The 72,089-nt window shown below is 32.2% G+C and overlaps 2 protein-coding genes across 2 annotated transcripts; one reads left to right on the top strand and one right to left on the bottom strand.

Annotated features, from left to right (window-relative positions):
- The first annotated feature begins 34,997 nt into the window (after positions 1–34,997).
- LOC139867767 (uncharacterized) lies at positions 34,998–36,224 on the top strand. The gene is made up of 2 exons (XM_071856122.1): positions 34,998–35,012; positions 35,607–36,224. The coding sequence occupies exons 1-2, from the start codon at positions 34,998–35,000 to the stop codon at positions 36,222–36,224; spliced, it is 633 nt and encodes a 210-aa protein (XP_071712223.1).
- Positions 36,225–45,550: 9,326 nt separating this feature from the next.
- On the bottom strand, positions 45,551–49,283 carry LOC139867766 (protein FAR-RED ELONGATED HYPOCOTYL 3-like). Its single transcript, XM_071856120.1, has 6 exons — positions 49,200–49,283; positions 48,835–48,983; positions 47,803–48,565; positions 47,283–47,351; positions 46,399–46,471; positions 45,551–45,738 (listed from the first exon to the last, which is right to left on the bottom strand). The coding sequence occupies exons 1-6, from the start codon at positions 49,281–49,283 to the stop codon at positions 45,551–45,553; spliced, it is 1,326 nt and encodes a 441-aa protein (XP_071712221.1).
- Positions 49,284–72,089: the final 22,806 nt, after the last annotated feature.

The raw sequence follows: 72,089 nt of genomic DNA, 5'->3' as shown, positions 1-72,089 counted from the left end.
TCGGGAAATTCTTTTGCGATGGGAACATCATTGATGCTCTTTTCTTCAGTTTGTACTTTCTCGACGTGTGCTAGAACAGCATAGCAACCTTTTCTTATTAGTTTTTGTGCCTTCAAATTACTAATAAGATGTAGCTTCATGTTGCCCTTTTCTCCGTACACCATTAAGGGTTCTCCTTCTTCTCGTACAATGCGAATTGCATTTTTATAACATACGATCTCTGCTTTCACCTTCTTCAGCCAGTCCATGCCAACTATTACATCAAAACTCCCTAACTCTACTGGTATCAAATCAATCTTAAATATTTCGCTACCCAGTTTAATTTCTCGATTCCGGCATATATTATCTGCTGAAATTAATTTACCGTTTGCTAATTCGAGTAAAAATTTACTATCCAACGGCGTCAATGGACAACTTAATTTAGCACAAAAATCTCTACTCATATAGCTTCTATCCGTACCCGAATCAAATAAAACGTAAGCAGATTTATTGTCAATAAGAAACGTACCCGTAACAAGCTCCGGGTCTTCCTGTGCCTCTGCCGCATTAATATTGAAAACTCTTCCGCGGCCTTGTCCATTCATGTTCTCCTGGTTCGGGCAATTTCTAATAATGTGGCCCGGTTTTTCACATTTATAACAAACTACATTGGCATAACTTGCTCCGACACTACTTGCTCCGCCATTACTCGTTCCGACACCATTTGTTCCTTTCGTTCTGTTAACCCCTGGTCCGTAGACCTCACACTTCACCGCGCTATGATCATTTCTTTTACACTTGTTGCAAAATTTGGTGCAGAACCCCGAGTGATACTTTTCACACCTTTGGCATAGCTGCTTCTGATTGTTGTTGTTGTTGCGATTGTTATTGTTGTTGGAATGATTGTTGTAGTTGCTGTTGTTGTTGTTGTTGTTGGGCCGTTTGTTGTAGTTGCGATTGAGGTTGCGATTGTTGGGATAATTGTTGCGATTATTGTTGTAATTGCTGTTGTTGTTGTATTAGTGATTCTTATCACCATTTTCCTCCCACTTTCTTTTGACTTGCTTCACATTGGCCTCTTCAGCCGTCTGTTCTTTAATTCTTTCCTCAATCTGGTTCACTAGTTTGTGAGCCATTGTACATGCCTGTTGTATGGAGGCGGGCTCGTGTGAACTTATATCTTCTTGGATTCTTTCCGGTAATCCTTTCACAAACGCGTCGATCTTCTCTTCCTCATCTTCGAATGCTCCCGGACACAATAGGCACAATTCTGTGAATCGTCTTTCATACGTGGTAATATCAAATCCTTGGGTTCGTAACCCTCTAAGTTCTGTCTTGAGCTTATTGACCTCGATTCTGGGACGATACTTCTCGTTCGTCAAGTGCTTGAATACTGACCACGGTAGTGCGTACGCATCATCTTGTCCCACTTGCTCTAGATAGGTATTCCACCATGTTAATGCAGAACCTGTGAAGGTATGCGTAGCGTACTTCACTTTATCATCTTCAGTACACTTACTTATGGCAAACACCGATTTGACCTTCTCGGTCCACTGTTTCAATCCGATCGGTCCTTCGGTTCCATCAAATTCCAAAGGTTTGCAGGCAGTGAATTCTTTGTAGGTGCATCCTACACGATTTCATGTACTGCTAGTCCAAGGTTATTGTTGGTATGTAGCGCAGCCTGTACTGCGGCTATGTTTGAAGCTAGAAAAGTACGGAATTTCTCTTCATTCATATTCACGGTGTGTCGAGTAGTCGGTGCCATTTCCTTCAAAATAGTCAAATGGAACAAGTTAATCATACAGAATATTAAGAGTTGTTAATAGTATTTCGTAGCATAATATGAACTCATTTATAAAAGCTTTTTCTTTATATTAGCGTTTTATAAGTTTAAATTCGGGTAGTACCTACCCGTTAAGTTCATACTTAGTAGCTAATATACAATTCAACTACTACAATTCTATATGAAAAACTGATTATAATAATACTTCGCGTTCAAACTTTTATACAATATTTTACAAACTTACAATACCGCTTATTTTACATAAAGCATGAAATATAGCACACAATAACTTTGATACAAGATAGTTGTGAAGATAATTCTAGCTAGTACACAAGTCGTTCAGCAAAGGTAATAAAGACACGTAATTCATTCGTCCAGAAACAAGTCATGCATTCTAGTTTTACTAGGACTACTTCCCATCCTTGGTCTTGTGGAACATAACCGTTATGGCCGTTGATAAGACAGCGTGTTGTAACGTCGTCAAAGGGACGAGGGTTACGTAATGACCAACAGTCTCGTAATAACCTAAAAACCTCATTTCTTACCCCAATTACCGACTCCATCACTTGTGGGAACGTTTTGTTTAATAGTTGTAGCCCGGTGTTCTTTTTCTCACTTTGATGAGAAGCGAACATTACTAACCCGTAAGCATAGCATGCTTCTTTATGTTGCATGTTAGCCACTTTTTCTAAACCATGAAGTCCTATATTTGAATACATTGAGTCAAAATAATTTCTTAACCCGTTGCGTAAAATAGCATTTGGGTTCCCCGCAATATATGCGTCAAAGTAAACACATCGTAACTTATGGGTTTCCCAATGTGATATCCCCCATCTTTCAAACGAAAGTCTCTTATAAACCAAGACATTCTTGGAACGTTCTTCGAATATCTTACAAACTGATTTCGCCGTAAATAGTTTTGCCGAAGAATTCTGACCGACTCTAGACAAGATTTCATCAATCATGTCTCCGGGTAGGTCTCTTAAAATATTGGGTTGTCTATCCATTTTGTGTTTTTATACTGTAAAATAGACAAGAGTTAGATTCATAAAAAAATACTTATTAATACAAGCAATTTTTACATATATCATAAAGCATAAGCACACTATATTACATATATTACACCACACGAATACAACTATCTTATTCCGAGTCACTCATTTCTTCTTCTTCGGTTTTGGTTCGTTTTGCCAAGTTTTTAGGGATATATGATGTTCCCCTAATACGAGCTGTCGTTTTCCACAACGGTTTAGAAAAACCTGGTGGTTTAGAGGTTCCCGGGTCATTGTTACAACTTAAGTACTTCGGGGGTTAACGATACATATAAAGTTCATCGGGGTTGGAATTAGATTTCTCTATTTTTATGCCCTTTCCCTTATTATTTTCTTTTGCCTTTTTAAATTTAGTTGGGGTAATTTCTATAACATCATCGGAATTCTCGTCGGAATCCGATTCATCGGAGAATTGGTAATCCTCCCAATATTTTTCTTCCTTGGCGGAAAAACCATTGACCATAATTAACCTTGGTCGATTGGTTGAGGATTTTCTTTTACTTAACCGTTTTATTATTTCCCCCACCGGTTCTATTTCCTCCTCCGGTTCCTCCTCTTCCGGTTCTGATTCTTCTTTCGGTTCTGATTCTTCTTTCGATTCTTCTTCGGGAACTTGTGAATCAGTCCAATATATATTCGACTCTTCGTTATTATTAGGTGAGTCAATGGGATTTGTGCTAGAGGTAGACATCTATCACATAATATCAAACATGTTAAGAGATTAATATATCACATAATATATACATGTTAATAATATATGGTTTCCAACAAAAATGTTAAGCAATCATTTTTAAAGAAAACACGGTCGAAGTCCAGACTCACTAATGCATCCTAACAAACTCGATAAGACACACTAATGCAAATTTTCTGGTTCTCTAAGACCAACGCTCTGATACCAACTGAAATGTCCCGTTCTTATTGATTAAAAACGTTCCATATTAATTGATTTCGTTGCGAGGTTTTGACCTCTATATGAGACGTTTTTCAAAGACTGCATTCATTTTTAAAACAAACCATAACCTTTATTTCATAAATAAAGGTTTAAAAAGCTTTACGTAGATTATCAAATAATGATAATCTAAAATATCCTGTTTACACACGACCATTACATAATGGTTTACAATACAAATATGTTACATCGAAATCAGTTTCTTGAATGGAGTTTTTACACAAAATCATACAAACATGGACTCCAAATCTTGTCCTTATTTTAGTATGCAACAGCGGAAGCTCTTAGTATTCACCTGAGAATAAACATGCTTTAAACGTCAACAAAAATGTTGGTGAGTTATAGGTTTAACCTATATATATCAAATCGTAACAATAGACCACAAGATTTCATATTTCAATACACATCCCATACATAGAGATAAAAATCATTCATATGGTGAACACCTGGTAACCGACATTAACAAGATGCATATATAAGAATATCCCTATCATTCTGGGACACCCTTCGGATATGATATAAATTTCGAAGTACTAAAGCATCCGGTACTTTGGATGGGGTTTGTTAGGCCCAATAGATCTATCTTTAGGATTCGCGTCAATTAGGGTGTCTGTTCCCTAATTCTTAGATTACCAGACTTAATAAAAAGGGGCATATTCGATTTCGATAATTCAACCATAGAATGTAATTTCACGTACTTGTGTCTATTTTGTAAATCATTTATAAAACATGCATGTATTCTCATCCCAAAAATATTAGATTTTAAAAGTGGGACTATAACTCACTTTCACAGATTTTTACTTCGTCGGGAAGTAAGACTTGGCCACTGGTTGATTCACGAACCTATAACAATATATACATATATATCAAAGTATGTTCAAAATATATTTACAACACTTTTAATACATTTTGATGTTTTAAGTTCATTAAGTCAGCTGTCCTCGTTAGTAACCTACAACTAGTTGTCCACAGTTAGATGTACAGAAATAAATCGATATATATTATCTTGAATCAATCCACGACCCAGTGTATACCTATCTCAGTATTGATCACAACTCAAACTATATATATTTTGGAATCAACCGCAACCCTGTATAGCTAACTCCAACATTCACATATAGAGTGTCTATGGTTGTTCCGAAATATATATAGATGTGTCGACATGATAGGTCGAAACATTGTATACGTGTCTATGGTATCTCAAGATTACATAATATACAATACAAGTTGATTAACTTATGGTTGGAATAGATTTGTTACCAATTTTCACGTAGCTAAAATGAGAAAAATTATCCAATCTTGTTTTACCCATAACTTCTTCATTTTAAATCCGTTTTGAGTGAATCAAATTACTATAGTTTCATATTGAACTCTATTTTATGAATCTAAACAGAAAAATTATAGGTTTATAGTCGGAAAAATAAGTTACAAGTCATTTTTGTAAAGGTAGTCATTTCAGTCGAAAGAACGACGTCTAGATGATCATTTTAGAAAACATACTTCCACTTTGAGTTTAACCATGACTTTTGGATATAGTTTCATGTTCATAATAAAAATAATTTTCCCAGAATAATAACTTATAAATCAAAGTTTATCATAGTTTTTAATTAACTAACCCAAAACAGCCCGCGGTGTTACTACGACGGCGTAAATCCGGTTTTACGGTGTTTTTCGTGTTTCCAGGTTTTTAAATCATTAAGTTAGCATATCATATAGATATAGAACATGTGTTTAGTTGATTTTAAAAGTCAAGTTAGAAGGATTAACTTTTATTTGTGAACAAGTTTAGAATTAACTAAACTATGTTCTAGTGATTACAAGTTTAAACCTTCGAATAAGATAGCTTTATATGTATGAAACGAATGATGTTATGAACATCATTACTACCTCAAGTTACTTGGATAAACCTACTGGAAATGAGAAAAATGGATCTAGCTTCAAAGGATCCTTGGATGGCTTGAAAGTTCTTGAAGCAGAATCATGACACGAAAACAATTTCAAGTAAGATTTCCACTCGAAATAAGATTTTTATAGTTATAGAAATTGAATTAAAGTTTGAATATGATTATTACCTTGTATTAGAAAGATAACCTACTGTAAGTAACAAAGGTTTCTTGATCTTAGATGATTACTTGGAATGGATTTAGAAAACTTGGAAGTAAACTTGCAATCTTGGAAGTATTCTTGATTTTATGAAACTAGAACTTTTGGAATTTATGAAGAACACTTAGAACTTGAAGATAGAACTTGAGAGAGATCAATTAAATGAAGAAAATTGAAGAATGAAAGTGTTTGTAGGTGTTTTTGTTCGTTGGTGTATGGATTAGATATAAAGGATATGTAATTTTGTTTTCATGTAAATAAGTCATGAATGATTACTCATATTTTTGTAATTTTATGAGATATTTCATGCTAGTTGCCAAATGATGGTTCCCACATGTGTTAGGTGACTCACATGGGCTGCTAAGAGCTGATCATTGGAGTGTATATACCAATAGTACATACATCTAAAAGCTGTGTATTGTACGAGTACGAATACGGGTGCATACGAGTAGAATTGTTGATGAAACTGAACGAGGATGTAATTGTAAGCATTTTTGTTAAGTAGAAGTATTTTGATAAGTGTCTTGAAGTCTTTCAAAAGTGTATGAATACATATTAAAACACTACATGTATATACATTTTAACTGAGTCGTTAAGTCATCGTTAGTCGTTACATGTAAATGTTGTTTTGAAACCTTTAGGTTAACGATCTTGTTAAATGTTGTTAATCCATTGTTTATTATAACAAATGAGATGTTAAATTGTTATATTATCATGATATTATGATATATAATATATCTTAGTATGATATATATACAGTTAAATGTCGTTACAACGATAATCGTTACATATATGTCTCGTTTCGAAATCATTAAGTTAGTAGTCTTATTTTTACATATGTATTTCATTGTTAATACACTTAATAATATATTTACTTATCATTTAACATAATTAACCAAGTGTATCAATATCTTAATATGATTCATATGTACCTAGTAAGACGTTGTTATAACGATAATCGTTATATATATCGTTTTCGAGTTTCTTAATTTAATAGTCTCATTTTTATGTATATAACTCATTGTTAAAATACCTAATGAGATACATACTTATAATAAAATCATGTTAACTATATATATAACCATATATATGTCATCGTATAGTTTTTACAAGTTTTAACGTTCGTGAATCACCGGTCAACTTGGGTGGTCAATTGTCTATATGAAACCTATTTCAATTAATCAAGTCTTAACAAGTTTGATTGCTTAACATGTTGAAAACACTTAATCATGTAAATAACAATTTCATTTAATATATATATAAACATGGAAAAGTTCGGGTCACTACAAAACTGACCTTACATGATTTATTTTACCTAAAGTGTATTCGAGACCCGAGAAGCTTTGTTAATATCCCTTACTATGTTGGTTTTTATTTATCTAAAATGGTAGAAGGAATGCAGGACGGGAGTATAATAGGAGGAGGTATTTTTGTTACTCTCATTGGAGAGTATTTAGGTGTTGATAGAAACCGAGGGGTCCATTACAGCTTTGTAGAGAACAGGATGAGACCATAGGATTGCGGGTTTATGTAGGTGCTAAGGTATTGAAGAGTAGACGCAACCAGGCACTTCCCTATGAAGGTAATCATCCACAGGTAGAAAGGGGTTCAGACGAAGAAATGGAGGAAGCGGAAGACATCAGGGATGTCATTCGAGATGCTATTCTTGACGTCCACGTTCGTATAGATGAGGAATCAATGACGAGCGCGGCCAGACATAGTATGTACGAGCAGTGGAACTCCGAGCGAGTATATGAGGATTATAGGCGACGCCAACACGATAGCTGGTTAGTTCATCAGTACCTAATCATGAGCCAGCTATCATATCAGGTACCAAATAATTACGTGCCTACTCGACCTGCTTATTTTCTGCCACACAGCCCCGAGATCCGACCACCCTTTAACCGGTATGACTATAACCAAGCCTATCAGGACACCTATAACCAACAATGGAACCCACCTGATGAGATGAACTGGAACCCCTATCCAGACTGATTTGGTTCCATTTGGTTATTTTTATGATTTTTATGTTTTTATCTTTTTAATTATTCATGTTTAAACTTATGTTATTGGATATATTTATGTAATTTTTATCATTTTTATTATTATTGTGTACTAATATTTCACATTTAGGATTTGAAAGTGGGATATTAAGTCCCATTTCAAATTGTCATGCATGTTTATATTTGTATGTATGTATATTGTCGACTGTACAAAACAGGGTAAAACAGCGCATTTTCAAAGACTGGCATTAAGTTCAGCAAAAGCTACTAGTTTTGACGACAAGATGAAAAATAAATGTGATGTAACAACAAGACGGAATGAACAAATGATGTGCACCATTTATCATTCAGTAAACAAACGCCAATATGTTTGGAAACTTTGATAAAATTTAATCATTTTTCTACGCTAATCACCCTCAATAATTTAAATTGTTACTGATTTCTTGCAAATGAGGGCATTGCAAGATCTTAAGTGTGGGAAGGGGTTAAATTCTTTCGGAATTTTAAAAAAAAAAATTGATTTATACACTTGGTTACCATTAGAAATACTAGTAAAGCAGTAGTTGTATTAGAATCTAGTGCTCTCTGATAATAAAGAACAGCCCTAATCTTATATACTGACTACCCAATTCTAGTAAAAAATTTTAAAATTTTCAATTAAATGAACTCAAAATCATGTTTATACATATTTATGAACGATAAAACTAGGTGTTAACACCGAAATTATTGTTACCTCGGAAAGGACATAAATTGAGAAACAAACCAAAATGTTAAAATTCATTTAAAATGGAATAGAGGACAATAAAAAGGAAAATAAAAGCCAAGTGTGGGAAAATTTACCAAGTTATTTTAAACATATGTCACATATTTCTGTAACAAATAACTGAAAATACTTTTGCTTTGGACTAATCTAATCAGTTTTACCCGATTTACTGTAAGAAAGATGGATCTACACGATGAATCAATTCCATCATTAAAAGGAAGTAAAGTCTTCCGAAAAAGAAACGCGCTTCTTGATTTAGGTCATGAATTTGTCGTCTAGACCAGCTGTAGGTTGACGAAAAATCTAGAAAAGTCATCTCTAAAATCAGCAGGAAATCTACGGACCTCAGCATCAAACAGGGTCGCCAAGTGGTCAGACTTATCCTAACCATGAGAGGATCTGTCTTGTAAAATGGGGAGGACGCCATGCAAATTAGCTAGATAAGACTAATGAATCAGATCCCCAGAAAAGGATAATCTCCTTAAAAGATCAAAAATCAGCTTTTAAGACTGATATTACTCAATCCTAGAGATTGACCTTAAAAGATTGAGAATTACAAACTCATGGAATTCGATGATATCTAAACTCGAGCTTGAACGAGAAAATATTTTGATCAAATTAAAACCGATTTGTTTTCTGAAAACCCATTTTTAATGCGTTCATTACCATTGAACGTAAAATCCTAGGAATTCACCTAGAATTCATTAGGTCACCTGAACCAAATCGGGTGTCAACCGTAAGAACGGTGGTTGCATAGCATGGTCAAAGACAGGACCTTGTACCAGACCGAAAAACCATAAGGGTGAGCTTTACTATTGCTCCTACAAAGGATAGTAATTGCGTCTGACACGTTATAGACCATAATTAAAAGCATGTCAGGGGACATTGCCTTAACAGTTGCTTGTTCAAACGATTCCTTTACAATCGGACGGTAGTTTATCGAAAGGTAATATACGGAGCAAGTATACTGGACGTGTTGCTTTCCCAATACAAGGTTAGCAAGTGGGTGACACAAAACCACAAGTTTTGAGCTAAAAATTTCAAATATGAAACCCACCAAACCCACAAAAAGAATTTGCAAACACCGGTGAAGGGTTATTCCGGAAAACTTATCTAGGGTAAAAGCTAGATTTAATTTTCAAAAGATCAAATGTTTTCATAAAGATCCAATTTCCTTAAAGTATCTAAATTTTATAGTCATGTGGGACTGTAAACCACATCGTTACTACCATTGTTTATACCGCCGTATAGAAATCACTGATGTACAAAGTGTGAAGAATAAAGAGGTGATTCTAGTATTTCAAGACTATATTGCTTGAGGACAAGCAACGCTCAAGTGTGGGAATATTTGATAATGCTAAAAACGAACATATATTTCATAGCATTATCCCTCAAGAAAGACAAGCTTTTAGTTTCAACTATTCTATTTACAAGTGATATTCGTTTAAATAATAAAAGGTGAAGACAAAAGACAGATTCGACGAATTGAAGACGCAAACGACCAAAAAGCTCAAAAGTACAAAATACAATCAAAGTGGTTCCAATTATTGATAAGAAACGTCTCAAAATTACAAGAGTACAAGACGCAAAATGCAAAGTACAAGATATTAAATTGTACGCAAGGACGTTCAAAAATCCGGAACCGGGACTAAAGTCAACTCTCAACGCTCGACGCAACGGACTAAAAATTACAAGTCAACTATGCACATAAATATAATTTAATATTTAAATAATTCTTATAATTATTTATAGATTATATATAATATATTATAAAACCGTCGGCAGAAAAAATAAAGGCATGAGACTCTCCCCATCTGGCCATGCGATCGCATGAGCTGGAAGAGCAAAACTCATGCGATCGCATGAGGCTCTTTTCCAGCTCACAAGGCCTATAAAACTCGAGCTCTGGTGAACATCATATATGATATATCAATCTCTCTATCTAAACGTGTATATATATATATATATTTATATTTTAATTTTAATTTTAATTTCCAATAATAAGGGTATGTTAGTGAATGTTGTAAGGGTGTAAGTCGAAAATCTGTCCGTGTAACGCTACGCTATTTTAATCATTGTAAGTTATGTTCAACCTTTTTAATTTAATGTCTCGTAGCTAAGTTATTATTATGCTTATTTAATCCGAAGTAATCATGATGTTGGGCTAAAAATATTAAAATTGGGTAATTGGGCTTTGTACCATAATTGGGGTTTGGACAAAAGAACGACACTTGTGGAATTAGACAATGGGCTATTAATGGGCTTTATATTTGTTTAACTAAATGATAGTTTGTTAATTTTAATATAAAGATTTACAATTGGACGTCCCTATAAATAACCATATACACTCGATCGGACACCATGGGTGGGGTATTTATATGTACGAATCATCGTTCATTTAACCGGACAGGGGAATGGATTAATAGTCTATGAAATTATTAAAACAGGGGTAAAATTATGTACAAGGACACTTGGCATAATTGATAACAAAATATTAAAACCTTGGATTACACACAGTCGATATCCTGGTGTAATTATTAAACAAAGTATTAAGACCTTGTTACAGTTTAAGTCCCCAATTAGTTGGAATATTTGACTTCGGGTATAAGGATAATTTGACGAGGATACTCGCACTTTATATTTATGACTGATGGATTGTTATGGACAAAAACTAGACGGACATATTGAATAATCCAGGACAAAGGACAATTAACCCATGGACATAAAACTAAAATCAACACGTCAAACATCATGATTACGGAAGTTTAAATAAGCATAATTATTTTATTTCATATTTAATTTTCTTTATTTTATATTTAATTGCACTTTTAATTATCGCACTTTTATTTATTGTTATTGTATTTAATTGCACTTTTAATTATCGTACTTTTTAATTATCTCAATTTTATTTTATCGCACTTTTATTTATCGCAATTTCATTATCGTTATTTACTTTACGCTTTAAATTAAGTCTTTTATTTATTTATTATTTTACATTAGGTTTTAACTACGACTAAAGTTTTAAAAATCGACAAACCAGTCATTAAACGGTAAAAACTCCCCTTTATAATAATAATATTACTTATATATATTTGTATTTTTATAAATTAAACTAATATAGCGTTAAGTTTTGTGTAAAGATTTTTCCCTGTGGAACGAATCGGACTTACTAAAAACTACACTACTGTACGATTAGGTACACTGCCTATAAGTGTTGTAGCAAGGTTTAAGTATATCCATTCTATAAATAAATAAATATCTTGTGTAAAATTGTACCATATTTAATAGTTTTTCTTAGTAAAAATAAACCTATTTTATATACACCTCGCATAACATCAGTATCATATACTCAACACTTTGTTACGTTTTCAAGTTATGGTATATATATGTATCTATTTACATAAAATTGTTCGCGAATCGTTGAGAACAATCGAAAGGTAATTGAATAGTTCAAAAATTTTGAGATTCAACTTTACAGACTTTGCTTATCGTGTCGGAAACGTTAAAGATTAAGTTTAAATTTGGTCAGATATTTCCGGGTCATCACAGTACCTACCCGTTAAAGAAATTTCGTCCCGAAATTTGAGTGAGGTCGTCATGGCTGACAATAAAAATGTTTTCATGACGAATATGAGTTGGTAAATAGAATTTTATCACCATTGAATAATACGAATAAAACAATCCGATTACTCGAAGCGTATGAGAGAAATTATCGTAATAGAGTGAAATGGAGAATAGAGATTCGTCTTATCTCTTGATGTAGTAACGATTGATTTCCGGAATTTAAGGAATAGAAAATCTTCATAATTTAAATAAGATTTGATTCTTTGGAATTTAAGGAAATTAGGATTTCCTTTGATTAAATGCGTAATCTGCCTCGATTGCTATGTCTGATATTTTGCTATAAATTAACCTCTTCCGTTTCATTTATTTTTACCACTCCTATAATCTTCTTTCTTATTTCATACTTACAAAAGATTTGTGAAAATGCTTCATCCAGTTCTGATTCTTGATATTTTCTTGGTTATCATATCATTCATTCTTCTTTTTCATCTACCACCAGAGGAGGTTATTTTCTTCTACTATTACCTTGGGGTTATATTGTTTTTCATTCTCCCGTGTCTTTATATTGCTATACGCATTGATATACACAGTTTGTAATTTCGGGGTTGTTTTCGGGCTTTATATTTTCCATTATATTTCGGAGCTTCATGCTTTCGTTTTCTCTTCCCGACTTTAAGTCAAGCGAATAATGGTCCAAAATTCGTAGGTATGGATTTTGAAATGAACATAATTAATGTTCTAAGAAAGAAACGGTAATAGCACAATCTGACTTGTCAAATTACCAGAATACCTCGAAAAAGACCTAATCATCAAGAAAAATATTTGCTTGATATGTTTAGAGGTTAAATAGAATGAAAGAGGTATGTAACATGGTTCATGATGAGGGTATGATCTGTGAACCTTTATCATATTCCATTAGAAACTCAGCATGACTTACTGTAATATAATCACGTTGATCAAGTGTCATTATATTATACTAACTCATGCTTCAATTCCCAACACTACTTCAAAAACATCCATTTTTCAAAATTTTCAGAAATTAGAAACTAAAATAGTTTCTTTTATGATGTAACACAGATAGCGTGAAGAGATAAATGATTTTAGATAAGAATAGTTATGAAAATTTCTACAGAAATATGGAGGATATTTATAATGGAAGATACGATGATATCTTAGAATTTCTAATATCAGAGGATGATGCGGAAAATCTATCTGTGAAGGTTTACAATAAGAAGTAAGGTTCTTACTAATGGTTTCAGCAGACACTGAATCATTTGGATTCTTTGAAGGTAGATTTCGTCCTTGTGATTTGTCTACAGCTTCCTTCATACTTTTCTCAACCCGTTTTCCAGTTCCAAACCTTCTCTTTTTCTGTGCTTTTCCAACACACTACTCTTTATCATCAAACTTTTGACTGTTAAAGTCGTTTACAGTTTTTGCTGCTTCATCAGCATTTTTCCAAAATTTGGAGAACTAGTTTCGTAGTTTGGGGTGTTTTTCAGAAACTTCACATTCGAAGTATGTAAGTCTAGAAGATAGATGTTATATATATATATAACTGTTGTCGTAGAAAATGCTGCGAGATTCAAAATACTGATTGCTAATTCCCGGTGGTTGGTATGGAAATTATTGTTACAATATGTGGATGAGTACATGATAGGGTTTCAATAAGTATAAGGATTTTTCGAAAGGTCAAGGATTAATAAAGCTGTTTGGTAAATTTACTGCTAATGTGGTGGAACATGAAAGGTTCCCCAGTAACAAAACGTATATATCAAGGTTACAATAAGGCTTAATCTGAAAAGTTGAAGTTGTCTGGTTGGAAGTGTGATAAAACTGGATACTTTGAAAAGAAATTGTAAGATTATTTTCGTTAATAACAATGCTAAAGGATCTTTCATATTTTTGAAGTCAAAGTATAGCTTTGAAAGATGTAGAGATCTAAGAGTGATGTTTTCTGTTAAATCTTGGCTTGGATTCTGATTTTTCAAAATCAGAATATGTAATTGAATTTGTATGGAAACGATTGTATATCGCTGTGAGCATAGTTAATAATATTTTAATCAAAGTTGAAGAATGTTCATTATAACATATTAATTGTGAACTTATATATTTCCCGGGAATTACCTACCCATTAAAGATTTCACAATTAATACTTTGTACAAAAGAATTTTTATTACCGTCTTTATGAAAATATATGTATGTATATTTTCTTCAGATGTAATACAGATTTGATGAGTTAATATCATATTAAGCTCATTTGATTTTTGACTTGAATGAATAATCTCTAAAACATTAAGGATTACATAATCTTCGCGGAGTATTTCACTAATGAAATCAATACTTCATTATTTATTCTTATTCCTCGGTGAAGGATGTTGATGCTCGTGGAATTTTTGTAAACCTTACAAGGCACAGATGATGTTTTCTGGAAAGTTTCGAGTACATCGAAAATGAAAATGAAAATGTAAAATCATTTATGTAATTGAATAATACACTTGGTTTATTAGGAAATGGAATTCATTGAGTTGAAACAGAGATTGTAGTTAACGATTGTTAAGTCATTAACGAAGGATGTATAGCATATTAGTAACATGAACTAACCGAGTAGTACCTACAAGTTATGATTCACATGTAATATCTTAGTACGAAAAGATTTATTTTATTTTCAAATTTCACATATATATATATATATATATATATATATATATATATATATATATATATATATATATATATATAAAATATACATATAATTTCTTCAGGGAAAATGAGTTAATACTTCATAACTCGTTGATACAATATACGCGTTGTTGATTTGTGATGATGTTGGTGATTATGAAATTGGCGGAACTTGTAGTGCTACAGGTTTTGCCGGTGTTGGTGATACTGACGATACTGTTGATGCTGCTGGTAAAACAAGTCTAGCTTGTAAATCGTGCACCATTCTGGTCAGGGTTTCTACTCTTCCTTCTATCATTTCGGTCCCCTCATCTGATTTACAGTTACGGCTAGAATAGATTATCTCTAAGACTTTAGAGATTACATAATCGCCGCAGAATATTTCTCCAATGAAATTATGAATCAATACTTCATCGGTTATTGTTGTTGGTATTCCTTGGTATCTATGGTGCGTATGACATTGATGTTCGAGGTACATGTTGTGATGTTGAGGCTTGCAGTGCAGATGTTGTTGGTGGTGGTAATGGTACTGTTGGTGTTGTTGTCGGTGGTACTGTTGATGCCGGTGATGTTGCTGGTGCTTGTAACCTTTGCACCATATTCTCCAAAGCCACTACCCGAGCGCGAAGCTCGTTGACTTCTTCTACTATACTGGGATGATTGGCGGTTCGAACAAGCAGATGAATAAGATTTAGAATATTGGATATTACATAGTCATTGCGAGCTGTTCTGGAAATGAGGGTGAAAATGGTGTTACGAACAGGTTCGCCGGTAAGTGCTTCAGGTTCTTCGCCAAGAGGGAAATGTGGTGGATGGAAGGGATCGCCTTCTTCTTGTCTCCAATAATTAAGTAAGCTACGAACCCATCCCCAATTCATCCAGAATAGATGATGGCTAATTGGTTGATCCATTCCAGTTACACTGTCTTTGGAATTCAGGTGAATATCAATATCGGAATAGCTGTCAGAGTTTAAGGAATTTGAACTAGATACGGGATCCATCTTGTATAATAAGGGAGATGATTTTTGATATGAATTAGATTATAGAATTTAGTTTGGTATTCTTCAATACATAATTTACATATGTATATATAATACCAAATTCCATAAATTACGGAGAAATTTTCGGAAGATGTCAGGAAAAGTTTACAGTAACAGATACGCTAAGATATGAATTTTGTCTATACACTATTCATGCAATCAATGCAGTAAAACGTGTTTAGACTAGGAATGATAAGTAGGTAATTTCCGACAAAAAAAATGATAAGCAAAACTTTTGACATGCAGACACAGTCGAAGTCCAGACTTACGAATGTATTCTAACAACTATCAGTTAGACACACTAATGCAAGACCTGGTTCACTAAGACCAACGCTCTGATACCAACTGTGACAATCGCTCCAAATCCATATGGACGAACACGTCATTCATCGATTTCATTGCGAGGTATTTGACCTCTATATGATACGTTTTGTAAACATTGCATTCTTTTGAAAAGTCACACCATCAATGAATATTTAAATCAAAGGTTCTCGACATCTGATGATTTCTATATATAGACAATCACCGTAAATAATAGTTTACAATAGTAATTCCGTTGACAATGCAGTCAAAATAAGATACATGGTGATGATTTTGTGAATGCAACGTTTTCTTGAATAAAGCATGCAAGACTCCATGCACATAGCTTGTATAACATGTAAGCAAACATCGGAAGACTTCTAGGGAACCTGAGAATAAACATGCTAACAAGTGTCAACACAAAGGTTGGTGAGTTCATAGTTTTAGTGTTTCGCATAATCTGTATATAAAAGTGGATCACAAGATTTCAGTTGTTTCATCCAGAAACGTTTATCAAAATATTCTACGAAATTGAGCACCCTGGTAACTAAACTTAACGTATATATAATTTATACCCTTTGTATAATCATCTTAATAATACACGCAAACCAACGTGTACGCTTCTCAAATAGCATACGTCCATTAAATGGCTAGTGCTCTAGCTCGGACGGGGATATCAAGCCCTATGGATCCATATATAACTACTCGCACCCACCAGTTCTTATAACCGGCAGTTACTAGTTACCAAAGCTAAGGGATTTTCGGTTCAAACTCGGTGTAGAATTTAGTATGTACTTGTATCCATTTTTTTAAAATAAAGTGCATGTATTCTCAGCCCAAAAATATATATTACAAAAGCATTTAAAAATGGAGCAAATGAAACTCACCTTAGCAGCATATAAAGTCGTTCACCAAAATGTGACCGAAACTCGGATTACCAAATAACCGTAGATCTCAACCTAGAGAACATATGTTGGTCAATAAATGTCTATCAAGCTAAGTCTGGTCATAGTGTATCACAATCCTAATGCTCGATATCGACATATAAAAGTTATCCAAAGTCGTTTCAAAAAGTCAATTTTGACAGTTGTTTAACAAAACGAGACGTACCTTATATAAGGATTCATTTACTCGGTTGGTAATTTTCAAATATTCAATTTATCAATCTCGTAAACAAGTTGTTTAAATCTTAATTGTAAATTCAAAATCAATTTCAATTAACGTTAATCATAATTCAGTTGATCATATCTTTTAATCCGTTCATCGAAATTATTCGATATCTAAATGAAAAGTTATTGATTTTTCGCCAGCTTTCCAAAAACATGTATATCATATACCTTTTAATAGTAATATATGTAATTAATTTGTGATTCATTATAAACTGTTTAATGACGAAATTTAGCATACACGTATGTATAAATATATATACTCGAGCACTAGACATGGATATGCAATTAATATATAAAAGATAAAATATGAGTGCTTACGTATCAATATTGAGATTCAATATTGTAGGAAAGTACGTAGACGTAATGGAGATGATAAACACTAGGTTTGATTCATAAATATACCCCCGAACATTACCCATAATTTTCTTAGCTCTATCCCGCTTGAAAACCATTTTGAAAGTGACACACTCAAGACCTCGCCGTAGTATTTTATGTATAATACTAATTAATAATATTAATAATAATAAGATTAATAATAATATTAATCTTAATAATAATAATAATAATAATAATAATATAAATAATAAATACTTACGGAGTAATATTAATAGTGTGAGAAAACAGAACTGAAATCGTGCAATTTATAGAACCTTTTCTGAAAAAGTACCCCATGCGATCGCATGGGATTCGTGCTTCAAGTCCATGCGATCGCATGGCCCTCTGATCCGGCTCACAAACTTTTAACTTTTTGTTTGTCGACATAATTTTATATAATATATATAATATATTTAATTTATATAATTAATTATATATTATATTAAATTCACATGCATAGTTGACTTGTAATTTTTGTTTCGATAAGTTGTACATTATCACTCGACTTATGTCCCGGTTCCAGTTTTTCAAATGTCCTTTCGTACGCTGAGAAAACTTGTATTTTATATTTCGTGTCACGTACCTTTGTCAAAATATAGCCTTAAATTATCCCTAAACTATACCACTCAAAGTATATCTTAAACTTTCGAGTATTTTGATCATTTACTTCTATAAATCATCATCTCGCAATTTGTTAATATATATATAATAACAATTCGTTTTTATGACCAAGTTAATATTATATTTTATCGTATTGTTAAATATATATTTTCAATGTTAATAAACACATTTTAAAATACATATCGCAAGTTATTCATATATCTAATTCCAACTGTTGATATTCCTTATTATTGTATGTGTCCAAATTACGTTATTTAAACAAACACTTTACCATTTATTCCGAATACCGTTAATAATGAATGATTTCCCAAATCAACTTGGACCTTACAACAGAGACCCGTAATAATATCATAATCCTTAAGGGACTCAATAATTATCTTTTAATTTAATCGTTTGGCATAATCTTTTAACTCTGTATCTAAATATATCAATCAGATAATCAAACCAATAAGTTTAATGCACAGTATCATATACTCAACACTTTGTTATGTTTTCAAGTTATGGTATATATATGTATATATTTACATAAAATTGTTTGCGAATCGTTGAGAACAATTGAAAGGTAATTGAATAGTTCAAAAATTTTGAGATTCAACTTTACAGACTTTGCTTATCGTGTCGGAAACGTTAAAGATTAAGTTTAAATTTGGTCAGAAATTTCCGGGTCATCACACACATCACCCTTCTTACTTCGATATTAGTCATACCAGTTCGGAATTTCCAAAATCAATGGGTAGTTAATCCCCGTCCTCATACTCTCCCTTTCGTGTCTCACTTATAAGCAACAACTTTATACTTAAGCATTTTTAGTCGAAGGACTTATGCCCTACTAATAGCCATCAACCACATTTAAATTCAACAGTTTTCATTACCTCGTAACATTTTTGCTCAAATATCATCCGAGATTTTTAAAAGTCTTTTACTCGATTCTCATCAATCTTTTTCCAACTTGTAACCTCCGAAATATGAAAATTTTGTTTGCCAAAATTTTACTTACACTATTTTACTGTGCGATCCTCTCGAAACCTAATAAAAATAAATTTATTTTATTTGCCATTCGTGCAAATTTTTAAAATCGTATACGTTATATAAAATAAAGTAAATAATTACTTCTTTTTGACAAATACATATGAAATTTTACTTTCACTTTTACAAATCAAATCTTTTATTCAAAGGATATTTTACCTTGAATGGTACGTGTTGTACATAACCCTAGTTTGCTAAGAACTTAATTTCTTTTCTTACATCGTCACCTTAAACGAATTCTATAAAATTTTAGTCTCTTGTCAATATAAAAGTTTTCGTTGCTTATTCGTATCCAAGTCATCATGAAGACAGACAACTGTCGAAACTAAGAGATTTATGTGTGTGTATGTGATGAAGGCACTTACTACCACGTCATGCAGAGCCTTTGGGCTTCCACAAACACTTAAACCATTCAAAATTACTGCGTTACCCCAGGGATCTTATTCTTCACACCTGTCGGAGCGATGCTCTATCTTACATAACTCAAAGTCCTGACCTATTCCAAGGAAATTCTCATCTAGTGATATTAACATCATTAGTATTTCGACTTTAATATTAGCCATAACCTGTGTGGCATTCTGTAAAGTCAAGAAGCGATTAACTTCTCATCCTCACGCTTTATCCTTCGTACCTCACTTTTTAGCAACGGCTTCACACGTGAACATTTTTGCCCAAAGACTTATGTTATCAAAACTACATTTAATTCATTAGTTTTCATTACCTAGTAATGTGTCACCCGGTGATTCAAAGATTTTCACTCAATCTTTTTCAACTCATAAGCTCTGAAATGCGAAAAACTATGTTTATCAAAATTTTTACACATTGATTTTACACGTTGCTTATTTGTGCGGTCCTCACGAGATTTATGGATAAATGAAAGTACTAAAAACTTTCCTGTCACTTATGCGATTTATAAAACCATATATGTATGTACGTAATTAAGTTAATAAATTTACCTTCACTTAATTTGATTAGTACATACAAAGTTATACCTCCAAATAACTTAAAAATCGCTCATTTATCGAGTTATTTAAGTTAAGTCAAATAGTTTTGTGCAAAATGGTACACGTTGTACATACTTCTAAATTTACTAAGAACTTCGTTCCGTTTATGTTATCACATCAAACGTTTAAAGGTTTTTCAAAACTTCCTTGGTGTTACTAAAGGTTTTCGTATTAAACTACACCATGTATGGATCACACTTCTTCTCGCCCTCCGTTAGGGATGAAGCTTACTATTAAAATCTTTGTTAAAAATGCTTGAGCCACTTTGGGTGGCAGATGTTTAAAAATTTGTTAAGAAGTCTTTGCGCTCATGAAATGTTCCCTTTAAGGTTAGACATGACAAAAACGTGGGCCGATAAATCAGTCTTCCGAGGTACACTCAGTGGTCACCCTATTGTAGGAAAGGCACTAGACGGGTTTCTACTCTCAATGTTTCACGGCTAATCACAGCACCCTCGTAAACATCATCTCTATGAATCAGTAGGTTGAGGTACAAGGAATCGTTTTTGAGATTCTTTTCAGTTAGAGTAAAACGTTCTTTATGACCTAGGGTTCACGTATCTTCTCATCCGCGCATCCCCTTAAGTATAAGGATAAATTCAGAACGAACCGCTCAGAGAGTTCACTCTCGTTCGAGAACCACACCTTTCATGCGATTTTCTTTCGGAAATGTAGTATAAAATACTTTAAGAATCTATGAATCTTGTTATCCTTTTGGAAGGGACTGCTTAAAACATCTGTATCACGAATATGGTTACCCTACATATTCCTTCCTTCATTGGTCACAACTATATGTTGTTCTAGATTAATGTTAAACCTAACTTCAACATGTAACTGAATGGATAAAGTTACATTATGGAACTATGCTTTCTTTCCATCCAAGGATGAGTTCACATGCGGTATATTGTGATCGACCTGTTTTCCATTCTATCTGTTAGCTTGGTACTACAACATAAGCGCTCAATGTTTTAGATGAGTTTGGTAACTTTCATGATGTATTCCATGCATCCAGCTTACTGTAGATGACTGTAAGGCTAAAAATGTCATATTTCCTTTTGTGGGTATATATTCAGATGACGTACTCATGTTAGCCAGAAACGAAATCAATTTGTTGATCTCTTAGGACAAGAGACTTAATCAATGGCATATACCTATTCTTACCTTTATACGCTAAAGTACCTTTCAAGGTAAATAGCTCGCTTCTGAGACCACGAGTCTCTCAGAACCTTGATACGCTACTTCTTATTTAAATACGGTACCATTTTTAGTCACTCCTCAAACTTTGGGACAAAATTTCCATTAACAGGTGGGTAATGTAACGACCCAGCTTTTTCGACTTGCTTTTGTGCCTTGTGTTTTTGCGAAACTGCGTATTTGTGCGTACTGTGTTACTTTATACTCTGGAAACTTGATTTACGTGGTTTACTTCCATTTATATGTTAAAACGTGCCTTAGAGTACGTAGGATACATAACTTGATCATTGAAAGCCTTTATAACCGTTAGTGTTATTTGACGTTTCGAATAAACCGCGAACTGCGCACACGTTTAACTTTTGTCGTAATCGGAATATTATGACTGTGAAATATTAATTATTATTTTATAATAATAATTACCTGGGTTTTTGGATGCTTAATTACGTGTAGTAATTTAATTATGCACAATAGTTAGTCTTGTTGAACTTTCTACCTTGTTGGACTTAAGCCCACCCTACTCTAGCTAGTAACCCATTTAAATAGCCCAAGTATTATTTACTAGTGACCCATAATAAATAAAATAAATAAAATAAATAAAATAAATTAATTAATGAGTCATACAAGCATTTGGATAAGGATCATCCATATGGTTACATGGGATTCTAGCATAAGTACATGCTTTAGACAACCACTACCCAAAAAGCAAAATGGTGTCTCCCCTCCCCCTTCCCTAAAACCTACGGCCTATAGGTCATGCCAAGTCACCAATCCATGTCAATTTTTGCTTATAAATACTAGCCAATTTCCCTCATTCAAACACTTGCTCTCATTTGGTTTTCACACACATTTGTTCTTTCTTTCTTTACTTTCTAGTATTACTTGTAAGTTTTCTCTTTTTCTTCTTCTTTTCCCTTCCAATTTCGTGTATCATCATCATTCTTTCATGGAGATCAAGTTCCTTTAACTTGATCTTGATTATATCTTGTTGATTCAAGCATGAATCCTTCAAGAACATGGAAGATTCAAGCTTTCTAGCTTTGAATCTTCATCAACTTTGTAGATTCATCTTTCTTTTACTTTAATCTTGTTATTTTGTGATAAAGATTCAAACCTTTGTTTGTAATCTTCATGTATCTTCAAGATCCAAGCTTTATGCTTCAAGATCTTCAAGAACAATTAAGATGCAAGCTTTCTAGCTTGAATCTTCATATCTTTTTGTTAAATCTAAGTTCTTTTTGCTTTGATCATGTTGTTTTGTGAAAAAAAATTCAAACTTTTATTTGTAATCTTCATGTATCTTCAAGATCCAAGCTTTATGCTTCAAGATCTTCAAGAACACTCAAAGGTTCAAGCTTTCTAGCTTTGTAACCTTGTAACTTGTGTGAAATGGATCCAAGCTCTCTAGCTTAGGGTTCCATCACCTCATTTGACTTAGATTATGTTTATACTTGATTGATTGATGTAAAGTTTGTAGCTCTAGTTGAAATTGTGACTTGTATTTGTGTTAAGACTAAGGATATGATGTAACCTTGGTTCATCATCCATCTAAGACTCATAAATGAGTTGTGTTCTTACTTGGTCTTAACATATTGTGTATTGATGGTGGAATCTTAGTCAAGGTGATGCTAAACCATCAACGAGTTGTACACTTGAAGCTACAAGCATCAAGGATGAGAACCGTGATGAGCATCAAGTACTAAGAACCCCATCGAAGCACCTAACCTACTGTTTTTCATATCTGATCAGACCACCTGGGCTACTATAAAGTTGATTTTCAGTTAGTTCGTTTCGAGTAGATGATTTTCCATTGAGGCCTCGTCTTAATCCGAGTTACGGCTTAGGATTTATGGCCCTCCGAGAGTCACTACACCCTATTAACGTTGTGCTGAAATTTCTGACCTACTCGCACTTAAACCGTCTCCACCGTCAAACGAAGATGAGTTAGGTTCTGAAAATTAGTCAGCTGTTAGGGGACTCATATACGGAGCCATAACCACTGATTATGCATCTTTTCGATTTACGTAGAGGTCGTAGCATCTGACCGAAGTCAGCTTACTGTTTCGATCTCTATTCTTGTCGAACTTACTTAGCTTTTTAAGATGATGAATGATGATGATGATGACACTTAAACTTATTTTATGCACTATTAGAACTTATAAAGACAACCTACTGACCTAGTAATCTTTGATTTAGGTTGACGACATTTCGGACCGACTTTCTACTTGCACACTTTCGTATCAACTTGTATTGCTTATTCACTGTGAGTTATAGCATTCCTTTTTTACTTTAACTATTTTGGGACTGAGAATACATGCGCTTTTACGTTTTATATACTAGGCATGAGTACTTAAACTTTATATGTGTGTGGGTTATACAACGGCATAAACATTCCCCTTAGCACGGTAACGTTTAGTCATTGGTTTTTTAACCGGTGAACGCGAATCTTAGATATGGATCCATAGGGTTTGACATCCCCACTCGGGCTAGTCGCACTAGCATTTAATGGGTGTTTAATTATGACGATCGCTCCAAATCCATATGGACGAACACGTCATTCATCGATTTCATTGCGAGGTATTTGACCTCTATATGATACGTTTTGTAAACATTGCATTCTTTTGAAAAGGCACACCATAAATGAATATTTAAATCAAAGGTTTTCGACATCTGATGATTTCTACATATAGACAATCACCATAAATAATAGTTTACAACAGTACTTCTGTTGACAATGCAGTCAAAATAAGATACATGGTGATGACTTAGTGAATGCAACGTTTCCTAGAAAAATATGTCATGTAAGACTCCATGCACATAGCTTGTCTAACATCTAAGCAAACAGCGGAAGACTTCTTGGAAACCTGAGAATAAACATGCTAACAAGTGTCAACACGAAGGTTGGTGAGTTCATAGTTTTAATGTTTCGTATAATCTGTATATAAAGGTGGATCACAAGATTTCAGTTGTTCATCCAGAAACGTTTATCAAAGTATTCTACAAGATTGAGCACCCTGGTAACTAAGCTTTAACGTCTATAATAAGTACCCCTGTTTTAATATACATGCAACCAACATATACAATACACGTAAACCAACGTGTACTAAACTCAAATAGCATACGTCTGTTTTATAGTTCAGGCTAGGATTTCTATACCTGGAACAGACGGGGATGTCAAGCCCTATGGATCCATATACTACTACTCGCGCCCACCAGTTCTTATAACCGGCAGTTACTAGTTACCAAAGCTAAGGGATTTTCGGTTCAAACTCAGTGTAGAATTTAGTATGTACTTGTATCCATTGTGTTTAAAATAAATTGCATGTATTCTCAGTCCAAAAATATATAATGCAAAAGCAATTAATAAGGGATCAATGAAACTCACCTTAGCAGCATATAAAGTCGTTCACCAAAATGTGACCGAAACTCGGATTACCAAATAACCGTAGATCTCAACGTAACAATATTGTGATTTAATATTTTAGAAAAGTACGTAGACGCAACAGAGATGATAAACACTAGGTTTGACTTGAGAACAATACCCTTGAACATTACCCATAACCTCCTTGGCAATAACCCATGGTTTCCTTAGCTCTAACCCGTTCAAAACTCATTTTGAAAGTGACACTCTCATGACCTTGTCGTAGTATTTTATGTCTAATACTAATATTACTAATAATAATATTAAGATAAATAATAATATTAATCTTAATAATAATAATAATAATAATAATAATAATAATAATAATAATAATAATAATAATAATAATAATAATATATTTATACGGAGGAATATAAGAGAGAAGTGAATGAGCAAACAAAAACAGAATTCGATCGAATTTATAGCACTTGGCCTGAAATCCACTGCCATGCGATCACATGGCTTGGTAGAAGGATTCTCATGCGATCGCATGGGGTCCTTTTCCAGCTCACAAAACTTTTGTCCAAACGTTTGTCGACATAATTTTTATATTAATATATAATATATATAATTTATATAATTAATTATATATTATATTAAATTCACGTGCATAGTTGACTTGTAATTTTATTTCGATATGTCGTACGTCTTCACTCAACTTATGTCCCGGTTCCGGTTTTTCGAATGTCCTTTCGTACACTTAGAAAACTAGCACTTTTCGTTACGTGACGTGTACCTTTATCAAAAATTAAATTTAATCATTGATAACTATGTCACTCTAAGTGTAGCTTTAATTAATTAAGTGTTTTGGTTATTTGCTTCTATGTCAATTTTTACTGTAGCAATTCACTGTAGCAAGTCAATTTCACTGTAGCAAATAGTGATTTTCGAAAACACTGTAGCATTTTGGGTACTGTAGCAATTTGAAAATACTGTAGCAAAGTAGTGTTTTACTTGTTCATCTTAAACGTTTTAGTTCACTTATCTAAATATCAATCGAATTAACAAACGAATGTTACTATCGTTTACTAAATAACTTGAAATTATATATATGTATATATGTTTATTTGATATACATAAATCAGTTTTTAAATACACATTGGAAGTTATTTATAATTAATTTTAATAATAAATATTTCAACTTATCATATATATTCAAATAAATATTTAAACAATAAGTTTAATGTACGGTATCAAACAATTAATACATTGCTACTTTTTCAAGTTATAGTATATATGTATCTATTTACATATAATTATTCGCGAATCGTCGAAAACAACCGAAGGGTATTTAAATATATGAAAGTAGTTCAAAAATTTTGAGATTCAGTTTTACAGACTTTGCTTATCGTGTCAGAAATGTTAATCATACAAGGATTAAGTTTAAATTTTGTCAGAAATTTTCGGGTCATCACAGTACCTACCCGTTAAAGAAATTTCGTCCTGAAATTTGAGTGAGGTCGTCATGACTAACAATAAAGATGTTTTCATGCCGTATATGTGTTGATAAATAGAGTTTTATCACCGTTGAATAATATGGATAAAATAATCCAATTACTCGAAGCGTATGAGAGAAGTTATCGTAATCAAGTGAAATGGAGAATAGAGATGCGTCTTATCTCTTGATGTAGTAACGATTGATTTTCGGATTTTAAGGAATAGAAAATCTTCATAATTTAAATAAGATTTGATTTTTCGGAATTTGCGGAAATTAGAATTTTCTTTGATTAAATGCGTAATCTGCCTCTATTGCTGCGTCCGATATTTTGCTATAAATTGACCTCTTCCGTTTCATTATTTTCACTACTCCTACATCTTCTTCCTCATTTCATACTTTCAAAAGATTGTGAAATGCTTCATCCAGTTCTGATTCTTGATATACTCCTAACTTTCATATCTGTTATTCTTCTTTTTCATCTACCACCAGAGGAAATTACTTTCTTCTACCATTACCTTGGGGTTATAGTGTTTTTCATTCTCCCGTATCTTTATATTGCTATACGCATTGATATAAACGGTTTGTAATATATGTGTTGTTGTCAGGCTTTATATTTTCCCTTATATTTTGGAGCTCCATGCTTTCGTTTTTCCTTCCCGACTTCAAGTCAAGCGAATAATGGTCCAGAATTCGTAGCTATACATTTCGGAATGAACATAGTTAATGTTCTAAGAAAGAAATTGTAATGACACGATCTTGATTTGTCAAATTACCAGAATATTTGGAAAAGACCGAATCATCAAGAAAAGTATTTTCTTGATATATTTAGAGATTAAATAGAATGAAAGAGTTATGTAATATGGTTCATGATGAGGGTGAGATCTGTGAACCTTTATCACGTTCCGTTAGAAACTCAGCATGATTTACTGTAATATAATCACGTTGATCAAGTGTCATTATATTATATTAATTCATGCTTCATTTCCCAATATTACTTAAAAACATCCATTTTTTTTTCAGATTTTAGAAACTAAAATAGATTCTTTTATGATGTAACACAGATAGTGTGAAGAGATGAATGATTTCTGATAAGAATAGGTATGAAGATATCTCCAGAAATATCGAGGATATTTATAATGAAAGATACGATGATATCTTAGAATTTCTAATATCAGAGGATGATGCGTAAAATCTGTCTGTGAAGGTTTAGAATAAGAAGTAAGGTTGAGTCTTTGTGATTTATTCACAGCCTCTTTCATACTTTACTCAATCCGTTTTTCAGTTCCAAACCTTCTCTTTTTCTCAGCTTTACCACCATACTATTTTTTATCATCAAACTTTTGACTGTTAAGGTCGTTTACAGTTTTTGCTGCTTCATCAACATTTTTCCAAAATTCGGAGAACTAATTTCGTAGTTTGGGGTGTTTTTCGGAAACTTCACATTCGAAGTATGTAAGTCCAGGAGGTAGACGTTATATGCACATTTATAACTGTTGGCGTAAACGTGCTGCAAGATTTCAAAATACTGATTGCTAATTCCCGATAGTTGGTATGGCAATTGCCGTTACAAGATGTGGATGAGTACATGATACGGTTTCAATGAGTATAAGGATTTTTCGGAAGGTCAAAGATCAATGAAGTTGTTGGTAAATTTACTGCTAATGTGGTGGAACATGAAAGATTCCCCGATAACAGAAACGTATATGCCAAAGTTACAAGTCTGAAAGGTCGTTGTTGACTGGTTGAACGGTAGATAATACTGGATACTTTGAAAAGAAATTGCAAGGTTATTTTCAGTAATAACAATGCTAAAGGATCTTTCACATTTTTGAAGTCAAAGTATAGCTTTGAAAGATGTAGAGATCTAAGAATGATGTCACCCGTTAAATCTTGACTTGGATTCTAATCCGTCAATATCAGAATATGTAATAGAATTTGTATGGAAACGATTGTATATCGCTGTGAGCATAGTTAATAATTTTTGAATCAAAGTTGAAGAATGTACAGTATAACATATTAATTGTGAACTTATATATTTCCCGGGAATTACCTACCCGTTAAAGATTTCACAAGTAATATTTTGTACAAAAGAATTTTTATTACCGTCTTTATGAAAATATATGTATGTATATTTTCTTCAGATGTAATACAGATTTGATGAGTTAATATCATATTAAGCTCATTTGATTTTTGACTTGAATTAGAAATGAATAATCTCTAAAACATTAAAGATTTAATAATCTTTACGGAGTATTTCACTAATGTAATCAATACTCAGTTTTATTGATATTTTCTCAGTGAATCATGTTGGTGCTCATGGAACTCTTGCTAACTTCGCAAGGTACGAATGTTGTTTTCTAGAAAGTTTCGAATACATCGAAGATGAAAGTATAAAATCAACCATATAATTGAATAATATACTTAGTTTATTATGAAATGGAATTCATTGAGTTGGAAACAGAGATTGTAGTTAACGATGGTTAAGTCATTAACGAAGGATGTACATCATAGCATATTAGTAATATGAATTAACCGAGTAGTACCTACCAGTTAAGATTCACACGTAATAACTTGGTACAAAAAGATTTATTTTGATTTCAAAATTCATATATATTAAATATACATAAAATTTCTTCAGGGGAAATGAGTTAATACTTTATCAGTTATTGTTGCTGGTATTTCTTGGTAACTACGGTGCGTATGACGTTGATTCTCGTGGAACAGATTGTGAAGTTGAGGTTTCCGATGCGGATGTTGTTGATGGTGGTAATGGTACTGTTGGTGTTGTTGTCGGTGGTACTATTGATGCTTGTGATGCTGCTGGTGCTTGTAACCTTTGCACCATATTCTCCAAAGCCACTACCCGAGTGCGAAGCTCGTTGACTTCCTCTACTACACCGGAATGATTGGCGGTTCGAACGAGCGGATGAATAAGATCCAGAATTTGAGAGAGTATATGATCATGACGAGATGTTCTGGAGATGAGAGAGAAAATGGTATTACGAACAGGTTCGCCGGTAAGTGCTTCAGGTTCTTCGCCAAGAGGGCAATGTGGTGGATGGAAGGGATCGCCTTCTTCTTGTCTCCAATAATTAAGTAGGCTACGAACCCATCCCCAATTCATCCAGAATAGACGATGGCTAATTGGTTGATCCATTCCGGTTACACTTTTTTCAGAGTTCAGGTGAATATCCATATCGGAATAGCTGTCGGATTTTAAGAAATTTGAATTGGATACGGGATCCATCTTGTATAATTAGATAGATGATTTTTGATATGAAATAGATTATAGAATTTAGATTGGTACTCTTCAATATATAATTTACATATGTATATATAATACCAAAATTCCGTAAATTACGGAGAAATTTTCGGAAGATGGCAGTCAAAGTTTATAGTAACAGATACGCTAAGATATGAATTTTGTCTATACACTATTCATGTAATCAATGCAGTAAAATGTGTCTAGACTTAAGAATGATAAGCATGTAATTTCCGACAAGAAATGATAAGCAACACTTTTAACATGCAGACACGGTCGAAGTCCAGACTTACTAATGCATCTTAACAACTATCAGTTAGACACACTCATGCAAGACCTGGTTCGCTAGGACCAACGCTCTGATACCAACTATGACGATCGCTCCAAATCCATATGGACGAACACGTCATTCATCGATTTCATTGCGAGGTATTTGACCTCTATATGATACGTTTTGTAAACATTGCATTCTTTTGAAAAGGCACACCATAAATGAATATTTAAATCAAAGGTTTTCGACATCTGATGATTTCTACATATAGACAATCACCATAAATAATAGTTTACAACAGTACTTCCGTTGACAATGCAGTCAAAATAAGATACATGGTGATGACTTGGTGAATGCAACGTTTCCTTGAAATATATGTCATGTAAGACTCCATGCACATAGCTTGTCTAACATCTAAGCAAACAACGGAAGACTTCTTGGAAACCTGAGAATAAACATGCTAACAAGTGTCAACACAAAGGTTGGTGAGTTCATAGTTTTAATGTTTCGTATAATCTGTATATAAAGGTGGATCACAAGATTTCAGTTGTTCATCCAGAAACGTTTATCAAAATATTCTACAAGATTGAGCACCCTGGTAACTAAGCTTTAATGTCTATAATAAGTACCCCTGTTTTAATATACATGCAACCAACATGTACAATACACGCAAACCAACGTGTACTAAACTCAAATAGCATACGTCTGTTTTATAGTTCAGGCTAGGATTTCTATACCTGGAACAGACGGGGATGTCAAGCCCTATGGATCCATATACAACTACTCGCGCCCACCAGTTCTTATAACCGGCAGTTACTAGTTACCAAAGCTAAGGGATTTTCGGTTCAAACTCAGTGTAGAATTTAGTATGTACTTGTATCCATTGTGTTTAAAATAAATTGCATGTATTCTCAGTCCAAAAATATATATTACAAAAGCAATTAAAAAGGGATCAATGAAACTCACCTTAGCAGCATATAAAGTCGTTCACCAAAATGTGACCGAAACTCGGATTACCAAATAACCGTAGATCTCAACGTATCAATATTGTGATTTAATATTTTAGAAAAGTACGTAGACGCAACAGAGATGATAAACACTAGGTTTGACTTGAGAACAATACCCTTGAACATTACCCATAACCTCCTTGGCAATAACCCATAGTTTCCTTAGCTCTAACCCGTTCAAAACTCATTTTGAAAGTGACACTCTCATGACCTCGTCGTAGTATTTTATGTCTAATACTAATATTACTAATAATAATATTAAGATAAATAATAATAATAATTATAATAATAATAATAATAATAATAATAATAATAATAATAATAATAATAATAATAATAATAATAATAATAATAATAATAATAATAATAATAATAATAATAATAATAATAATAATAATAATAATATATTTATACGGAGGAATATAAGAGAGAAGTGAATGAGCAAACAAAAACAGAATTCGATCTAATTTATAGCACTTGGCCTGAAATCCACTACCAAGCGATCGTATGGCTTGGTAGAAGGATTCCCATGCGATCGCATGGGGTCCTTTTCCAGCTCACAAAACTTTTGTCCAAACGTTTGTCGACATAATTTTTATATTAATATATAATATATATAATTTATATAACTAATTATATATTATATTAAATTCACGTGCATAGTTGACTTGTAATTTTTGTTTCGATATGTCGTACGTCATCACTCGACTTATGTCCCGGTTTCGGTTTTTCGAATGTCCTTTCGTACACTTAGAAAACTAGCACTTTTCGTTACGTGACGTGTACCTTTATCAAAAATTAAATTTAATCATTGATAACTATGTCACTCTAAGTGTAGCTTTAATTAATTAAGTGTTTTGGTTATTTGCTTCTATGTCAATTTTTACTGTAGCAATTCACTGTAGCAAGTCAATTTCAATGTAGCAAATAGTGATTTTTGAAAACACTGTAGCATTTTGGGTACTGTAGCAATTTGAAAATACTGTAGCAAAGTAGTGTTTTACTTGTTCATCTTAAATGTTTTAGTTCACTTATCTAAATATCAATCGAATTAACAAACGAATGTTACTATCGTTTACTAAATAACTTGAAATTATATATATGTATATATCTTTATTTGATATACATAAATAAGTTTTTAAATACACATTGGAAGTTATTTATAATTAATTTTAATAATAAATATTTCAACTTATCATATATATTCAAATAAATATTTAAACCAATAAGTTTAATGTACGGTATCAAACAATTAATACATTGCTACTTTTTCAAGTTATAGTATATATGTGTCTATTTACATATAATTATTCGCGAATCGTCGAAAACAACCGAAGGGAATTTAAATATATGAAAGTAGTTCAAAAATTTTGAGATTCAGTTTTACAGACTTTGCTTATCGTGTCAGAAATGTTAATCATACAAGGATTAAGTTTAAATTTTGTCAGAAATTTCCGGGTCATCACATTAATACTTCGTGAACATACGCACTCGCCAAGTGTACTTTCAGGGGGTTATAAACGTTAAGTCTAGTTACCGGGTGCCCACGGTTATACATATACTTTATCATACTGATTTGAATTACTGATTTGAAACGCTTGTTTGAAGCACTGAAATCTCGTGGCCTACATTACATTACTGAATACAAACAAACTATAGCTCACCAACATTCGTGTTGACCTTTTAAGCATGTATTTCTCAGGTATTTAGACGTTGTTGCTTCCGCTATTAGCCTTGCTGTTCTAGTCTCGGTGTATAGACTTGCTGTTATAGATTTGCTGTGTTAGACATCCGCTGCATTACTTAGAGATGTCTCAAGCATGGAACTTTTACTTTGCATTCGCAACTTATGTTATTTTCAAAACAATAGCTTTGTAATGACCTTAGTATCATGTACTCATGTTAATGTTTCCTATTCATCTTTTGTAAAACGTTATCTGTTCATGAATGCAAAACTGGTTTTCAAACAACATATAGTGTTAACCTTGTAATGATCCTGTTGTTGATGTACCGTACACGATGATTTTGTACGGGGCGTCACATTCTTCTCCAAATTACTCATTACAATCATAACATTTGGTTTTTTCTTTTTTGTTGAATTTTGTTTTATTTGATCTTCAATAAAATCATTCTCTTCATTAGGATCAGAATGATCCTCTTCATCAATAGGGATGTGAAAAAATTATTCACTTGATTGTTTTTCAGCATTGACCGCATTAGCTTCTTCATGGTCTTCTACATTTGTCATTTCATCATTTACCACAATTATGTCTTGACTTTAATCTCTGATATCACTGATCGTCAATAACTGGACAGAAAATTTATTTTTGTTTCTTTTTAGGAATCATAGAATAAATTTGTGTACAATAGTTTTTATAATACAGTAAATTATGAATATAAAATTATAATAAACAGTGTTTTTTTACATACCGCTTGCGCTACTCCTTCGACTGTCTGATCTACTTCATCATCAACAACATGTACTTTATATTTCTTTTTAAGCCATTTAGTCATATGCGTCGTTAATTTAGACTCGTTGTCATCAATATCGTGAAACACTGATTTATCCATTTAATCAATTCTTCATGTATGTTTTGATTCAAGAAACTCCTCATACTGATTCTTACCCAACTTATATCAAAAAATCAGTGACAAAAGTCTAATGAAAGGAACTTGATAGCACTTAGTAGGTTCTTTCAGTAACCTAACAAACTCTTCAAAATAGAGTTTAGCATAGTCAATATCTAACCCATCAATAAATGAACTTAAAATTAAAATCCCAAACTGGTTTAAGATATCAGAACTTTCAGTTTTATGTGTTAAACATCTGTTAATACTTACAACTAGAAACCTCCACCTATTTGTAAAACACTTAGTGGAAATTCTACCATCTGCACGACTTGTAAATCCTATCTTTGAAAAAATTCGTTCATATTCCTTCTTATAAGGAACTGCAGTAAAACTTCTACTATCAGGCAGCCCCAAAACAATTCTTATATCAGATTGATCAATTAAAATTCTTCGAATACCCTCTAATATTGTACCAGTAAAACTTGTACCATCTTCACTAAGTGAACATGTATACCAAAACTCTGCTAAAAATTACGGAATAATCTAAATGTCTTCAAAAAAAAGCTAAACTCAAAGAATGTGATTCCAAAAAACTTATCATTTGTTTATAACCTTTGGTTTTTTCAGGAGTTGGAACTGATGTGTTAGCAACTTGATTATTTAAACTTACTTGAATTTGTTTGTTTTGAGTGATTTCTTTTGGTCGGTTTACGTTACTAGGAGGGGTGTAATTCCACAGATTTTTCTTTGTAAGCTTCATCAGACTGCCTTCAATTACTTCATTAGTTGTCGCCATTGGAAGAATCGTTGAAACAAGATGATGAATTTTGAATTAAAATTGAATTTGATTAGGGTTTGTAGAAAGGGGGGTTTTTGTAGAAATAGGGCCTTTTTTGTAGATCTTGTGTGTTATGATTTTGACCGTCATTTTTAACCGTACAATTTTACTTAAAGCGTCCCCATATTATATGTTTATTCTGTTTTCATCCTTTTATATTTTTACAAATAATATAAAATTAAAATGTAGAACCCTTAAGTTAATGAATGTAGAACATATAATGTAGAAAGTGTTCGAATTTCAAATTATTTGTTCGTATTTCGACTTAAACATATGACAGGGATGTTTATGAAACTTTTCTAAATATTACAGGGACTATTAAAGAATCGTATATATTAAATCAAGGACCTATTGTGAACTTTTTTCATAAATTTGGCAATCATTTACATAATCAGTATTTTGGGGAAAACACGAATCAGAACTGTAAATTTGCAAATCAAATCAAAAACCCAAAACCCTAAAAAACAGATTTAACTTTAACTACTTAATTTACTAAAATCATTAGCATTACGACGTTCAGGAGTAAAAAAAGTGCAATTCATTAGCATTAGGTCGTTCGTTGGAGGATAGAACTTTATAACTATGTCTGATACCGAGGTATTACAGTCAAACTTTGTATTCATCTTAATGTATCATATTGTTGATATATAAGTGCTTTTATAAGATTTTTTTGATGATTTTAAATTGTAGGTATTACTGAATTTTTTTGATAATTTTTTCATAGATTTTGTATCAATCATTTCATCGAACACCTTGTATACATGTTATTTTTGTACTGCAGTTCATGTTGAATGTGTGTGAATTTATTTAGAAGCTTAACTGTAGTTCATGTAGAATGTGTGTATATTTGATTAGAAGCTTAACTGTAGTTCATGTTGAATGTGTGTGAATTTGTGCTGTAGTTCATGTTGAACGTGTGTGAATTTGTATATGAGTCCTTAAATGTATTTATTCGAAACTTTTATGCTGTGATAAATGATCTTTTGTACATATGTTTCTACATGATCTTTTTTCTACATGAATGTTCTACAATTTTTGTTTGAATGTATGCTAATTATTCGTCAAGCATAATTAGAAAAATATAACTTATGTAGCATACATTTTCTGTTTTCCAAACATATGTGTTTAACAATTTGAGTACGACATTTATTTGAAGAAAATTATGTGATTGACAATTTGAGTATGACACAGGATTTATTACATGGGGATTACTTTGAAGCAAAAATTACATGTCGGAACAAGATAAAAAGAATTAAATTTATTAGGAGTAGACTAAGTACTCAGCAAAGAAAACTATTCGACAACACTTGCTTTCGTTATTGGTTAGATATAAAGTTTCAGCACACCGACCCTGGTTATATCCATTTTTTACTCCAGAATCAGATTTCTCGACCAGCTGAATGCAAACTAAAAGAGGAGCCAGAAGAATTGTGGTTTAAAGTGACTTCTGATTACAATATTAGATGTGGTAGACGTGAGTTTTGTTTGGTAACTAGTATGCGTTTTGGGCCAAATGCTAATTTTAAACATTATATTGACGGAGATAAGGGTAAAACTAAGCCTAGATTTGCATCACGTGTATTAAAAAATCACCCAAACAATAGATTTAAGGTTGAACATTTTCTTAACTTGATAAAAGACAAAGACTTTTTTTCTGGGAATGACAAAAGAAGTGATGAGGATTGTGTTCGTGTAGTTATTGTATTATTAGTTCAAGAATGCTTTCTTGGGAAGATGCCACGAGACAGGATAGATATAAATTTTCTTCATTTACTTGATGACTTGAATTTAATGAACCAGTTTCCATGAGGTTCATACATATGGACGCACACGTTTAATGTTTTAAGAACCAAAATAATTAAAAATGATATGGAATCTACCGTCACATATGATTTAGCTGGGTTTTCGTGGGCATTTAAGTTAAAAGTTTACATATAACTTACAATTTAAAATTGTTTACTAAATTATACTATCATTTATTATATAACAATATATTTTTTGTGTTTTATGAAAGATGTGGATATGGGAGGCATATCACAAAAGGATATCTGCCTATGCTATCAAAACAGTTGTCAAGGATGCTGTTAACGAACTACCACGTGCAATACAATGGAAGAGGAAGAAAAAGATCACGAAATTCAATGACTATTTCAAGCTGATGGAAACACAGGTTAGAAGTTATTTTTATATTTTTAAATAAAGAAAATATAATGTAGAACTTGTTGCAGAAACATCATGATGAAAAACATTAGAATAAATTTGAGTTCTATAGTTTTTTTTTATTAAATTTTGTTTTTGGTCGTATTAAAGTTTATTTTGATTTTTCGTAGAGTAAACAAAAGTGTTTGTTGGATTGTCAATGGATCAACACAAAATACTAATATTTTTATTTTATTTTTTTCTTAATATAAATAATCTGTTTTTGTTTGTTCATAGGATAATTGTAAGTGGTGGTTGATTATCACAAAACATGAATCTAGTTGCAAGTGGTGGATTGATAGTATGAATTTTTTTGAAAACGGAGATCATCAAGTTGAAATTATTCGGACAGAAGATGAAATGATTGAAACAAGTGAAGATGAAGCAACAAATGAAAAAAATAAAGAGAAGGCTACAAATGAAACAGGTGAAACACAATTTGTGCAATGTAATGACGATAAAAATAAAGATCTGGATCACATTATAGCCTCACTTTAGCAGAGAATTAATGAACAAGATTCGAAAATTAATGAACAGAGTGTTTTAATTCAAGAATTGGAAAAGTCAAAAGATGAAGATAAGATAATCATAAGACAACTGGAGCAAAAGATTGCAAAATTGGAGACAGTTTCAAAGTTTAAAATTCAAGAGATTGAGATACCCAAATACTATAATTTTCTTTTTTTTCAAAAGTTTAAACTGAATACTAATACAGGTTTGAGGTAGTTACTAGTATATTAGTGTATTTTGTTTGACCTATTTTTTTATTTTTATTTATTTATTTATTTATTTATTTATTTATTTTTAAGTTACAGGCTGAAATTTTTTTTATGTGTTTGAACTGAATGTTTGACATTGTTTTTTAATATTTTTTTAAAGGACGATGAAGACTATTTCGATGGTTATGTATCTGAATCTATACCAATAGTTAAAGATTTAAAACCATTTGATACAAAGGTAAAGGTAGCGACACCAATGTTAAGAAGGAGCTATAGAGATACGAAAGCCACATATGTTAAAAGGTCACCTTTCGGCACAGTGAGCGAATTGAAAAAAACAAACAAGAATAATACTTTAATTACTCATGAGAAGATGGTTGTTGAAGACAAGATGGTTGTTGAAGAGAAACAGAATGAATTAGAGACTATAAGTATTCTAAAGGATGAGAAAGTAGTTATTAAAGAGGAAGATAGATTTTCGAACAAATACAAACGTTTAAGATTCAAAAATCCCAAAATCGTCGACAGTGATATTAATGAAATAATTGAAAGTTTGATGAACAAGGAAGGCTGACTATATCCTCCGCCAGATTCTTTTGATCACAAGAAATCACGTGCAGGACCTTCAACAGAAAATGATTTGGAAAAGAATAATAGTTGTGAGTTTCTTTCCGTGTTTATCAAGCAAAATAATACATATATATATATATACTGATAAAGAATTCTGGGAAAGATTGGATGGAACAATTCAAAGCGGGTATCTCAGTACTTTTGTAAGTAGCTAAAAATTTTTTTTTGTGGCATAACAGTTTAAAAATTTTAAATACATGTTAATTTTTATTTTTTTTGCAGCACATTAATGGTTGGGGGAATATGATCATGTGGTGGATTAAAAGGAAATCAGAATTAAACACTGGATTTTTTGGAACAAAGAAACAATGTACAATCATGCCCAAGGTTGCAAAATTCGCTATTCGGGGATTAATCGGTCAGAATTTTAAAAGGATTAATCAGTAATCCTAGGATTAATCGGGGATTAATCGGATTGTACTGTATACATTTAAATACTAAATTTTAAAAATTATATGTGTAAATTTAGAAAAAAAAACCATAAATATAAAAATAAACTCTAACATAATTGTCTAAAATTATCTATTTTGCTCAAAAACTATAAAGTTCTAGTATAAATTAATGTTAAAATGTTAGCCATTTTTAACTTTGACCAACTTTGATTACCAAATTCGATTTTGACCCATCAATTAACGTTGACCGTTTAATTAAACGGATTTTTGAAAATCGGAATGGATTGCTCTTAAAAATGATTAATCGGGGATTAATCGGCGAGTAATCGGGTTTTTTGCAGCACTGATAATGCCAGAGGATTATATAAGGTGGATGGTGAGATTCCAAAGTGATAAAACTAAAAATCCAAAACATGTCAGTGCTATCACTAGCTTTGCTGATGGTAAGCGACCTGAATATCCTAAATGGTCACAATGTGGAAAGATAATGTTTTAATAAAAAGTAAATCATCAATTAATATCAAAACTACTATTTTGTTTTTACGTCTGTTTGTTGTAGGTCCTATTTCCTATGCTTTTAACAACGATCAAACATTGGATCTTGTTGGTGCTTGATCTGAGCGATTTTCATGTTGATCTTTATGATAGTTTTCCGGATTGTGGTAGTACTGAATCTCGTCGTGACCTAGTTAGAATGTTAGTGGATAGTCTTCCAGATTTTCTTAAATCAATTAACTACACATCATCAAAGGAAATAATTATGCCATCTAACTACAATGAGATGCAAGTACCAAAATAAAAAGGAAATTTTGGCGATTGCGGTGGATGGGTGTGTATTCATATGGAGAGGGTAGCATGCAAAATTTCTTATGCATTTGATGATGATTCCCAAGCAATGGCAAAAGATTACCGTTCTAGAATGGTAAAGACTTTTTATGCATCAAAATTCGTTGTATGATGTACTTATTAGTATACTCTATTACTGTATTTTGGTTATGGTATATGTATCTATATGCTATTAAATGAAATGATGTTTTTTGTTGTACCTACTGTCATACTTAATTCTATTTAAAATAACTATTATGTACAAGAGTTGCATGATTACAAATGAATACAGCATACAGAAAATATCATGTTCTACATTCGTTTTCTACAATTTTATATGTAGAACATGCTGTTCTTAATGTTCTACACAACCCATTCTTCAATTTGAAAATAGATGCAAAATCTACATTTATATGTTCTACATAAAATGAGTGTTCTACATCAATTTTATATGTAGAACATGCTGTTTTACATCAATTTTCAATAAAAATAATCCATTCAAGGACTAACTATGTCTGTCTGCCAAACTATATTAACTAACAAAGGATTGAAAATGCAAAAAACTTGAATATGCCTCCTAGGATCAGCAATGCAAAACTTTTGAACCTGTAGCATATTTACACTGTAAGTCCCTGCATTACAAAAAAGCATAAAAATCCCCATTTACAACTACAAACATGCAATACCATTTAAACAAATACCGAATCCTTAACACCTCAACCATAATTCCATCACAAAAACATATCAATCTCTATAAAAATATCAAAAACCTATCCTGCTGCTGTACTATCACACTTGAATCATAATACCATAACACAAAATACAATGAAATGCACTAAACCATACTTTGGTTGTGATGAAACCAGAGTAACCATAATAAAATGGGCTACAAGCTTTACAATACAACATATACACTTAATCATCAAGGAGCACTTAAAATCTTAATAATCATTTAGAAGCACCATAAATCCTGTAACATTGACCAAAAGTCCGACCTGGTCAACATTTATAGATTTAATGATCCTTTGACCAAACTACAATATGCATATCATCACATATCAAAAAACAAACTTAGTACACCATTCAAACAACCAACCTGGTCAACCATCACTCTAAACCCTAAAAATACCACATATGTTCCAAGCTTAAAACCCTACACTACTTATAATGATAACAAACCACCCTATATGTGACGACCCAGAAATTTCTGACCAAATTTAAACTTAATATTATGATCCCGACACGATAAGCAAAGTCTGTAATGTTGAATCTCAAATACTTTGAGTTGTTTTTATTTATGCAATTACCCTTTTACTGTCTCGACGATTCACGAACAACTATTTGTAAATAAGTATGTAAATACATGTATAAATATAAATATAAATATAAATATAAGTGTATATATAAAAATTTTGAATTAATAAAGTACATTTAATCAAATAGAATTAAAAAAATGTAAAATAATAAACAGAATAATTAGGTATTAACAAAATGAATAAGAATATATATGATACTTATTAATAATTATGATTATATGGTAATATAGATTAAATGTATAAATAATAAATATTCAACATATATTATCATATAATATATAGTATTAATAATTAAATGTAATTACAAGTTAAAAATATATTTGTTATAGTATTATTGATATTACTTTTATTATTACTAATATCAACATCAGTGTTATTAATCCTATTATGTAAACATTTAACTTGTTATACCTTCATTATTATTAGATATTATTAATACTCATTATTATATAAAATATATTATATAGTTATATTACATAATTGATAATATGTAATATTAATATATTAAGTATAGTTGTTACAATAATATTATTATTATTTTTAAATATTAACATAAATACTAGTGTTATTAATATCCTAGTTTTAGAAAATATAATATATTGATATAAAATTTGGATATATATATAAATATTATTAGCAATACTAATATAATTAGTATTATTATTATTATAATTATCATTAATAATATCATTATTATCAATTTCATTAAAATCTTTATTATTGTGACTTATGATTATTATTAGTATTATTATTAGTGTTATTTGTATTTAGATTATTAGTAGTATAATTATAATTATTAATTATTAATAACAAATATATAAGATCATACACACAATATAGGATTCCAAATCAGTTTCATATATATCTCAAACTGTGCTTAAATGATTCTTTAGCCTTTAAACTCGTACGAACCAATAATCAAACACAGTATTAATCCAAAAATCTTGTTACATGTCATTTTCTCTTTTTATTTTTGTTGTATTTTTCTTCTTAACTTGATTCTTTTGGTCTACCTATTCTTCCCTGTTGTAAATGGATCCCTCCATGATATTGATAAAATTCATTCACTTGTTATCACTCATCTGCGTGTACTACTTTTGTCAAGACTGCTGCTATACTTCCTTTTCCTTCGATTGATACTACTATGACAGCTTCCATGATCACCTTGAAATCACCATAACCACCAGTATCTTTATATTCTTCTCTTGCTTTATATTTTGTTCCAACAAGCAAACCACCACCTTTAACCATAATTACTTAATGATTTTGTTCTTGAATCAAATAACCACCATCATCGACTAACATGATGCAATTTCTGTTTCTAGATTGGTTTGACAGCCACACATCATTAAAAACTCCAAACTAATCCTTGTTATTATTTAGTCGATCTCTAAACCACTCTACAACAATTACATCCACCACTGCTACCGTTTTATTTTCTTCCTACTCGATTAAACCTACAACCACTACCACTTCACCATCTCAAACCTAACAACAAAGATCATTTATCTGTTGCTTTTATTTGTCTGTTTACTGTTCTGAGGACCCACACCATCAGAACAACTACAACTATCTTCCTAGTATCTGCTAACCCGCAATTGTTAATGTTATTGTGAAAAAAAGATGAATTGATGATGAATTGATGATGAATGGATGATAACGAGGATAAGAGGATGATACGTTAATGATTATGATACAATAAAGATTGATAATGTTTACCTGCTATTCGAAATGATTGATGCTCGAACGATGATGATAATGAATCGACGATCTACTAAACATTGGTGATTTTTGCTTGGTTGATTAATGAATTGATGTACCTTGAATCGCCATTCTTTTTTTCCTCCTGTGTGTTGCTATCCTCGATCTGTTTTAGCTGATCCCTTTCCCCTTTTATTAGGTATAAAGAAGATATTTTTTTTATATTATCTATATCTTATTATTGTTATGATATTTATTATAGATATAATTAAGTCTCATAATATATCAGAAAAACAGATATAGCCGGATGGTTAAGGGCATGGGTGTTAACCGAGAGGTCTCGGGTTCGAGCCTGGTTCATGGCTAAATTTTTTTTAGAAAAGCTCATTTAAGGGTAACACTCTTATTTTATTATTATTATTATTATCATTATTATTATTATTATTATTATTATTATTATTATTATTATTATTATTATTATTATTATTATTATTACAAGTATAGAAATTATAATTATAATTATTATTAATATTGTTATTACTAATATTACTATCATTAACAAGTATTATTATTTAGTATTATTTTTATTGCTATTATTATTATTATTATTATTATTATTATTATTATTATTATTATTATTATTATTATTATTATTATTATTATTATTGTTATTGTTATTACACTTATCATTATTGTTATTGTTAGAATTATCATGAAGTACTAGAATTATTATCATTATTAGTATTATTATTATTAGGTATTATGAATTATGAATTATTATTACTAATATAAGTATTAGTTACCACCTATTATTATTATTATCATAACCTTAGCTACAATTATGATTATTACTATTTTTATTGTTATTACTAATATTATTATCAATATAAGTATTATTATTAAGTAATATGATTATTAATATTATCGTTATTAATAAGATTTCTAATATTATTATTATAAGTATCAGTATTAACAATATCATTATTAGTATTATTATTAATAAAGTTAATATTATTATTATTCGTAAATCATTATTATTGACAAAACTATCTTTTTAAGCAGATAAATATTTTGTACATAAAATATACTTATTACATATACTATAATGATATTAAAATTTCACATAACTATATATCGAACCTATTAATATTATTCATAGAAATCCTTACAAATAACAAACTATCGATTTAAAAAAAAAAATAACATTTAAACAATTATGTACATAAATATGGATATATTAATATAACTATATAAATAATAACCATTTTTAAATATATACACAAATTAAATATACATAATATATAAATTAAAGATATAATAAATGAATTTGTATAGTTACGATTATATGTTTTAATATATATATACAAATGATATAGGTTCGTGAATCCAAGGTCAACCCTGCATTGTTTAGTGTCGTCATATGTATTTTTACTACAAAATACAGTATGGTGAGTTTCATTTGCTCCCTTTTTAAATGCTTTTGCAATATATATTTTTGGGACTGAGAATACATGCGCTGCGTTTATAAATGTTTGACAAAATAGACACAAGTACTTAAAACTACATTGTATGGTTGGATTACTATACCGAATATCGCCCCTTCAAGTCTGGTAACCTAAGAATTAGAGAAATGGCCCCTAATTGACGCGAATCCTAAAGATAGATCTATGGGCCTAACAAACCCCATTCTGGAATTTGGAATGCTTTAGTACTTCGATTTAAATGGTGATTGCGATTACCAGTATATGGCATACTTGCGAGTATGCGGGGGATATTCTATATGCATTATGTTAATGTCGGTTACCAGGTATTCATCATACGAATGGATTTTTATAGACTTGCGAGTGTAATGATATTTATGAAAAATGAAATCTTGTGGTCTATTAAAATGATGGAAATGAATGATTATGATAAACTAATGAACTCACCAACCTTTTGGTTGACACTTGAAAGCATGTTTATTCTCAGATATGAAAGAAATCTTCCGCTGTACATTTGCTCATTTTAGAGATATTACTTGGAGTCATTCATGACATATTTCAAAAGATGTTGCATTCGAGTCGTTGAGTTCATCAAGATTATTATTAAGTCAATTATAGTTGGATATATTATGAAATGGTATGCATGCTGTCAACTTTCGATGTAAATGAAAGTTTGCCTTTTAAAAACGAATGCGATGTTTGTAAATTGTATCATATAGAGGTCAAGCACCTCGCGATGTAACCAAATGTAATGTATTCGTCCAGATAGATTAGGACGGGTCATTAAACTATAATCATCATCACCCCATAAAAATCATCACCCTGCAACATATAATATTATCAGAAATACAAGTTTGACATGAGAAAGTCAAACTCCTCAATTTGTAACCATCTAAGTGCAGCAGCAGGAACCCTAAACCACCAATCATCATACCACAAACCAAGATGACCCCACCCAGTGATGAACTAACACTGACCTCTGATCCTAGACTCTGTAACCCTAAATACTGAAGGGTATGCATGATAATAGTACTTATAAGTTGTTTCAAAAATAATACAAACTAAAAGACACATAGAATTGACACAAACAAATGTAGCATAACATTCCATAATTTTATATTTGAACAATTTTTCAAATTCTAACAATTTTTTATATACGAACATTTTTTAAGATTCTACAACTTTTACAATAACTATCATGAAGGGATCTTGATCTGTAAAATTCTAACAATATTTTATATTCGAACAATTTTTTATATTCGAACAATTTTTCAAATTCTAACAATTTTTTACATACGAACATTTTTTTAGATCCTACAACTTCTACAATAAACTGTTCTTCTACATTAAAAGACTACCGTTCTAGAATGGCAAAGACTTTTTATGCATCAAAATTCGTTTTATGATGTACTTATTAGTATACTCTATTACTCTATTTTGGTTATGGTATATGTATCTATATGCTATTATATGAAATGATATTTTTTGTTGTACCTACTGTCATACTTAATTCAATTTAAAATAACTATTATGTACAAGAGTTGCATGATTACAAATGAATGCAGCATACAGAAAATATCATGTTCTACATTCGTTTTCTACAAATTTATATGTAGAACATGCTGTTCTCAATGTTCTACACAACCCATTCTTCAATTTAAAATAGTTGCAAAATCTACATTTATATGTTCTACATAAAAATGAGTGTTCTACATCAATTTTATATGTAGAACATGCTGTTTTACATCAATTTTCAATAAATAAAAAAAGTTTATGGTTTATATTTAGGGTTTTAAGGTTTAGATTTAAGGTGTTTGTGTTTAGAGTTAGGCTTAAGAATGATTTTTTTAACACGAACGATTTTTGTGGTGTTCAGCGGTATCCAACTATACAAGGACTAACTATGTCAGTCTGCCAAACTATATTAACTAACAAAGGATTGAAAATGCAGAAAACTTGAATATGCCTCCTAGGATCAGCAATGCAAAACTTTTGAACCTGTAGCATATTTACAATGTAAGTCCCTGCATTACAAAAAGCATAAAAATCCCCATTTGCAACTGCAAACATGAAATACCATTTAAACAAATACCAAATCCTTAACACCTTAACCATAATTCCATCACAAAAACATATCAATCTCCATAAAAATATCAAAAACCTATCCTGCTGCTGCACTATCACACTTGAATCATAATACCATAACACAAAATACAATGAAATGCACCAAACCATACTTTGATTGAGATGAAACCAGAGTAAGCATAATAAAATGGGCTACGAGCTTTACAATACAACATATACACTTAATCATCAAGGAGCACTTAAAATCTTAATAATCATTTAGAAGCACCATAAATCCTGTAACATTGACCAAAAGTCCAACCTTGTCAACATTTATAGATTTAATGATCCTTTAACCAAACTGCAATATGCATATCATCACATATCAAAAAACAAACTTAGTAGACCATTCAAACAACCAACCTGGTCAACATTAACTCTAAACCCTAAAAATACCACATCTGTTTCAAGCTTAAAGCCCTACACTACTTATAATGATAACAAACCACCCTATAATCATCATCACCCCATAAAAATCATCACCCTGCAAAATATAATATTATCAGAAATACAAGTTTGACCTGAGAAAGTCAAACTCCTCAATCTGTAACCGTCTAAGTGCAGCAGCAGGAACCCTAAACCACCAATCATCATACCACAAACCAAGATGACCCCACCCAGTGATGAACTAACACTGACCTTTGATCCTAGACTCTGTAACCCTAAATACTGAAGGGTATGCATGACAATAGTACTTATAAGTTGTTTCAAAAATAATACAAACTAAAAGACACATAGAATTGACACAAACAAACGTAGCATAACATTCCATAATTTTATATTCGAACAATTTTTTATATTCGAACAATTTTTCAAATTCTAACAATTTTTTATATACGAACATTTTTTAAGATTCTACAACTTCTACAATAACTATCATGAAGGGATCTTGATCTGTCAAATTCTAACAATATTTTATATTCGAACAATTTTTTATATTCGAACAATTTTTCAAATTCTAACAATTTTTTACATACGAACATTTTTTTAGATCCTACAACTTCTACAATAAACTGTTCTTCTACATTAAAAGAATTATAATTGAATTGGAACAATTTTTTAAATTCGAAAATTTTTTTATATTCGAACACTTTTTTATATACGAACAATTTATTAAATACGAACATTTATTAAATTTCTACATTATTTGTATACGAACATTTTTTTAACTTCTACAACTTCTACAATAAACTGTTCTTCTACATTATACATGTTAAAAGAATAATAACTGAATTCAAACAATTTTTCAAATTCTAACAATTTTTTATATTCGAACACTTGTTTATATTCGAACAATTTTTTAAAATGCTACAACTACTACAAAAATGTAGAATATACTTGTGGATCAAAATAAATGTAGAAACTAATAAATTTTTCGAGTTTAAGTTCTACAAATTTATAATCATTCAACATTATACAAATAATAACACTAACCTATATCTATTTTTATAGATTTGACCGACTTATGACGGATTATTACTGAATTTTCGATTATTGACCAGCGTTGACCAAACTTTTCATGGATTTGACCTAACTTTTGACCATTGACCTGTTTATTAAAGAGAGACAGGAATTATACAAAAAAGAACACTATCCTACGTCTATTTTGAAAACATTTGACTAACTTATGACGGATTATTATTGAATTTTAAATTATTGACCGGCATTGACGGAACTTTTGATGGATTTAACCTTACTTTTGATCATTGACTTGTTTACTAAAGAGACAGGAATGGGTCACAACAGACATCATTTACAAAACAAAATCAATACATAATGCAAAAAAAATTAGAACATTCAAAACAAAAATAAGTATATTATTTCTTTTTTACAATTTCTGTTCTGTACAAATTTATAATGAAAAAATTAGTTTTTTCAACATTTATCAATCGAAAAAAAATAAAAATAAAATATGCTGTATATTACATTTATTCATCTATGTGCATTCATCTCTTGCTCCATTCTCTCCCGGTCTTCAATTTTTTTTTCCAAAATCTTACTTTACAACCTCTACTGTTATGCCCAATTTCGTTACAGTAACTGCAAGTTCTGTGATTGACGGCTTGTTGTTTGATAGCTTCTTCTCGAACATTTGTAATTCTTTTGCCACAACCTTTACTTCTCAAATTATTAGGGCAATAAACTGACACTTTATCAGGTTTTGGTATACCAACCAAACCCTCAATAAATTCGTCTTTACTCAATGTATGATCATTTCCCATTTCCTCTACAGCTTTATCTTTCAACCCTCTAATTGTATCTTTAAGTGAACACAATTTTTCAGGATCATCCTTATATAGCCCTATCGCATGATCAACCATTTGATAAATCTCCTTCATTTGAATACCGAACTCTTCGGAAGATCCAACTTGATTAGAATCAAAATATGTGTTTGGATCTTTTAAATTAATAGCATCAATACACCATCTTTTCATAACATACTTGTTTGGGATTACTTTAACATTTGTCATCCTTATCACATATAAAATATGTCGACAAAAGTAACCTATTCTTTCAAATAATCTAAAATCACATGATACTTCTTTTGATTTTTCTGAATACTTTACCACACTAACTGCTGGAATGTATTCATCAAAAGCCCGAGGATTACCAGCTTTATCAAGATTATTTGTTAACCCATTATTTGTAACACTTCTATCCATTAAAGTATACTCTGTAAAACCATTTTTATGATCAACTTGATAATTTATACAATATCTTGATGCAGCTTTGATTTGACCATGTACTTCACCAAAAAAAATTCTAGTATACAATTGCACAGCATGTTGTTCAATCTCATAATCAGTAACAACTTTAGGGATAGTGAATCGTGATCGTTTTTAGACTGCACTTGTCGTTGAATCTGCATAGCAGTTTCGAAAAAACTGATAAACTCAACTAAGGTTGAACTATTGCTCATCAATTGTTGAAACATGTGGTTTTCACTCTCAGAACGGGAAGAAGTGCGCATTAACCCTGACATATCTCAATATCTAAAATAGGATGGTATCCATTTTCTCCTAAGATTAAACATTTCATTTAACCAGTTGTTATCTTCTAATTTATAACGAGCCACAATTGAGAACCATCTTTTATCAAACTCATTAGGGTCTAACTTGTCAGTCCAGACAATTTGAGAAATAGAATCTTTAAAACCCACATTTGAAACAGTAGGACCAATCTGATGTATACAAAAAAAAGACTAAAAGTTCTCTTGCATCCAAAATTAATAAAGATGGTAAAAAATTAATAATTATATATCAGATGCATTAACTTGTATCTGATAAAAATATTCTATGAATTCACACTTCAAAATATGCATTAACTAAAATTTGTAAATCATGAATTTAATGTGATATGTTTATATGCATTAATTAGAAAAATAAAATAATGTTACCTTGTTTGTAATTTTCTCAGTTACATGCCACATACAAAGTCTGTGTCTTGCTTTCTTGAAAACAGCTTCAATAGCAACTATCATGGAGGGATCTTGATCGGTCAAATGAAAAGTTGTTTAAACTGTTTTTCTTATTTTCAACCCAAAATGTTGTGTCTTACATTGTAATTTTCTTTTGAAGCTTGATCAGTCCAAAATGCTCCAGCTAACTCCCACTTATCATTATTGAACACAGTAAAATATTCAAATGAAAAGTTGTTTAAACTGTTTTTCTTATTTTCTAACAGTTGAACAAACATTTCACCATCTCCCTCTCCTATATACTTAATAACATCTCTTTTTCAATTCTTACAATCGACGTTCGAACATCCAACATCTTCATCACCACCTTTCACTTTCCCCAAAATTCGATAACCTCTACAAGGACCAATCCCATCTTGATTCAACTTGAATAAAAATGATTTTTGAGAATTATTTAATCGTCTTTGAGATTTTAAATGTTTTATGTGATGAGGATGAACCAATATATGGTTATGAGCTTTCACAAACTTTTGAATGACAAATTTATTGTATTTATTCAACACAATACCAATAGAAGCAAGGACATCCTGTCCTCTGTGATGGCCTATTTCTTTTCTTCTTCTTTTTGTTATTTTCTACTCGAATAGGCAGCGTCTGTTTAACTCTATAACCAACATTATCATCAACAGACGTTAATGTATTAACTTCCCCAGAACAATCCACATTCATATCAAATATATCATCAGTAGCTGAAACATCCTCAGGTTTATGCAAAATCTCTTGATTAGATCCTTGCTTGCTACATAGAAAATACTTATATCTGACTAGACTATTACCCAAATCATCAAACCCTCTCTTTGATGAAGACTTCCTTACCTCAAAACCACCATTAACTGCATACTCCTTGTAGAAATTATATGCTAAATCTATTGAATCAAAAACCATTCCGATAGCTGGTAAAAGAGATTTGTCAACATTAGGTGTCCACGATTTTATACCAGAAGACGATATTTCCTCAGAACCAACACAGAAACTTTTGGGTACATAAACACCTGTGAAAAAAGTATTAAAAAAAACATAAATAAACATCATAGATGTAGAACACAGATTTTATACCTCTAAAAAGTACAAAACACACGTGTAGAACACAGATTTTATACCACAAAATTGTAAAGCATAACAATGACTTAGAACATATACATGTAAATCTATATGCCTAAATGACTTAGAAGATACACATGTACATCAGAGATGTAGAACACAGATTTAATACCTCTAAAAAGTACAAAACAAACATGTAGAACACAGATTTTATACCACAAATTGTAAAGCATAACAATGACTTAGAACAGATACATGTAAATCTATATGCCTAAATGACTTAGAACAGACACATGTACATCAGAGATGTAGAACACATATGTAGAAGACGAAAAAATGAATTTAGAACAAACACATGTACATCAGAGATGTAGAACACAGATACATTAAATGTAGAAAACACTAAATGCATCATGTAGAACACTAATGTACAAAAAAAAAAAACAGTAAATAAAGATGCATATATAACTAGGATGCATAGATGCATCATCTTGCATCTAGTTATGAAAAAAGATATTGCTTCTAACAGTAGAAATTTCTCAAATAAATCAAGAATGATTTTTAATTAAAACATGTAAACGTACATTCTCCGTCAGTATCATGATGTTCGAAGATCTCGATATGATCAAATTCATCACTGACGTCAAAAAAATGATATTGTTCATCATCATCGCCGTCGTTAGCAACAGAATCATCATTGACATGAAACTGATCATTACGATGAATCAAGTCATCAACTTGAACATTTTTATCACCGATCGACATTGTTTTCCTATCAATTTTTTTTAAAAAAAATTGAGATCAGAGAACTTGAATCATGTAATCAAATGACCTAAATACGATAAAGAATGTAAAAACGAAAATCAATTTGAACGATAGAACCCTAATATTGAATCGTAAAGAATGAATTCGTAGAATTGGGGGAAAAAATAGAACCCTAATTTTGTATTTAACGATTTAAACATCAAAGTATATATAGGTTAGACACGTGTAAAATGACGAAATTACCCTTTACTAGTTAAATTAGGGAAAAACCAAAATTGTTCGAATCAAACAATTTTTGTTCGTCCGTGAGGTTTTATTGTTCGGCCGCGTGAGTTCTCAGAGTTCTCAAATACAAAAAGTTCTCATTTGATCCCTCTACTATATATATATATATATATATATATATATATATATATATATATATATATATATATATATATATATATATATATATATATATATATATATATATATATATATATATATATATATATATATATATATATATATATATATATAGGGGCAGGATCAATGGGAAAGTAACCAATCGGGGGGAAGCGGGGGGAAGCAATTTTTTTTTTTTCGTTTTTTTTGGAATTTTTTTTCCGGCATCAAGATCACACGAAAATATGAACATTTAGAAGAGACACTTCGTGATGAATGTTATTATTTAGGCGGGCAAACGATCGACAAAAATAACATTCAAGATAATATTGTTCGTGAAGAATATGAACGTTTTTTTTCATGTTTTGTGAAGTAAAATTTAGCCCGATTTAGAGTTTAGGGTTTAGGGTTTAGGGTTTTGGGTTTGGTGTTTTGGGTTTATTCCATAAACCCAAAACACCAAACCCTAAACCCTAAACTCTAAACCGTTCGTGTTAAAAACTCAATCTAAATCCTAAATCTAAACCCTAAATCTAAACCCTAAACCCTAAATTTCTAAACCCTAATATCTAAACCCTATAAACCTTAATATATAAACCCTAATATCTAAACCCCAATAGCTAAAATCTCAACATACGCTCGAAAAACACGATAATTGTTATATATTACTTCTTCGAGCGTTTTTCCTCCAAAATAAAAACATTTATCACAAAGTGTCTCTACTAAATGTTCATATTTTCATCTCATCTATAATGTTCGTGAACAAAGTTTTTTCAAAAAACGAAAGAAAAAAAAAGTTTTTGCTTCCTCCCGCTTCTCCCCGATTGATTACTTCCCTCTTAATCCTACCACTATATATATATATATATATATATATATATATATATATATATATATATATATATATATATTCTTTATGAAATGCTTGTCGCAAGTTGCAACGACGAATAAGTAAACTATGTAGTGTCCTGGCTCTCATATCATTTTACTATTAGAATATTAAAATATTACCGTTTAACATTAAAATCATAAATCATAAAATGAAATAAAAACAAAAACATCATCATTACACCACTATATAGGAACAAAACAAATACAAATACAATACAAATACAAATACAAATACAAATAAAATAATACAGCATTGCAAATAAAATAATACAGCATTGCGGATGTAAGCTAAGTTTAGTAATGTTAGGACTTCCAAGAGGATCTGAATTGTGGTGTCATTGTTTAATTGTTAATTATTGAGGTTAGTTTTGTTTGTAATGATTTTGTTTAATGAATATTTTAATTGGTCATTGGTTATGGTTGTATTTTAGGTGTTGTTTGTTTTCTGCAGACCTTATTATGTCTTATGTCTGCACGGAGGCAGACGTTTTTACTGCAGACAGTTTGTTTTTCTGAAGACATAAGATAAAATAATGTCTTATTATGTCTGCAGCCTCGCAGACTTAGAAATGTGCTTCTAAGTGCTGCAGACAGAATTAAGTTATGTTGCAGACATAAAAACAAACAGTCTTCATTATTCAGCATAAAGACCTTCAGACCACATCTTCTTAACAGACATGGTCCGCAGATCTTCAGACAAAAACATCTTAAAAAACAAACAGCACCTTAGTGTCTAGATAAATTGTGTCATATAACATACTGTAGAAAGTAGTCAATTAGACGGTTGGTTCGTATTTAAGTATGATACTTAAGATCTTTTACTCTTTTAAATTAATTTCATGCTTTTCAAAAAATAATACTGTAAAAAAATAGGGTCTAGTGCATCGTTTATTTTTTTAAACGATGAAAGATGTATATATTATGAAAAAACTACCAAGAAGCTAGAAAGATTACATAAAAAATTAAATAAAGAACTTTTTCGTTCCGAAGAATCAAACACTAGATCATTAGCTTCCCTAACTCACGCACTAACCACAAAGCCAAGTGAATATTTATAGTCCATCGTTTATCTGGCTCGTATTCTCACGGAGCAAGGCCATAAAATTTATGATAATATTTGTAACTATCTAATAACTCATAAGGGCTTGAGTTTTATGATAATGATAATGATAATGATAATGATAATGATAATGATAATGCTACTGCTATTGATGCTCCTGTTTCTTCTCCTGCTGCTCCTCCTGGTGTTGCTGCTACTATAAGGATATAATTGAGAATAAATAATGTGTTTAAGAATTATTTATGCAGTTACAGATTATTGGAAATGATGAAAAGATCAAAATACAAATAATACAAGGATAATTTAAGTAATTTTGTCTTATAATTATAAAGGGGGAATATTTTATGTATTAAATGTTTAGATTGAGACAAACATGTGGTTATTTATTAATAAAATAATGTATCACACGGGATATAGAAAATTGAATATGAAGTTTTCATTAGAGCACTCCATCGGTTGGGTCGGCCGCCCAGCCTAGCGTCCACCTGGGCGCCGATGGCAGCGGCCGCCCAGGCCTCCGCCCAGCCTACCGTCTCCCATTTCGTGCTTTTATAAAATATTTGAGGACGGTGAATAAAGCTTTTTATTTTATTTTATTTTTGTATTTTTTGAGCTTGAAAGCATAAAAATGGTAGTAATAGAAATGATGAAGATGGAGATAGATATATGTGCCGGTGGAGATAGATATAAGAGATGATGAAGATGAAGTTAAAAAATATTTTTAATTGTTTATTATTTTTCGTGGATCCCACAAGTTGTAAATGTGTACAACTCTTGTCTTATTTTTACATCTATATTTCGCTCTGTATTTATTTTTAATATTGGATAAGTTTTAAATTAAATGTAATTTAAAAATTAATAATTCTTTTAATATTATAATTTAAATAAACTTTAATTTTAATTATTTGTAATGTTTTTAATTTTTAATAAAAATTTAGTTTTATTTAAATAATTATTTAATTTTCAGAAAATAATTAAAAAAAAAGGAAGGAAGGAGTGTCATGATTGGGAGTGTTTAGTCATGGGTTTAGTCCTGGAAAGGAAGTGTTGATGTGACGTTGATGTTGCACATGAGGACTAAGATGGAGGAGTGTCTCCATTGGGAGCACTCTTAGTTTTTTATTATTAATTAAATTCAAATTAAGTAACTATCTGAATTACGTTTTCTTTTTCCAAAATCATACCTAATAAAGCCCACTAATAAGATGTCAGGAAGTAAACACAACGATAGAAATAAAACGTTTAATTGAGAAGCAGTGTAAACAATGTTAAGAACTATGGTTAACAAACTCATTTTAATAAAAAAGGATAACCAATTTTCAAGATCGGTAGTCAAAGTCACTAACTAATTATAGTTTGAAACAAAAAGAGAGCCGTATAAGAATTTTTAATTGTAACTTAATCATTAATTTATGAATTTATCTAAGCATAGCTCTTAAAATAATGGTTAAAAAATTAAATTCTGCATAACTAATAGTACATTTAGATAGCTGGTGAGGTGGTTAGTACTTGATAGGTAGTTATGATAAGAGTACAACTCCTTAAAAATGCATGTTAAGACCACCCTATAGTTAGTTACCCGCTCATTACCCCTAACTAACCATAGGCACCACTTAGTTACCCGCGTTAGTTACCCGCTTTCACCATAGATTTAACGAAAGAGTTATAGAAATTGCGAGTCCCAGTGCTTTTTATTGTTGGACTTGATGCTTTATTGCTTGTACGTTGTATATTAAGAGGAGTATTGTTTTAGCCATGATAGGGAGTGTTTAGTTATGAGTTAGTTATAGATATTGGTGTTGATGTAGCGCTGATGTGGAAGGTTAAGAGGATGAATAGTTTAGTTACGATAGGGAGTGGCCTAAAAGTATGAAGGATAGCCATATAGCTGAAATAATATATTATTTCCATAACTTAAACATGTAAAAGAATTTAGTCCGCTTCCAATTAAATGTTAGTGGTTAATTCAAATTCCTAAATTATTGAATTTGGTGACAAAAGTCGGCTTAGAGACTATGTTTTGCTCATGAAGACCAAGTCAACCTTGGAGACCGAGTATAATACTTAGTGACCAAGTTGGAGTTGATTATAAAAAGTGGCCATTGCCTTCATTCTCAACTCGCTTGTTACAAACAATACACTTTTAAGATCTAGTGAGAGTCTTTGTAAGAGCGTATTAGGTTTAAGAGGGAATTGTTAGATAGCGGTGTATGTCATTGTAACAATTCGTGATATAGTGTGGTATCGGGTATGTTTCATTGTACAAATTTGTGATATAGCGTATTTTCTCTCTTTGGAGGCCAGAAGTTTTTCTCATGTTATGAAGTTTCCACGTTAAATCTTGTGTTGTGGATTGTTCTTATTTCTCTGTTGTTTATCATTGGGCTAGATGGTGGGAATTAGTGAGGCCGTAATTTTCCAACAACTGGTATCAGAGCGCCAGGTTTCACGGAGGCCTCGGTTGTAGAAGTTGTTCTAACTCTAAGAGGAACTAGTTGCAGAGCTGTGTTGGGTTTGCGGTCAACTTCACGGCTGTGTCGTAAATCGACCGTCGTTAGTCAGCATAATTTGCAATCGACCCCACGGTTGTGCTGTGAATCGACCGTAGTTTTTTTTAATTGTGTGAAGAGTTGGCAGCAATTTCTATTGATCATACAACGTATCTTGTTTTAGATACGGGTACGATGTCGAAGTTCAGTCCAATGAAGTCTGATGTAAAAAAATTTGATGGAAGAATCAATTTTGGCTTGTGGCAAGTTCAAGTCAAGGATGTATTGATTCAGTCTGGTTTACACAAGTTGTGGAAAGGTAAACCCACCTTTGTATCCGGCGTTTTTTCTAGCGGAACCAGTAAGTTCGATGAGGAAGAATGGGATGATATGGATTTGAGGGTGGCAAGTGCGATTTGTTTGTGTCTTGCAAAGAACGTACTTGCTAATGTGCACCAGTTGTCAACGGTTAAGAAGATTTGGGGTAAGATGGAGCAGTTGTACCAAGACAAGGTCATATCAAATCAGTTGTGTCTTAAGGAACAATTCCATACCTTGCTAATGGATGGAGGTTCTAAAATTTCAGATCATCTGAGCGTTCTGAAGGGGCATCGTTTCAGAACTGGAGGCTATTAGAGTAAAGGTGGATGGTGAAGATAAAGCGTTGATGCTGATATTATCTTTGTCATCATCTTATGAACACATGAAACCTATTCTGATGTAAGGGAAGGAAACTTTGAAGTTTAAAGACGTTACTAGCAAGCTCCTATCTGAGGATAAAAGGCTCGGATCTAAAGCTCGTCATCTGAAAGTACTGTACTGTTGTGTTCGGATAAGTGAAAGAGATACTCCAGGATGAATCTGGTACGTTGGGGTGCGGGAGGCCTGAACATGTAAGAGTTAGTTGTCCAGGTGGAGTTAATGCGGAAATTGGCTCCAAAGGAACTAACGATGTCTCTGTAACCGTTGTTACGGAGATTGACGAATTCCTCTAAAGTCATGACATCCTCATGGTGTGTCTGCGCCGCCAAGGATGGATGTTCGTTAGCGGTTCAACAACTGCACAAAGCATTGGTTTGGCAGTTGGTGCAGGTTGTGTGGTGAAAACTGATGTTGTAGCTGGTGAAACTTCAAGGGATAGCCAAACAGGAAGTTATGATTGTCTGTGAAGACAATATGATATTCTAAGCGTGATACTCTTTATGGTGGAGTATGATAATTCTTTTAAAAGAATTATGATTGTCTGTGAAGACAATTATTCTCGGGTCTCAACAATGTTCGATGGGGGTGCAAGTTTTATCTCTTGGAAGATAATGTCAACGACATGGAGATGAGGATCTCGGAGTTGTCATCGAGGAAGCATCTACATCGGTGATTATGATCTAGGGAATTTGAATTAAGTGAGGATTTGCTAATGGGTAATTCATATTCCTAAATCATGAACTTGGTGACAAAGTCGGCTTGGAGGCTGTTTTGGACTTGAGGACCAAGTAGTATCTTGGAGACTGTGTTTTGTCCATGAAGACCAAGTCAACCTTGGAGACAGAGTTGAGCTTGGTGACTGTAGTGACCCGAACTTTTCCATGTTTATATATATTAATTGAGATTGATATTTACATGATTAAATGTTTCCAACATGTTAAGCAATCAAACTTGTTAAGACTTGATTAATTGAAATATGTTTCATATAGACAATTGACCACCCAAGTTGACCGGTGATTCACGAACGTTAAAACTTGTAAAAACTATATGATGACATATATATGGATATATATATAGTTAACATGATACTATGATAAGTAAACATATCATTAAGTATATTAACAATGAACTACATATGTAAAAACAAGACTACTAACTTAATGATTTTTAAACGAGACATATATGTAACGATTATCGTTGTAAAGACATTTAATGTATATATATATCATATTAAGAGATATTCATACATGATAATATCATGATAATATAATAATTTAAAATCTCATTTGATATTATAAACATTGGGTTAACAACATTTAACATGATCGTTAACCTAAAGGTTTCAAAACAACACTTACATGTAACGACTAACGATGACTTAACGACTCAGTTAAAATGTATATACATGTAGTGTTTTAATATGTATTTATACACTTTTGAAAGACTTCAATACACTTATCAAAATACTTCTACTTAACAAAAATGCTTACAATTACATCCTCGTTCAGTTTCATCAACAATTCTACTCGTATGCACCCGTATTCGTACTCGTACAATACACAGCTTTTAGATGTATGTACTATTGGTATATACACTCCAATGATCAGCTCTTAGCAGCCCATGTGAGTCACCTAACACATGTGGGAACCATCATTTGGCAACTAGCATGAAATATCTCATAAAATTACAAAAATATGAGTAATCATTCATGACTTATTTACATTAAAACAAAATTACATATCCTTTATATCTAATCCATACACCAACGACCAAAAACACCTACAAACACCTTCATTCTTCAATTTTCTTCATCTAATTGATCTCTCTCAAGTTCTATCTTCAAGTTCTAAGTGTTCTTCATAAATTCCAAAAGTTCTAGTTTCATAAAATCAAGAATACTTTCAAGTTTGCTAGCTCACTTCCAATCTTGTAAGGTGATCATCCAACCTCAAGAAATCTTTGTTTCTTACAGTAGGTTATCATTCTAATACAAGGTAATAATCATATTCAAACTTTGGTTCAATTTCTATAACTATAACAATCTTATTTCAAGTGATGATCTTACTTGAACTTGTTTTCGTGTCATGATTCTGCTTCAAGAACTTCGAGCCATCCAAGGATCCATTGAAGCTAGATCCATTTTTTTATTTTCCAGTAGGTTTATCCAAGGAACTTAAGGTAGTAATGATGTTCATAACATCATTCGATTCATACATATAAAGCTATCTTATTCGAAGGTTTAAACTTGTAATCACTAGAACATAGTTTAGTTAATTCTAAACTTGTTCGCAAACAAAAGTTAATCCTTCTAACTTGACTTTTAAAATCAACTAAACACATGTTCTATATCTATATGATATGCTAACTTAATGATTTAAAACCTGGAAACACGAAAAACACCGTAAAACCGGATTTACGCCGTCGTAGTAACACCGCGGGCTGTTTTGGGTTAGTTAATTAAAAACTATGATAAACTTTGATTTAAAAGTTGTTATTCTGAGAAAATGATTTTTATTATGAACATGAAACTATATCCAAAAATTATGGTTAAACTCAAAGTGGAAGTATGTTTTCTAAAATGGTCATCTAGACGTCGTTCTTTCGACTGAAATGACTACCTTTACAAAAACGACTTGTAACTTATTTTTCCGACTATAAACCTATACTTTTTCTGTTTAGATTCATAAAATAGAGTTCAATATGAAACCATAGCAATTTGATTCACTCAAAACGGATTTAAAATGAAGAAGTTTTGGGTAAAACAAGATTGGATAATTTTTCTCATTTTAGCTACGTGAAAATTGGTAACAAATCTATTCCAACCATAACTTAATCAACTTGTATTGTATATTATGTAATCTTGAGATACCATAGACACGTATACAATGTTTCGACCTATCATGTCGACACATCTATATATATTTCGGAACAACCATAGACACTCTATATGTGAATGTTGGAGTTAGCTATACAGGGTTGAGGTTGATTCCAAAATATATATAGTTTGAGTTGTGATCAATACTGAGATACGTATACACTGGGTCGTGGATTGATTCAAGATAATATTTATCGATTTATTTCTGTGCATCTAACTGTGAACAACTAGTTGTAGGTTACTAACGAGGACAGCTGACTTAATAAACTTAAAACATCAAAATATATTAAAAGTGTTGTAAATATATTTTGAACATACTTTGATATATATGTATATATTGTTATAGGTTCGTGAATCAACCAGTGGCCAAGTCTTACTTCCCGACGAAGTAAAAATCTGTGAAAGTGAGTTATAGTCCCACTTTTAAAATCTAATATTTTTGGGATGAGAATACATGCAGGTTTTATAAATGATTTACAAAATAGACACAAGTACGTGAAACTACATTCTATGGTTGAATTATCGAAATCGAATATGCCCCTTTTTATTAAGTCTGGTAATCTAAGAATTAGGGAACAGACACCCTAATTGACGCGAATCCTAAAGATAGATCTATTGGGCCTAACAAACCCCATCCAAAGTACCGGATGCTTTAGTACTTCGAAATTTATATCATATCCGAAGGGTGTCCCGGAATGATGGGGATATTCTTATATATGCATCTTGTTAATGTCGGTTACCAGGTGTTCACCATATGAATGATTTTTATCTCTATGTATGGGATGTATATTGAAATATGAAATCTTGTGGTCTATTGTTACGATTTGATATATATAGGTTAAACCTATAACTCACCAACATTTTTGTTGACGTTTAAAGCATGTTTATTCTCAGGTGAATATTAAGAGCTTCCGCTGTTGCATACTAAAATAAGGACAAGATTTGGAGTCCATGTTTGTATGATATTGTGTAAAAACTGCATTCAAGAAACTGATTTCGATGTAACATATTTGTATTGTAAACCATTATGTAATGGTCGTGTGTAAACAGGATATTTTAGATTATCATTATTTGATAATCTACGTAAAGCTTTTTAAACCTTTATTTATGAAATAAAGGTTATGGTTTGTTTTAAAAATGAATGCAGTCTTTGAAAAACGTCTCATATAGAGGTCAAAACCTCGCAACGAAATCAATTAATATGGAACATTTTTAATCAATAAGAACGGGACATTTCAGTTGGTATCCGAGCGTTGGTCTTAGAGAACCAGAATTTTGCATTAGTGTGTCTTATCGAGTTTGTTAGGATGCATTAGTGAGTCTGGACTTCGACCGTGTTTACTTGAAAAATGATTGATTAACAAATTTTGTTGGAAACTATATATTTTTAACATGTGAATATTATGTGATATATTAATCTCTTAACGCGTTTGATATTATGTGATAGATGTCTACCTCTAGAACAAGTCCCATTGACTCACCTAATAATAATGAAGAGTCAAATGTAAATTGGAATGATTCGTGGACTGATTCACAAGTTCCCGAAGAGGAACCGGAAGAAGAGTCGGAACCGGAAGAAGAATCGGAACCGGATGAAGAAATAGAACCGGTGGGGGAAATAATAAAACGGTTAAGTAAAAGAAAATCCTCAACCAACCGACCAAGGTTAATTATGGTCAATGGTGTTTCCGCCAAGGAAGCAAAATATTGGGAGGATTACCAATTCTCCGTTGAATCGGATTCCGACGAGAATTCCGATGATGTTATAGAAATTACCCCAACTGAATTTAAAAAGGCAAAAGAAAATAATAAGGGAAAGGGCATAAAAATAGAGAAATCTAATTCCAACCCCGATGAACTTTATATGTATCGTCAACCCCCGAAGTCCTTAAGTTGTAACAATGACCCAGGAACCTCTAAACCACCAGGTTTTTCTAAACCAATGTGGATAACGACGGCTCGTATTAGGGGAACATCATATATCCCTAGAAACTTGGCAAAACGAACCAAAACCGAAGAAGAAGAAACAAGCGAGTCGGAATAAGATAGTTGTATTCGTGTGGTGTAATATATGTAATATAGTGTGCTTATGCTTTATGATATATGTAAAAATTGCTTGTATTAATAAGTATTTTTTTTTTATGAATCTAACTCTTGTCTATTTTACAGTATAAAAACACAAAATGGATAGACAACCCAATATTTTAAGAGACCTACCCGGAGACATGATTGATGAAATCTTGTCTAGAGTCGGTCAGAATTCTTCGGCACAACTATTTAAGGCGAGATCAGTTTGTAAGACATTCGAAGAACGTTCCAAGAATGCCTTGGTTTATAAAAGGCTTTCATTCGGAAGATGGGGGATATCACATTGGGAAATCCATAAGTTACGATGTGTTTACTTTGACGCATATATTGCGGGGAACCCAAATGCTATTTTACGCAATGGGTTAAGAAATTATTTTGACTCAATATATCCGAATATTGGACTTCGTGATTTAGAAAAAGCGGGTAACATGCAACATAAAGAATCATGTTATGCTTACGGATTAGTAATGTTCGCTTCTCACCAAAGTGAGAACAAGAACATCGGGCTACAACTATTAAACAAAACGTTCCCACAAGTGACGGAGTCGGTAATTGGGGTAAGAAATGAGGTTTTTAGATTGTTACGGGACAGTTGGACATTACGTAACCCTCGTCCCTTTGACGACGTTACAACATGCTGTCTTATCAACGGCCATAACGGTTATGTTCCACAAGACCAAGGATGGGAAGTAGTCCTAGTAAAACCAGAATGCATGACTTGTTTCTGGACGTATGAATTACGTGTCTTTATTGCCTTTGCTGAACGACTTGTGTACTAGCTAGAATTATCTTCACAACCATCATGTATCAAATTTATTGTGTGCTATATTTCATGCTATATGTAAAATAAGCGGTATTGTAAGTTTGTAAAATATTGTGTAAAAGTTTGAACGCGAAATATTATTATAATCAGTTTTTCATATAGAATTGTAGTAGTTGATTTGTATATTAGCTACTAAGTATGAACTTAACGGGTAGGTACTACCCGAATTTAAACTTATAAAACGCTAATATGAAGAAAAAGCTTTTATAAATGAGTTCATATTATGCTACGAAATACTATTAACTACTCTTAATATTATGTATGATTAACTTGTTCCATTTAACTATTTTGAAGGAAATGGCACCGACTACTCGACACACCGTGAATATGAATGAAGAGGAATTCCGTACTTTTCTAGCTTCAAACATAGCCGCAGTACAGGCTGCACTACATACCAACAATAACCATGGATCTAGCAGTACAGGAAATCGTGTAGGATGCACCTACAAAGAATTCACTGCCTGCAAACCTTTGGAATTTGATGGAACCGAAGGACCGATCGGATTGAAACGGTGGACCGAGAAGGTCGAATCGGTGTTTGCCATAAGTAAGTGTACTGAAGAGGACAAAGTAAAGTACGCTACGCATACCTTCACAGGTTCTGCGTTAACATGGTGGAATACCTATCTAGAGCAAGTGGGACAAGACGATGCATACGCACTACCGTGGTCAGCATTCAAGCACTTGATGAACGAGAAGTACCGTCCCTGAACTGAGGTCAATAAGATCAAGACATAACTTAGAGGGTTACGAACCCAAGGATTTGATATTACCACGTACGAAAGACGATTCACAGAATTGTGCCTATTGTGTCCGAGAGCATTCGAAGATGAGGAAGAGAAGATCGACGCGTTTGTGAAAGGATTACCGGAAAGAATCCAAGAAGATATAAGTTCACACGAGCCCGCCTCCATACAACAGGCATGTAGAATGGCTCACAAACTCGTGAACCAGATTGAAGAAAGAATTAAAGAACAGACTACTGAAGAGGCCAATGTGAAGCAAGTCAAAAGAAAGTGGGAGGAAAACGGTGATAAGAATCACCAATACAACAACAACAGCAATTACAACAATAATCGCAACAATTATCCCAACAATCGCAACATCAATCGCAACTACAACAAACGGCCCAACAACAACAACAACAACAGCAACTACAACAATCATCCCAACAACAATAATAACCGCAACAACAACAACAATCAGAAGCAGCTATGCCAAAGGTGTGAAAAGAATCACTCGGGGTTCTGCACCAAATTTTGCAACAAGTGTAAAAGAAATGGTCATAGCGCGGTGAAGTGTGAGGTCTACGGACCAGGGGTTAATAGAACGAAAGGAACAAATGGTGTCGGAACGAGTAATGGCGGAGCAAGTAGTGTCGGAGCAAGTTATGCCAATGTAGTTTGTTATAAATGTGGAAAACCGGGCCACATTATTAGAAATTGCCCGAACCAGGAGAACACGAATGGACAAGGCCGTGGAAGAGTTTTCAATATTAATGCGGCAGAGGCACAGGAAGACCCGGAGCTTGTTACGGGTACGTTTCTTATTGACAATAAATCTTCTTACGTTTTATTTGATTCGGGTGCGGATAGAAGCTATATGAGTAGAGATTTTTGTGCTAAATTAAGTTGTCCATTGACGCCTTTGGATAGTAAATTTTTACTCGAATTAGCAAATGGTAAATTAATTTCAGCAGATAATATATGTCGGAATCGAGAAATTAAACTGGTTAGCGAAACATTTAAGATTGATTTGATACCAGTAGAGTTAGGGAGTTTTGATGTGATAATCGGTATGGACTGGTTGAAAGAAGTGAAAGCGGAGATCGTTTGTTACAAAAATACAATTCGCATTATACGAGAAAAAGGAAAACCCTTAATGGTGTACGGAGAAAAGGGCATCACGAAGCTACATCTTATTAGTAATTTGAAGGCATAAAAACTAATAAGAAAAGGTTGCTATGCTGTTCTAGCACACGTCGAGAAAGTACAAACTGAAGAAAAGAGCATCAATGATGTTCCCGTCGCAAAAGAATTTCCTGATGTATTTCCGAAAGAATTACCGGGATTACCCCCACATCGATCCGTTGAATTTCAAATAGATCTTGTACCAGGAGCTGCACCAATAGCTCGTGCTCCTTACAGACTCGCACCCAGCGAGATGAAAGAACTGCAAAGCCAATTACAAGAACTTTTAGAGCGTGGTTTCATTCGACCAAGCACATCACCGTGGGGAGCTCCTGTTTTGTTTGTCAAGAAGAAAGATGGTACATTCAGGTTGTGTATCGACTACCGAGAGTTGAACAAACTTACCATCAAGAACCGCTACCCACTACCGAGAATCGACGACTTATTTGATCAACTACAAGGCTCGTCTGTTTATTCAAAGATTGACTTACGTTCCGGGTATCATCAAATGCGGGTGAAAGAAGATGATATTCCAAAGACTGCTTTCAGAACATGTTACGGTCATTACGAGTTTATGGTCATGCCGTTTGGTTTAACTAATGCACCAGCTGTGTTCATGGACCTTATGAACCGAGTGTGTGGACCATACCTTGACAAGTTTGTCATTGTTTTCATTGATGACATACTTATTTACTCAAAGAATGACCAAGAACACGGTGAACATTTGAGAAAGGTGTTAGAAGTATTGAGGAAGGAAGAATTGTACGCTAAGTTTTCAAAGTGTGCATTTTGGTTGGAAGAAGTTCAATTCCTCGATCACATTGTGAACAAAGAAGGTATTAAGGTGGATCCGGCAAAGATAGAAACTGTTGAAAAGTGGGAAACCCCGAAAACTCCGAAACACATACGCCAGTTTTTAGGACTAGCTGGTTACTACAGAAGGTTCATCCAAGACTTTTCCAGAATAGCAAAACCCTTGACTGCATTAACGCATAAAGGGAAGAAATTTGAATGGAATGATGAACAAGAGAAAGCGTTTCAGTTATTGAAGAAAAAGCTAACTACGGCACCTATATTGTCATTGCCTGAAGGGAATGATGATTTTGTGATTTATTGTGATGCATCAAAGCAAGGTCTCGGTTGTGTATTAATGCAACGAACGAAGGTGATTGCTTATGCGTCTAGATAATTGAAGATTCACGAACAAAATTATACGACGCATGATTTGGAATTAGGCGCGGTTGTTTTTGCATTAAAGACTTGGAGGCACTACTTATATGGGGTCAAAAGTATTATATATACCGACCACAAAGGTCTTCAACACATATTTAATCAGAAACAACTGAATATGAGGCAGCGTAGGTGGATTGAATTATTGAATGATTACGACTTTAAGATTCGTTACCACCCGGGGAAGGCAAATGTGGTAGCCGATGCCTTGAGCAGGAAGGACAGAGAACCCATTCGAGTAAAATCTATGAATATAATGATTCATAATAACATTACTACTCAAATAAAGGAGGCGCAACAAGGAGTTTTAAAAGAGGGAAATTTAAAGGATGAAATACCCAAAGGATCGGAGAAGCATCTTAGTATTCGGGAAGACGAAACCCGGTATAGGGCTGAAAGGATTTGGGTACCAAAATTTGGAGATATGAGAGAAATGGTACTTAGAGAAGCTCATAAAACCAGATACTCAATACATCCTGGAACGGGGAAGATGTACAAGGATCTCAAGAAACATTTTTGGTGGCCGGGTATGAAAGCCGATGTTGCTAAATACGTAGGAGAATGTTTGACGTGTTCTAAGGTCAAAGCTGAGCATCAGAAACCATCAGGTCTACTTCAACAACCCGAAATCCCGGAATGGAAATGGGAAAATATTACCATGGATTTCATCACTAAATTGCCAAGGACTGCAAGTGGTTTTGATACTATTTGGGTAATAGTTGATCGTCTCACCAAATCAGCACACTTCCTGCCAATAAGAGAAGATGATAAGATGGAGAAGTTAGCACGACTGTATTTGAAGGAAGTCGTCTCCAGACATGGAATACCAATCTCTATTATCTCTGATAGGGATGGCAGATTTATTTCAAGATTCTGGCAGACATTACAGCAAGCATTAGGAACTCGTCTAGACATGAGTACTGCCTATCATCCACAAACTGATGGGCAGAGCGAAAGGACGATACAAACGCTTGAAGACATGCTACGAGCATGTGTTATTGATTTCAGAAACAGTTGGGATCGACATCTACCGTTAGCAGAATTTTCCTACAACAACAGCTACCATTCAAGCATTGAGATGGCGCCGTTTGAAGCACTTTATGGTAGAAAGTGCAGGTCTCCGATTTGTTGGAGTGAAGTGGGGGATAGACAGATTACGGGTCCGGAGATTATACAAGAAACTACCGAGAAGATCATCCAAATTCAACAACGGTTGAAAACCGCCCAAAGTCGACAAAAGAGCTACGCTGACATTAAAAGAAAAGATATAGAATTTGAAATTGGAGAGATGGTCATGCTTAAAGTTGCACCTTGGAAAGGCGTTGTTCGATTTGGTAAACGAGGGAAATTAAATCCAAGGTATATTGGACCATTCAAGATTATTGATCGTGTCGGACCAGTAGCTTACCGACTAGAGTTACCTCAACAACTCGCAGCTGTACATAACACTTTCCACGTCTCAAATTTGAAGAAATGTTTTGCTAAAGAAGATCTCACTATTTCGTTAGATGAAATCCAAATCAACGAAAAACTTCAATTCATCGAAGAACCCGTCGAAATAATGGATCGTGAGGTTAAAAGACTTAAGCAAAACAAGATACCAATTGTTAAGGTTCGATGGAATACTCGTAGAGGACCCGAGTTCACCTGGGAGCGTGAAGATCAGATGAAGAAGAAATACCCGCATCTATTACCAGAAGATTTGTCAACACCTTCAACAGCTTAAAATTTCGGGACGAAATTTATTTAACGGGTAGGTACTGTAGTGACCCGAACTTTTCCATGTTTATATATATTAATTGAGATTGATATTTACATGATTAAATGTTTCCAACATGTTAAGCAATCAAACTTGTTAAGACTTGATTAATTGAAATATGTTTCATATAGACAATTGACCACCCAAGTTGACCGGTGATTCACGAACGTTAAAACTTGTAAAAACTATATGATGACATATATATGGATATATATATAGTTAACATGATACTATGATAAGTAAACATATCATTAAGTATATTAACAATGAACTACATATGTAAAAACAAGACTACTAACTTAATGATTTTTAAACGAGACATATATGTAACGATTATCGTTGTAAAGACATTTAATGTATATATATATCATATTAAGAGATATTCATACATGATAATATCATGATAATATAATAATTTAAAATCTCATTTGATATTATAAACATTGGGTTAACAACATTTAACATGATCGTTAACCTAAAGGTTTCAAAACAACACTTACATGAAACGACTAACGATGACTTAACGACTCAGTTAAAATGTATATACATGTAGTGTTTTAATATGTATTTATACACTTTTGAAAGACTTCAATACACTTATCAAAATACTTCTACTTAACAAAAATGCTTACAATTACATCCTCGTTCAGTTTCATCAACAATTCTACTCGTATGCACCCGTATTCGTACTCGTACAATACACATCTTTTAGATGTATGTACTATTGGTATATACACTCCAATTATCAGCTCTTAGCAGCCCATGTGAGTCACCTAACACATGTGGGAACCATCATTTGGCAACTAGCATGAAATATCTCATAAAATTACAAAAATATGAGTAATCATTCATGACTTATTTACATGAAAACAAAATTACATATCCTTTATATCTAATCCATACACCAACGACCAAAAACACCTACAAACACTTTCATTCTTCAATTTTCTTCATCTAATTGATCTCTCTCAAGTTCTATCTTCAAGTTCTAAGTGTTCTTCATAAATTCCAAAAGTTCTAGTTTCATAAAATCAAGAATACTTTCAAGTTTGCTAGCTCACTTCCAATCTTGTAAGGTGATCATCCAACCTCAAGAAATCTTTGTTTCTTACAGTAGGTTATCATTCTAATACAAGGTAATAATCATATTCAAACTTTGGTTCAATTTCTATAACTATAACAATCTTATTTCAAGTGATGATCTTACTTGAACTTGTTTTCGTGTCATGATTCTGCTTCAAGAACTTCGAGCCATCCAAGGATCCATTGAAGCTAGATCCATTTTTCTCTTTTCCAGTAGGTTTATCCAAGGAACTTAAGGTAGTAATGATGTTCATAACATCATTCGATTCATACATATAAAGCTATCTTATTCAAAGGTTTAAACTTGTAATCACTAAAACATAGTTTAGTTAATTCTAAACTTGTTCGCAAACAAAAGTTAATCCTTCTAACTTGACTTTTAAAATCAACTAAACACATGTTCTATATCTATATGATATGCTAACTTAATGATTTAAAACCTGGAAACACGAAAAACACCGTAAAACCGGATTTACGCCGTCGTAGTAACACCGCGGGCTGTTTTGGGTTAGTTAATTAAAAACTATGATAAACTTTGATTTAAAAGTTGTTATTCTGAGAAAATGATTTTTATTATGAACATGAAACTATATCCAAAAATTATGGTTAAACTCAAAGTGGAAGTATGTTTTCTAAAATGGTCATCTAGACGTCGTTCTTTCGACTGAAATGACTACCTTTACAAAAACGACTTGTAACTTATTTTTCCGACTATAAACCTATAATTTTTCTGTTTAGATTCATAAAATAGAGTTCAATATGAAACCATAGCAATTTGATTCACTCAAAACGGATTTAAAATGAAGAAGTTATGGGTAAAACAAGATTGGATAATTTTTCTCATTTTAGCTACGTGAAAATTGGTAACAAATCTATTCCAACCATAACTTAATCAACTTGTATTGTATATTATGTAATCTTGAGATACCATAGACACGTATACAATGTTTCGACCTATCATGTCGACACATCTATATATATTTCGGAACAACCATAGACACTCTATATGTGAATGTTGGAGTTAGCTATACAGGGTTGAGGTTGATTCCAAAATATATATAGTTTGAGTTGTGATCAATACTGAGATACGTATACACTGGGTCATGGATTGATTCAAGATAATATTTATCGATTTATTTCTGTACATCTAACTGTGGACAACTAGTTGTAGGTTACTAACGAGGACAGCTGACTTAATAAACTTAAAACATCAAAATATATTAAAAGTGTTGTAAATATATTTTGAACATACTTTGATATATATGTATACATTGTTATAGGTTCGTGAATCAACCAGTGGCCAAGTCTTACTTCCCGACGAAGTAAAAATCTGTGAAAGTGAGTTATAGTCCCACTTTTAAAATCTAATATTTTTGGGATGAGAATACATGCAGGTTTTATAAATGATTTACAAAATAGACACAAGTACGTGAAACTACATTCTATGGTTGAATTATCGAAATCGAATATGCCCCTTTTTATTAAGTCTGGTAATCTAAGAATTAGGGAACAGACACCCTAATTGACGCGAATCCTAAAGATAGATCTATTGGGCCTAACAAACCCCATCCAAAGTACCGGATGCTTTAGTACTTCGAAATTTATATCATATCCGAAGGGTGTCCCGGAATGATGGGGATATTCTTATATATGCATCTTGTTAATGTCGGTTACCAGGTGTTCACCATATGAATGATTTTTATCTCTATGTATGGGATGTATATTGAAATATGAAATCTTGTGGTCTATTGTTACGATTTGATATATATAGGTTAAACCTATAACTCACCAACATTTTTGTTGACGTTTAAAGCATGTTTATTCTCAGGTGAATATTAAGAGCTTCCGCTGTTGCATACTAAAATAAGGACAAGATTTGGAGTCCATGTTTGTATGATATTGTGTAAAAACTGCATTCAAGAAACTGATTTCGATGTAACATATTTGTATTGTAAACCATTATGTAATGGTCGTGTGTAAACAGGATATTTTAGATTATCATTATTTGATAATCTACGTAAAGCTTTTTAAACCTTTATTTATGAAATAAAGGTTATGGTTTGTTTTAAAAATGAATGCAGTCTTTGAAAAACGTCTCATATAGAGGTCAAAACCTCGCAACGAAATCAATTAATATGGAACGTTTTTAATCAATAAGAACGGGACATTTCAGTGACCAAGTAATACTTGGTGATCAAGTTGGAGTTGATTATAAAAGGGTGGTCATGCCTTCTAGATCAACTCGCCGGTTACAAACAATACACTTCAAGATTTAGTGAGAGTCTATGTAAGAGTGTATTGTGTTTAAGAGAGAATTGTTAGATAGCGGTCTATGACACTGTAAAAATTTGTGATATAGTGTGTTATTGGGTCTGTGTCACTGTACAAATTAGTGATATAGTGTATTTTCTCTCTTTGGAGGCCCGTTATTTTTCTCCTGTTTTGGAGTTTCCACGTTAAATATTGTTATTTTGTTAGATATACGTGTTTTATTGTAATACATCATAATTAGTCACATTATAAAGTTGAAAGCAAAATGTAAACCTACCGGTATATGCATTTTTAATACTAAATATGTTAGCATATATCTATATTTTTGTAATATATATTTCGGATTTTAATGGATATATCCATGGATGAAATTTTTCATCCATGTCCATATCCATATCTGTTTAGGTTCATCCATATCCGTATCCATATTCATTTAGTTTCATCCATATTTATTACGAAGCGAGTGGATCGGATGGATATCCATTGGATCGGGTGGCCATTTCCATCCCTACCAACAACATATACGTATGGGGTCTAGAAATGATGAGATTGTAGAGATGTTTGTACGGAAACGAGCATCGAAGTCAATATGCGAAAAAGGTGTTCGAGAGTTGGACTGTAAAACCTCGCGATTGCGAAGTAAGAGTCGCGAAACACGACATTTTGCTTGGCCAACAAGTTTGCAGATTTGTTTACTTTTATGTATTATTGTATATATTGTAACAATATTAGCCTCTTGTGCATAGTGTGCAAGAAAATAATATTGAAAAATCTTTGGCTTGCGCATGTGGACTAAATTCATCTCTGTGTTGGAGTTGATATAAGACCATGTTAAATCCTTGTGTCATTTACTGTTTTATTTATTGTTATATGCTTTAATTTATCCGTTTATTATCGTTAATTAGTGATTATGATTATTTACATGTATTGTTTGAATTCGCAAATCATAACAAGAAAATCTTTCATCTACTCGAAAATAAAAAAGAAATCGTTTCTTGATAGAAAACTCGTTAATAATTCAAATATGATCAAGGTCCAACTTTGTGACGCCCCGTACAAAACCATCGTGTACGATTCGTCAACAACAGGATCATTACACGGTCAAGTACTACATGCTGTTTGAAAACCAATTTTGCATTCATAAAAAGAGAGCATTTACAAAAGATAACGTGACACAAAGGTCGTTACAAAGTCAATATTTGAAAATAACATAAGTTACTAATGCAAGATAAAAGTTTCATGATTGAGACATCTCTAAGTAATGCAGCGGAAATCTAACACAACAGGTCCATAACAGCAAGTCTATAACACGAAGACAGCAAGTCTAACAGCGGAAGAAATCATCGTCTAAGCACCTGAGAAATACACGTTTAAAAGTCAACACGAATGTTGGTGAGCTATAGTTTATAAACAGTAAAGTAATGTAGACCACGAGTTA

The sequence above is a fragment of the Rutidosis leptorrhynchoides genome, chromosome 9 (assembly GCF_046630445.1).
Source record: "Rutidosis leptorrhynchoides isolate AG116_Rl617_1_P2 chromosome 9, CSIRO_AGI_Rlap_v1, whole genome shotgun sequence".
NCBI lineage: Eukaryota > Viridiplantae > Streptophyta > Magnoliopsida > Asterales > Asteraceae > Rutidosis > Rutidosis leptorrhynchoides.
Note: the sequence above shows the minus strand (reverse complement) of the source record. Positions and strands in the feature narration are given on the sequence as shown.

Bases quoted from the DNA above. Each gene is read 5' to 3' on its own strand.
- LOC139867766 (XM_071856120.1), bottom strand. From the start codon at position 49,283: ATGATAGTTGCTATTGAAGCTGTTTTCAAGAAAGCAAGACACAGACTT. The intron at 48,984-49,199 runs GTAACATTATTT...TGTATACATCAG, and splicing joins CTGAGAAAATTACAAACAAG to ATTGGTCCTACTGTTTCAAA. The intron at 45,739-46,398 runs GTATGATGATTG...TCATGTTTGCAG, and splicing joins TGGGGTCATCTTGGTTTGTG to TTGCAAATGGGGATTTTTAT.